At 35.8% G+C, this 72089-nt stretch overlaps 3 protein-coding genes across 3 annotated transcripts; all 3 read right to left on the reverse strand.

Annotated features, from left to right (window-relative positions):
• Positions 1 to 10435: 10435 nt before the first annotated feature.
• Positions 10436 to 19051, reverse strand: LOC125238245. The gene is made up of 3 exons (XM_048145520.1): positions 18895 to 19051; positions 18006 to 18261; positions 10436 to 11284 (listed from the first exon to the last, which is right to left on the reverse strand). Exons 1-3 carry the CDS (start codon positions 19030 to 19032, stop codon positions 10968 to 10970), a joined length of 711 nt encoding a protein of 236 aa, XP_048001477.1. The 5' UTR covers positions 19033 to 19051; the 3' UTR covers positions 10436 to 10967.
• A 16290-nt stretch (positions 19052 to 35341) lies between these two features.
• On the reverse strand, positions 35342 to 39638 carry LOC125238242. The gene is made up of 3 exons (XM_048145518.1): positions 39466 to 39638; positions 39130 to 39385; positions 35342 to 35940 (listed from the first exon to the last, which is right to left on the reverse strand). The coding sequence occupies exons 1-3, from the start codon at positions 39604 to 39606 to the stop codon at positions 35618 to 35620; spliced, it is 720 nt and encodes a 239-aa protein (XP_048001475.1). The 5' UTR covers positions 39607 to 39638; the 3' UTR covers positions 35342 to 35617.
• Positions 39639 to 54295: 14657 nt separating this feature from the next.
• On the reverse strand, positions 54296 to 70627 carry LOC125238219. Its single transcript, XM_048145494.1, has 3 exons — positions 70247 to 70627; positions 57019 to 57308; positions 54296 to 54713 (listed from the first exon to the last, which is right to left on the reverse strand). Exons 1-3 carry the CDS (start codon positions 70625 to 70627, stop codon positions 54659 to 54661), a joined length of 726 nt encoding a protein of 241 aa, XP_048001451.1. The 3' UTR covers positions 54296 to 54658.
• Positions 70628 to 72089: the final 1462 nt, after the last annotated feature.

Here is a 72089-nt window from a genome sequence, read left to right on the forward strand (position 1 = left end):
ATGTTTTTTTTTTCAGATGAATAAATAATACGACAATAACGGTTTTTAGTGATTTGTAACGTTTCAATAACAATAACGTACATTTTAATTCGATAAACATTCAGTATACAAATGTTTAATGGGGAATCCCCTATGCGGCGTGGAGTGTGGAGACTGTGGAGAGGCGGTGGTGTTGCCAACAGTAAATAGCGATAACTACTAACTACAGATTCTGTAAATATTAGTTTTATAAAACCAGAAATTAAACTTATTAAATTGAATTCGTTTAATAGTTAACATAAAGTCTAATAAACCGTATAAAAGTATTAACTGTTTTGCAAATTTTGAGATTTCGTCCTTTAGAAAAAAACATACTCATGTCTTACTCTTTCTTTTCCCTTAGATTCCATTACATAGTTAGTTACATACACGACAACCTAATAAAAGCGTGTTAAAAAATATACTCATGTCTTTTTTCAAGCCAGAAAAAAAAACCGTTTTTTTTCCAACCCTATGTGTGCCACTAATAGCAAGTAGCAAATATACCTGTGAGAATAAGTAATAAGGCCAAACAGACTTATCCCCATTTGGCACATTATCCGTGTTGGCCTCTTGCCTAGTGATTCAAAGCCAAAATCGTATTCTCAATCGAGGGTCTTATAGTTAGAATCAGACTACATGTTTGTTGACCGTGGCTCCGCCTGGCCAACAATTACAAATATATTATATCTGAGACATTTACTTTATTAGCCTTGGTAAGTATGTAATCTACTATTATTGTGCTCAAAGTTTATCCCACCGACCCCATTTTGCCATTGGACTCTTAGACGCACGGCCGGTTTCCATCCTTACTAGATATTCCGCGAATTTGCACAAAGCGATTTACTTCTTCTTTTCTTATGCGCACTGCCAAGGAGTGGAATTCCTTGCCGGCGGCTATATTTCCGAGTTCATAATTGGATGCTGATAAGCAACAATGTGTCAACCCACACGCCAACCATTTTGAGAAAATGGCGTCTAAAGATTTTTTCTAATTTTTTTGTTTTTCTCTTAAAAAAAATGTTTTTATATAGATTGTTGTGTTTTTCAGCTATAATACGTTCAGTAGTAGTGATTATTGTAGCTTCATTTCAAAACAAACTTCAATTTGACGAAATAATGCCCTTTTCTTTTATTGCGAATTGTTCGATGACGTTAAACTTTTTCAAGACTGTGTTATGATACTTAACACGTTCGCTGCGGCAAGCCAAAACCTTAACCCAAAATCTAGTGCGTTACGAGGCCCAATCCGCCCCGTAATAGTTTACATCGTAGTGCGTTACGGGTATAAAAGTGCCACGGACGCCTAAGCCTGTTAAAAGTGCTGTAAGTTCCTGAAATATTGGATTTTCCAATATTTTTTTCGACTAACTGTAAAAGTATGAAATTACCTACGTCTCATTATCCCCGCACGTGGATACGATAAAAACTCACAAAATTATATAGAAAAGAAAATACGGGGTTATTTTATCCCCGTATCGCACTAAAATTGAAAAAATACGGGGCTTAGTACACCCCGTAATGCATGTAATGTATTAAGGTCGATAAATTAGTAGTGATGGGAAATAAAAAAATCGATGTATGTGCTGTATTAATAAAAACATTACACATCAAAAATATGATACTTCGCACTCTTGGATTTTTGTGAAAGTAGTTAATATAATTAAGTAACAAAGATAAATAAAATAAGATAAACCACCACCGTTTTTACGTATTAAAAACATATATTTAATTACCTGCCTGCAATTAGATGTCAATTTGTGGTAATTTTGACGTTTACTGTGTGGGATAACCTTTGTTTTTAACTAACTAACTAGTATGGCACTGTGATCCAAAGAGGATCTTGGCCTCCAAAACGAGAGCACGCCACTTATCCCGATCCTGCGCAGCTTCCTGTTTGTTTTTGGAATATAGTATTTCTAACGTGTGGTTCGAGAGCTTCATTTTTAATTTGCCGATAACAAGTATTTTAGTAAGCACTGCACTAGCGATACTGTGCTCACAACCCCGTACGGGCCAGCATATTCTTTTACGGGGTTCACGGAGACCCGTATCGCACTAGAAGGTAATTTTTGTCCCCTGGTCGGTACGGGGTTCCTGAGACCCCGTATATAATTAATATATCAATAAATAATACTTTTGAACAGAAATCCAAATGTATATTTGTAATTTTCGTAGTTGCAAAAATGACCAAAATACAGCTTCCGCACCAGCGGAGTGAACACGATTTTTCTCACCCGCACTGAGTGATGACACCGTACGGGGTTCAAAAACCCCCGTAACGCAGTGAACGTGTTAACCCACTTTTGCTAATTGTTTAAAAATATCTATGAGTTTTAAATAAACATGTTAAAGCACATAAATTGTTGTTGTAAAATACTCTACCTATGCATATTTTTAACTTTATAAGTGTTAAGTAGCATATCAGTCATGGTCACTTATGTTATTAGGTATGTAGGAATCAATAAATTATTTATTAATCAAACCTTTTAATGATTTTTCTACTCCCGAACTGTTATTCGTCATTTACAGGATTGTGCGTATCGAAAAAACTGAAAACGCATTGTTTGGTTCTGTAATCATGGCAATGGCATGTAGTCTGTGGCCAAGAGTAAGCTCATTTATAATAAAAATAGCATAAAAATCCTTTCGACATAGAACGCCACATAAGACCTCCTTTTCAGGCGTCGGTCGTAATACTTACGACAATGTTTTAGCACGTTTCGCCGGATGTACGAGGTGCTAATTTGAAGAAACATCGCCTAAACATTACAAAACCATTTTGTGAATGGACAAGAAGTGTGAACCGACTGATTTACGAACGAATAAGATGTGGTTTTCTATACCCAAAGGGTTCACAAAGTGGCAGCCCAGACCAAAACGGGGACCCGGCAATTCAATTCAATTCAAACACAAAATAATGTGTGCATGTAAGAGTGGTTAGGCCTTCGCGTTGCACTGGAGGACAGCTGGAGCAGCAGTACAAAGCATGATGGCGGCCGGGACCACGAACTGCCGAGTGATGTCCGTAGAATTGGATATTCGCATCTCCAAACGAATTCTTCATCAACTGCACCCTTTGCGTAGGCTATTTACTCCATAATCTTTATTTGTGTTATCTAAGTTTCGTGACGCATTGGTTATACTGTAAGGTCATGTAAACATGTTTTTTAATAAATAAATAAATAATATTAGGATATTTTTGATAGGTCAAACTTATACATTAAACAGCAGAATGCAAAAATAAAAAATACATATTTGGAGAACGATCCACCATGTTCCATGGATCAATCGAAAGTACATCACTTTGGTTACATGACGTCTACGCACATCATGACATGACACTGGCTGTACATTTTTTTTAATTTCCGGCTGTCGCAGGAATGCGTTACCACGTGATGTCGCACGCATCGGCGACATTCTTGCCAGAAGAAAGTGGCGGATGAGTCAGGTCGGTGTGACCTTGAACAACGGTTATTCGGAAGTCGTGGGTGTACACTAGGCGGTTTTTGAAAGCTTTTATTTTATATTTGTACGGTTGTTGAGATCATTTTGCGAGATAAATTGGTAGCTCTGGTTGCTAGCCGAAAATACTATTAGAGGCACTTTTTACTGCGGTATTATAAAAATTAAATGTGAAATAACCAACAAGTTAAAAAGTTTAATGTTTCCAGAATAAAACACTTCATGCTTCTGATTATGTTATAATGGGCTTTTTTGTTTACAAGACGTGGTATACAAATAAATACGTTCTCATTCATTATTTTTAAAAGCTACATCAGAACATTACAGGGATGAGCAAAATTCAAATTGTCGAATACGTTTTTCGAATATAAGACTGTGACTATTAATAAAATATATTAAAAAAACAGTGAACTATAGTTTATCCGAGTAATTATTTAAGTTAAAAATGATTCGAATAATGTTCATCTCTCACCCTAGGCCACTGGAGAGACAAAGTGAAACAGATACCTTACCAAACATTGTGCCGTCTTTGGATCATTCCTGTAAATTCTATTCTTGATGTCATTCCCTTGGCGATTTTTTTTAAACAAATTTCTTTTTTTTTCGTAATAAAATATGAACTTATATTAAATAATAAGAATATTAATTATCGAATAGGCAACACTTTTAATTAATGCAGCCCAAAAAGCTTAAGAAAATTATCACTACCCTGTTTAAAATCCAAGGGAATGAGAACTAGTGGAATGAGAAAAAAAGTATGTTTTTTGTCGATTTTGCAGAAACTGTCATTAATATGAAGATGGCTAATTGATCAATACATGCAGTCATCCATATCCTATTAGTATCACTAAACACGCTAAGCTTATTCCAAGTAATAATTTTTATATAAAAATATAAGGTAATGATAATCACAGTGAACCACAGCCAGGGAAATGATATATTTACCTTCATAGCTCAGAACTCCTGCGACGAGTCGTGTCACCTCCCCGTGGTGTCGGGAGCGTCACGGACGCTTATTAGGCACGGTGGGCTCAAATCTTGAAAAGTGTTTAAGTAGGGGTGTGCACGTTGTTTAGTGAGGCACCAAGGAATGATAGCTAAGCTCCGGACATACCTTTAATTACAGATGATGCTGAATAAAATACAGTAAACACAGGAACCATTTTTTTTTATTGAAATCATAGACTAATGCTGTAACGATTTAACTTAAAACTATAGTTAATTTCAATCCCTGACTTCTTTTTTTTAACAGTTCATTAAAAAAAAGATGAATGGACACCAGGGTAATGATGTTTCAGGTGATTGATTTTTTTAAAGTTAATTCTACTAACCTGAAATAAAAACGCATTCATGCCCCAGTAAGATTATATGGTACTATAATAAAAAAAAAATAGTTTGATGATTTGTTTCAATATAACGGGTACTTTTTTCCCCCGGCGGGGAAAATTTACACTTTCAAGAATCACCCCTTTGGTTTCGGAGATTCATTTTTGATCGCTTTGCTACAAGAGCATTTCTTTTTTTTTGCCACTTTTATAAAGTATGATATTTTAAAAAAAAGTACTATTTCTACTCAGAATTACTAGCTTTTTCAATCCTAGTAGTTAAAAAAATTGTCCCATACGATTTTCTTATTTTGTTACCATTTTCCGTACATGTTGTATGGGGTAACAAAAGAGGAAGGTAACAAAAATGTATGGAAATTCTGGGACACTTTTTGTCTCCCAGTGAGATTGAAAGTACTCGTGAGTACAGTGGACCTAAAATTCCCTAAAACAATTAAAAAAAAATATTGGCAAAAAAAAGAAATGCTCACAAACAGAAATGATCATTTTTGTCTCACATTATTTTACCTCCCAAATAAACCGCCCCGTGTGTACCGGCGCACGCGCAGGAACTTTCGCGTCGCGCCCACCGCCGCACCTTGGCCAACCCCTCCCCTAATTTACATACGACGACCCTTTAAAATATACTCTTTGCATGTATAGATAAGAAAATAAGCTAACTCTAAAAGCTTTTGTTTTTATCTACTTTGAAATAATATACTCTGGCGCAGTCGGTACACGCCGCGGTCCCGGGTTCGAATCAACACAGATATTTGTTCCTGAAAATGTATAGATTTATATATTATATATATCAAAGCCTCAAAAATCTGTGTAAAAATGTCCTATAATATTTATTTATTTTTTTATTTATTTATACTCTTTACACATCAACACAGATAAAAAATAGACAAAGTCAAAAAAGCCTTTGTGTAACCTCTAAACTAGTGATTTAACTTCACAGCATATTTTTCCCGGAATTTGAAAATTATAAAATAGGTAGGTACCGTCTCTATGTACCCCTTGTTTAATTAACATGTTTTGTGTACAAATTCAGCTTTGATGAAGATCCGGAAATTTTGCTAAAAAAATGTTTCTTGTAATTTTTTTGTACTATTTTGGATGTAGTTTTGCATAAAAAGTAAACGTTATTCATAAAACTAACACAAAGTGAGTTTTGACGTTTTTTTCTAAAAACTTAATTTTTGAAAGGTTTTACTTCTTACTTTTTGATATCTATATCAATAAGGATAGTGAGACTATTCTCCATAATGGCATCAATATCGTTAAAAAAGCCTTTTGTACTGAGTTACAATTGCAGTTTTTTTTTATCAATTATTTAATAACTCTGAAACTAGGCGAAATCCAGAAAAGTATATATGACGTTTTAGTCTTAAAACGGGATCAGGAAGATGCTGTTAAAATCTCTCGCATTGCTCACGAGCATCGTGTATAAGATTGTATTATATTATATTCAATTGAGTCGGATACCCTTTTTTGTCCGATAAATTTACCTACCGCAGTAGTGACCCAATTTCTTATATTACATCTCATACCGATGAAGGATCGCCTCGTAAAGAACTGAGATGTCTGCCGAACGCATCCGGTCAGACTGGTAAAGTCGGCTACACAATATTATACTTAATTATTAATATAAATTCTAACCAGAAAAATATAATAATTTTAAAGAGAACAAATTGGAACCCTATGGCAAACCTCCATGTTTATTTTTATTTTTATTTTATTTTATTTATTAAGGTCTGCCAACAGCGGTTACAATGATACATGGTTAGGTATACATGCATTAGCATTTTAAGCTTATTGCGCAACTAATTATAGAATCTTAAATTAAATTAACATTGAGTAGTTTAAAAAAGGAAACTGAAATATGCTGTAGTTTTACAATTTGGAAACATAAACTGCACTGAAGTACTTATTACATGCATTGAGACAAGAAAAGAAGATACAATTAGCATAACTACCTATATATCTATAGTGATTTAGTCCTGGGTGCCAGTGCATGTTGCAGCCACCGCGCGCACTGGCCGCTGAGGAAAAAATAGATAAGCTTGTCGCGCGTCTTTTGTTTCTCAGACGGAGAAAATTCACTTCGCTGGAAGGAAATTACTACTAAATTACTTGAAATTAATTATATTCAAAATATATGATCTGTGTCTGTATTTAAAAAACAGTGTATTTGGCTGCCTTCTTATGCAGGTACATATTATATAATTCAGTAAACGGTTTAAAGTTTGATTTGTTTACGTTGAAACCGAATCCAAGTCTTATCGCACGTCACTGGTTCATAAATCTGGATAAGGCTTGGATCAGGTTCCAATCGGAATGAAGTTCGCCCGATTGTTACAGCCTTTTAGTCTACAATTAAATCATAAAATCATCGTTAAATCATAAAATAAAAATATTAAAAATATTTTTAAACTTACTACTACTTTTGTTTTTCTTTTCAATGGTATTTCAATACCTGTCTATTCTGAATATGAGTAAAATCAGCCAAAAACACCAAGATTTTTGTTTTCAACTATTTTTTTCTGATAGCCCATCCGACTGTACCCTGATGAAGTTTCTCACGCAGGTCGCATCAATATAATTTATACGGCGCATACAAAACACGGTGATTGCGTGCCAGGAATCATTTGCTGTTGCATTTTATATGCGCTGACCTCTTCGGCAGATCGTTTTATCTTTGCCACTGCAATATTTTATATACCGTTATTTTATTAAATATTTTGATTTGTTGTTCATGAATTATAAACGCTACCGTAACACTCAACTTCGCCTATAAGTAGGTAATATTGGCCTAGTTTATAACCCCCGACGCAAAAACAACGGGGTGTTATAAATTTGACGTGTCTGTATGTCTGTCTGTGTGTGTCTGTCTGTGGAATCGTAACTCCCGAACGGATGAACTGATTTCCATTTAATTTTTTTTTTGTTTGAACCTTTCCTAAAAACTCATTCGGCTAACCCGAGGAAGATTAAGAAAATATTTTGGAATTTAGAAAATAAATTGTTGTTAGTTAGGGTGCATTGGGTTAATTTCGAATCACAGAGATGCTCGGGTGATTTCGAAAGGGGAATCTTGATAAATGATGGAAATAATGGTGATATTTATGTGACTTTCGAAATGAGAGGACTTTCAAAATTACCCCAATGCACCCAATAAATATTGTAACTAAAAAGAATACCCAAGATGTGGAGTTCATACTTTTATCATTTAATAATCCTTTACCAAAAAGAATGATCCGTTATAAATAGCTTTACATGTACAGGATGCTAAAAAAATTAACTTCTTTGTCAAAAAATTAATAAAAAAAAATTGTGAGGTTATTTTTTTTCTAATACAAAAATTTCTTCGCCCTTTCACCTGATGGAAAGCAACTTGTTTTTTCTTGTATCGTCTGCTACGAGCACGCTTTCGTCAGGCGCTTAACACTTTCGAAACCGGGCTCTACGCGGCGCTACGACATTTTCGCTACATACGGGGAAACTCATGTAATCGGCTACGCTTCTACGAGCGGTGTGCCCGACAGTCGGGTTCTTGGTAGCGAAAGTGTTAAAAGCTCACAAAAAAAAACTAACTAATATGGCTCTGCGATCCAAGAAGTCAGACTAGGCTTACATACTTGCGACTTTAACATTAATACTATCCAGAAAACATCAAACGATATGCACATAACATTCACACTATACACTTTACACTTTGTTTCCATTTTAACGTTATATAAATCGTTATTATATAAGTAATTATTTAAGTAATCTATTGTGATTGTGACCTGGGTTCCGGCAGAAAATCAGTGCTTCGGTCGAAAGAGCGAAGCGTATCACTAAGCCGCGACCCTTTTGTCCTGCTGCAACGCACACAGTTTGTATTTTCTTTTCTCTTTTTTGTTATTGTTGTTTTTTTTACTGTCTCAATTGTATTTTACTGCTCTGTCTCTTTTTATGTTGCGCCCAATGTGTGTGTTTTAAATTGTGTGTGTTTGCAGTCTGCCAAATAAATGACTTATCTATCTATCTATCTATCTACTTATCCCGATCCTGCGCAGCCTCCCGTCAATCATCGACTTGTAGCTGACACAAATCCGCCATTACCAGTACACCATGACTGTCTTCCCACCGAAAATAAAATTGAAGGGACTTTAATTATGAATACAATACAATACAAATACTCTTTATTGAACGCTCGATTGAATACAACAATACAAAATAAAGAAGCAACACAAACAAAGGTAAACAACAGGCGCTCTTATCGCTAAAGAGCGACTTCTTCCAGACAACCTGAAGGTATCGGAAGTTGATAAATTTACATTAAGTCAGTATGAATGCCTAGAACAAATACATAAACTTACGCCTGTGTTCCCGAAGGGGGATGACAGAGCACATGAAACTGCTCAAGTTTAAGAGCCGCTTTTAGAAATCTAGGGGTTCATGAAGGAAATCGAAATTTTGATTTTGCAGGATGCTGGAGGTCGCGTGTTCGAATTCGAACCCCGGCTCGCACCAATGAGTTTTCGGAACTTATGTGCGAAATGTCATTTGATATTTGCCAGTCGCTTTTCGGTGAAGGAAAACATCGTGAGGAAACTGGACTAATTCCAGTAAGGTCTAGTTTACCTTTCGGGTTGGAAGGTCAGATGGCAGTCGCTTTCGTAAAAACTAGTGCCTACGCCAAATCTTGGGATTAGTTGTCAAAGCGGACCCTAGGCTCCCACGAGCAGTGGCAAATGCCGGAATAATGCAAGGAGGATGATGAGATGTACTTTGACACTTAAAGACTATACATCTCTAACATCTCTTAGTAATCATAGTAGCTTTGTACTTTGTATAATTTATTGAAATTCATTTCCATATAGTACCCAGTCATTTAATATTTTTGATGAATACTTTTGCACGTTAAATTGTATCTTTTTTTTAATGACTGTTAATTATAAGATGTAATTTTTTGAAAATAATTTGCCCGCCGAGTTTCTTGCCGGTCCCATGGTGGATACTCCGCTCCAACTGAGGGGGGACTGAACTGAAATCTTCTCGAGGCTCAGACGCGTAGGGTTAGAGCCGGCGTAGCTTTAATTGACGTTCATATGCGCATTGTAATATTCCTACTTGGAAAATAAATATTTCATTTCATATGTAGAACTCAACATCATAGTGTAATAATTGAAAAAAAATTGATTAGTTACAATTGTCTTCCAGTCTAATACTTGTACCTTACCCGATGTACCTTACAGTTTGTTTAGATATAATATATTATTATATATAATTACAACATAGACTAAGGTACTAGTGCAATGAAACTGGGTTCTGTAAAACAGGGTTTCCCAACTCAGGACACAGGGTCGTGTTTTTCTATAATTGTCAATTCATTATAATAAACTTTTTTCATTTTCTTTTTCAGTGACTTAAAAAAAAACTTGTATTTATTGGATTTTTTTAGACAACTTGAATTCGTTCTAAAGTGCGATAATTATGAAAAATTTTGGTATCGTCAAAGCGTGACAGGGAACGTCAATTTAGCTGATAACAACTTCTTATAATGTTGGTCAGTTTAAGAAGTACCTATAGCCTATAATTATGAGTATAATGAAGACGGGTATGTGAAAAAAAAGTAGTTTATGTAAAATATTTTTATTGTTCGTTTTACGTGGATCCATCGTAAATACATTTCAAATTCGATTATTCGACAACACATCATTCTGTACAAGCTTATACATTAATATTGAATAAATAGCTCGTTCGGTAATAAGTACACCGCTTTCATACACGCCTAAAAGTACACAATAAAACAATAAAAAATAATAACTAAACAAATAAACATATCTTTGGAAATAAAAACTTAAAATATTTGGTAAAAAATATACTAGATGTCACTCTCCTCCTTTAAAAGAAGGCAATATACGTAAATATAATAATTAAACTAAAATAAATAAAAATAAGGAAAGACTAAAATAAATCAGTCATCACTTATATAAAAATTAAACATATATAAAATACAGTTGTGTAACTTTCACGCATCACAGGCACACATCAAATGATAGAATACAAGTATTACGGTGGTTAATAGAATAGACATACACATAATAATATAAATTCGTTCATTCATCTAATCTATTAATAAATTAAATAAATAATTTCATAAAGTATCTATAGCTGTTTGGCATGAGCGCCATAGGCTAAGTTTTGCGCGTCCTGAGACCTGCCCCAGCCGCCGCCACCGCTGTTCTCCCATCCATGCTCCTCATGCGCAGGTTCGGACCAACCGCTAGACTTTTTAGATTCGAGAAGTTTCTTGAGAGCTCCAAAGGCAGCAGCGATAAAGGCGATCTTGCCGAGGAGGTACGCCTTGAAGACGGCGAACGCGATGATGCCGAGGAACAGGGGGACGAGGGCAGCAAGCTTCAGCTTGATGAGGGCGAGGATGGGGAGGAGCTTCTTCAGCTTCTTCTTCTTCTTGCCACGGCCTGGAAACAAAAGAAACAATTGTAGCTCATTATAAACCTCCTTGCGTTATCCCAACATTCGCCTCTGCTCATGAAAGCCTGAGAACCCCATGATATAAGAAAAAATTGTTTATATTTATCTACGCTATTAATGCGTAAATCGTCTGCAATAGACGCAAAGGCCTATGATGATAATGTAGGACTATAGGTAATCAGATCTCGCTTCATGCTAAGTGTGAATTGTGGAAGCATTGGTTTGAGTTATATTGAAATCAAAAAAGTCGCGGCTTCGGACACTGCAGTTAACAAATAGTTGATTTTGAAACGTGTATGGAAAAATAAACCTTTGTAAAAAATAAAAATGAACATGAAATCTCAAAAAAAAAGTTTGCAAGATACCAAAGTATAGATTACGTATTGTATTATAAAGTTAGTAATATTATAGTGCAAAATTCAACAAAATGTGCAATTTAAGTGTAATTTACTGTTATCGTATTTAGAATAAAATATATTTAAACACTATACAGTATTTGTATTTGTATTTGTTTATTTGCTAATACACACAGATTACAATACAGGTCATGTTGGTGCGGTACAAATTCATGAGTGCATATTACGCCACAAGGCATGCAAAATATTAATCCTATACTAAAGCTAGTCTTAGCCTAAAGAGCCTAATTAAGCTTCCTAAAGGGAATACATATGTTTAAACTTATTATATTACAAGCCACACATAGTTATTATATTATCAATCAACACATAGTGCAATATATATAAATAGTAAGCCATGTCAAAATTACATTAAAATATTCAGAAAATAAAATAATCATGAATTAACAAAATAGTACTAATAATATTCCAAAATAGTTTACATGATTAAAACATTCAATCGTATATTTTTTCAAAAAATTCCTTTAAGGAATAGAAAGGTCTACTAATTAAAAACGATTTTAAATTATTTTTAAATTCATCTATATTACAGCAATGTTTAATGTCGTTACTTAAAGTGTTGTATATTTTTATTCCGTTATATTCAGGACTCCTCTTAAAGTGTAGGTAATTGTTACATTTTGGTAACTCAATACTTGTGTTACTTCTCAATGCATGTATCTTTTTCTCTCCTTTGTACCTATATTTACATAAATTTGTATGAATGTGTATGCAAATTAGGTAGATGTAAAGCGATATGACAGTCATTATTTGGTGTTCTATAAAAAGTGGGCGACAGTGTTCTCCAGGTTTTGTTTTTGCAATACTTCTAACTGCTTTCTTTTGTAAAATAAGTATAGCATTTACGTGAACACTGCTTCCCCAAACCTCCAGGCCGTACCTTAAAATACTCTCAAAGTAGGCGAAATATACCGTCTTAAGGACTGTTGAAGTAAGCATTTTGGATAAATTTCGGAGAGTAAAACAAGCACTAGCTAATCTTTTTCGCGTGGAGTCAATGTGATTAGACCATCTCAGTTGCTCGTCCAGTTCCACTCCCAGAAATTTTGTATTGTCTACTTTTACTATGGGAAGTGGCAACTCATAAGGTATACTATTTGTATGTTTGTTGAAGGTTAGGTAATTCGTTTTTTCAACGTTTAATTTGAGACCATTACTCTCAAACCAAAAGACAAGCTCCAACCAAGTATTGCTAATTTCGGTTTTTAATGTGCTTAAATCATGATTTTGGAAAATAATACTGGTGTCGTCTGCATAAAGGTATGTTTTGCCATTTGTTACATTTATTGGGAGATCATTTATAAAAATAATGAAGAGCAGTGGACCTAGTACTGATCCTTGTGGGACGCCACAGTAGATATTTTTATCATCTGAATTGACTTCTTGCAAACACTCCGAGTTATTAATGTACGTTATTTGAACATATTGAGTTCTACCTGTTAAATACGACTTAAGGAGATTCAGAACTGGACCACGTATTCCATAGTAATGCAATTTGTCAATGAGTATCTGATGATTGACACAGTCAAACGCCTTACTCAGATCACAGAAAATCCCAGCGCATTTATTCTTCTGGTTCAAACCATTCATTATTTCTGTGACCAAGTCAGTGACCGCTGTGGTAGCGTTCCGGTATTGCATAAAACCAAATTGTTGAGAGCAAAAATAATTATTTTGATTGAAATGGTCTGTAATTCTAGAAGCAATAGCCTTTTCAAAGACTTTGGAAAGTATAGATAAAAGAGAAATAGGACGGTAATTATTTTTATCAGTTTTGTCACATTTTTTGTGCAAAGGAATTACTTTTGCCCGCTTAAGTTGCAAGGGGAAAGTTTCTTCTTCAATACAGGCATTAAATATGTGACACAATGGTATACACAGAACTTCAATGTTGAATTTTATTATTTTAGTGCATACATCATCAGGGCCACAGGAATTTGTATTTTTCAATGATTTTACTATTTTGATAATCTCAACTTCGTCTATGGGTGACATGAACATTGATTTCATATTATTTATTTTGTAATTATGGAGTATTGGGATATGTTGACCAAAAAACTTTCCTTCTGTTCTTGAAAATTTACTAATGTTTACAAAAAAGTCGTTAAACGCGTTGCCAACATCTTTAGGATCGTCAATTATTTTATTGTCTACTTGTAATTTAATTGATGACACATTTTTGGTTACTTTTTTACCCGTGTTTTCATTCACAATTTTCCATATAGCCCTGCTTTTATTCTTAGCATTTTTAACCTCGCGAGAGACATGTAAGTTTTTTGCAGTAGATAAAGTTTTTTTTAATATTGCAGTATACTGTTTAAAATAAGTTTTTAGTTGATTATCATGTTTATTTATTCTCATTTGTATTAATAACTCTCTCCTTTTCCTGCACGATATTCTAATTCCACGCGTTATCTATACGTCATCCCAACAAACTTTCTCTAGATCAGACTTAAAACTCGCCGGCAATAATATTACACAAAATTTTTAAAGATGACAAGTTGTGATTTACTGTTATCTAAACTAAAATCTCATTTTTGATTTTATAACTGATATGAATACTTTGCCAGTAAAGTTCCTACAATTGTATTTCCTACAAATAGATAAATCAATCGGGGAATAGAAAACTATCCCAAGAATGAAAGAAAGTTAAAAGCAAAAGTTGTAAAAGCATGTGAATTGACACACCTCGCCACAAACACTACCTGTACCTATTGTTTAGATCTGGCCCGATAAATATAATGTCTCATTGTTCATGACTTACAAACATCTTGACTTAGAACCTGTTATTGAAATTTCGTATTATAGACCCCACGTGGGTGAGAGATCGCCCACAAACTACCTGGAGGCGCACGGTGTAAAAGAAGGCCTCCTCTGTGGGTTTGGCCGGGTGCGCCTGGAGGAGGCCGCGTTGGAACGGGAGCAGTGGAAATCCTCCTAAAGAGCCCTATATGCCCCTGATGAGGGATAACACAGGATCTAATCATCATTGTAGACCCCTACTACAATGTCTGCTTTGCCAGGTGGACTGGCAGAGAATGTTATATTGTAGTGTCCTTTTGTACAGTTGTATTTTTATTACGAAATAAAAAATTCATAAATCATCATTCATATTTTCAAATTGTCCTATTTACTTTTTTGTGACTTTTCTGTGTCATCTCTACAAATCCATACTAATATTATAAATGGGAAAGTGTGTGTGTCTGTTTGTTTGTCCATTTTTCACGGCAAAACTGAGCGACGAATTGACGTGATTTTTTAAGTGGAGATAGTTGAAGGGATGGAAAGTGAGATAGACTACTTTTTGTCTCTTTCTAACGCGAGCGAAGCCGCAGGCAAAAGCTAGCAAATTTAATAAAAGAACCAACTTTCAAGTAATAAAAAAAACTTGTCCAAACCAAATTGAAGATTTGGTCTAGTCAAGTAATCAGTTGGTTTGATGATTACCGTTATATTTAAAATAGGAGGCTCAAAAATCTACCTACAGCTACAAAACTGGTCCAACGAGGATAAAAAATGCAAAGTATAAAATTTATTCAAAAGATTTACGATATAACCCGTGCTAGAAATCATATTATCTTATTTGAAATGATTGAACATATACATTCAGTCAACGAGGGATTAGATTGATTAGATGTAGGCCAATTTAAGCTTAAGTTATGATAAGTGATATTTCATATTCGTTCAACGCCTTTTGCCGCTAAGATGAATCACACTGATTGCCGTATTTTTTGTTATGACTTTTTGCTGGTCATTTTGAATGAATACATCATTATGATCTCCAAAATAATTATAGACACGCCTTTATAATTCTTGATTAAATATTTTAAAACAATCTTTGACCCAAAATTTTTGAATGGTTTTTAAAAGCTTGAGATGTAAGAAAACTAGAAATTTTGTACGTGGTCGAAGAAAGTCAGCAAATTATAGATTATTACTAAGCAGAATTGATTGAAGCTTATATAAAGCACGTACTTGTAACTAGCGTTTATAAACTTGCGAGTCATAATATTATAATCAAGGCGGTTTCATTTGTAATTGCTGACGTTTAACTTTATATTAATAAAATCGGACAGCTACATAATTTTAAAACTAAAGGAACAATTGAAAAAATACACCTCCAGTAGGATTAGAACCTGCAACCCACTGGAACATAGGTCCATATGCTCTGGTCAGCCAAAACACATACATAAAAAATTACATTCTAGCTCAATTGCTCAAAGATTAACTGGAAGCACCTTTGTATTATTTTTTTGTATTTTAAATTATTCTTCTACAGTCTGATCGAAAAGAGTAGAAATAAAAAGTGGCAACATTGTAGTGTGATCCCTTTCAAATCAATATGTGTGAAAAACGGGACACTTACGATGTTGCCACCTTTTGCTTTCTACTCTTTTTCGTCAGAATACTACGCTACTAAAAAATCTTGCATCCGAAAGTTATGCAACACGTTAGTATTAGTATGTTATGATGTCATTACCATTATGCAAATGTTATAGTTGATTAAATAATGTTCACATTGATCTAGAATTCACTAGGCGCAACGAATCTCGTAACCTAATTCTATCTTTGACATTGACTTTCGACATTGTATTCTTTAAAAAAAAAAAAATAGAATGGATTCTATCTTTTGACTTACATGTTTGTAAAAGGTTAAACAGTATTTAATTCTCATCGCATTTGACCTGAAAGTGACATTAAATATACAGTGTGTAAATCTAATACGGACGAATCTCGTAACGATGGTTAGTATAAGACATAAGAAACGTAAATTAATAAATTTTACTTTGAATTGAAATTAGATAAATTTTACTTAGAATTGAAATTAAAATCGTATCCAAACAAAATAATTCGGCTCGCAATAAGCGGTCCGCTGAAAAACTTTTCAAAAATTTATTATTAAACACCTCTTAATTAATTATAACACTAATGAATTCTGTCTGGTTTAATTTCTTGCCAGTATAAAGCTTACACATTGTACGTTCAAAAGGCAATAATTTAAAATGATCCATGTTTTAATGGTCACTGTGTTGTCAGAGATTGATGTGATTTCATGTACCCTGCCTTTTCTCTGACCTTTTGACCTCGCCTAAACGCACACACTGTATTCTTCTTGACACGTATTACTTTTCTGATGACTTAGGACTGCGCACGTCCGACTTGGCAAAGTACTCATAAAACCTTATGTGCACACTTTGTGCATTATACAAGTGCACTAAAGTTTTGAGACTAGCGGTTGTTCGCCTACTCAATACGTTGACTTTGAGAGAAATGTACACACTAGAATCGAAAACGTGTGAACTGGGATTCTTAGCTTTTCTATGATTACTCGGTTATTATAAGTTTTTGCGGCAATATATTTGCCGATTGACTGCACTTGGAAATAGGTTGATCGTGGGACGTATATGAACCATATAGAACGATGGGAATGAGTTAATTTATCTCAATAGAACTACAATATTGATTATAGTTCTTGCACTACGTAGCCATAAATATTGTTAAAAGCATTTTTTTTAAATTATATCTATGGTCTTAGTTTCAGCTTATTCATATTATGTGTTCGGATTAATAGTGATTTTGGGAACAAGTTCGATTTCCCTAAATTTCTTTTTTCCTTTCTATTGTATTATGAAATATGTCTAGTGCTTTACTGATATTGGTATTTTTACGTAATAAAACAGCTTCAAACCACCGGAAGCATTGTCTCATTGTGCATCATTTTAAGCAGTTTTCTTTTGACTTATTCATGAAGACGTCTGTGGTTACCATTACTCAATATTGTCTATTACGTAACCAAAATGTTTTGTACTTAGGGCTACTTTTTTATCAAATATTTGTCAAAGTATTGCATCTACTTTATTCCTTTTCTTAATTAAAATTCTGACATTGACAGTCAATTTTGTATGATATCTGATTCACTTTAAAATATTGACAGGTACTGATTTTGTGTTCATTCACTTCTAACAACAAATCTTTCTTCGTCTAATAAATAATAAATAAATAAATATTGGGGACACCTTGCACAGATCAACTTAGCCCCAAACTAAGCAAAGCTTGTACTAAGGGTGCTAAGCGACGATATACATACTTAAATAGATAAATACATATTTATGTACATAGAAAACATCCATGACTTAGGAACAAATATCTGTACTCATCACACAAATAAATGCCTTTACCGGGATTTGAACCCAGGACCGCGGCGTAGCAGGCAGGGTCACTACCGACTGAGCCAGACCGGTCGTCTAATACTCTAAAAATGAGCAAAAATATATAACAATAGTCTACATACCTTCCTCTTCCACAGAGTTGTCTTCAGTGAATGACTTAGGCATCCTCAGGGTCAGAACATGTCCGTCCAAGAAGTCCACAACATTGTCCAGGATCCTGTCTTCTACAGCAGCTTCTCTGGCCTTCGAGTCATCAGGTAGAGGTTCGTAGCTTCGGGCAGATCGGGGACTACCAGTTCTTGAGAAGGTCATTATGCCATCAGCTACGCTGAGTTCTTTGGAGACAGCCAAGTTTTCCGTATATTTCATTGCCTTCTCCTGAAAAATAAGAAGGGATGTTTTAGAACTCAGATTTTTTTTAGAAATTTTCAAGTGTTGTCTAAATTTGTAACTAATAGTTGGATTCTAAACTGTTCTACTATTCCCACAACTAGAATACTATTTATTTAAATTGATGCAAGTTATTTAAATTTGAACGGCAATTACGATGTGTACTATAACACCAATTAAAAAGGTTATGAATGCGTTAATTGCCTATGAAACTAAGACATCAAACTTTCCAAGCCTGTTGAAATTTTTATGGAGTACTTTCTTAAATTGTTCATTTAAATGGAATTACTTCGAGTAATTATTTAAATACCACTTCATATTCTAAATTGGAATTAATTTGATCGCGGGCAACAAAAAATTTGGCAAAGCCTACTATTTTATGCAAATCTTCCGGATATTCAAATTAGTTCAATAATTTGAACTCAAAATCCACTTTGACTTTGAGATAACGGAATTTTCAACAGCCTAAATTATATTAACCAAGAAAGTCCCACTGTTGGGCAAATCCCTCCTACATTTCAACTCCAAAAATCACATCAATAAATCGTCCATCAAATTCCCTAAATCGATCACTCCTCAACCCTAATTTTCACAAGTCACTTCACTGATCACTGCACACACCTTCAAACACAGCACGGTGTCGGATTCCACGCACTCCCTCAAGTTGGCCATGAATTTGTCCATGAAGCCCTCCTCCTTGGCCATGGGCAGGCCATGGACCACGGCCACGAACGCCAAGAATGCCACGAACGCTTTCATCTCTACGGCGAATGTACAATTGTTAGGAAATGCCTGGCACTCGGCAGTTTTATTTTGCGGCCCCCTCCCTCGCTCATATGTCACGGTGGGACGTATGACGAAATGTAAATAGTCAAAGTTTTGAGCATAAAACGTGTTAACACGGATTTGCGAGATTTTTTGGAAAGGGGGTTATGCCTTTAGGGTCAGTTGTGTTTGATCGACATCGTTCTAGGAAAGGTCAGATCGAACTTTTATATGATAATTTAATTTTTGATTCAGGTTACGCGTGTTCTTAAAATTTAAATAACTTCAATGTATTTTATATGTCAGTAGGTATGTTATACAAAATTAAAATATGAAACCTTTTTAAAATTTAAGATTTTCTAAATTTTCTACATAAATTAAAGATTCAGAACATTCTCGAAATTTACGTTGATATTACATAAAAAATCTAATTACTGAATTTTGTTGATGCCTCTTTACAATACTACGTAGTTAATAGGCTTTTATTACGTATTTAACAGGCTTTTAAAGCCTATTAAAAAACAGTAAGAGTATGTTGAAGCCTAATGAAGACTTAATTATGTGACTTTTAGAAACAATTCTCAACAAAAAAACTAATTTAATAACTTCATAACTTCACCACCTTGGGAAAACGATCACCGCAAACGCTTTCTAAACTTATTGATCGGCGTCGTGTTAAAAATTGCCTCATTTGAAGGCACTTGGACGAAAGTATATCAGGATTCGCATATAGAGGACGGAATTATGTTAGCAACGTGTGTGAACTAAAAAAGAGGTCGAACGTACAAATGATGCAACGAAAACTTTCTTCTGTTACTCAAGAAACCGACATTAAGATGTAACTTTGTTCCTGACACGAATTTTTAAGTTTGGGTGGCCTAAAATTTGTTTGGAGATTTGGTTTTTAGTAAGTAACGTTTGATGCATTTGCTTATACAAAATAACAATAAGACATTTCGTATGTAGGTTCAACCTCATTAGGTTATGATAAGAAATTAATAATATTTTCCATAATTCAAATTTGATTACAAACTTTATAAAAAATAATTCTGATTAAAGTTCACTATTGTTTAGCATCACGGAACAATCGTATTTTGAATGTTTGAAAGATGTCAGAGCCTAATTCAAAGCGTAGAGGCTCTTTTGACTCCTTAGAGAAATGTCAGTGGTACACCAATTGGATGTTATCCTTGAACTTGTCATGTCATAAGATGCAAATAATACTTACTATAAACTTTAAAATTACACTACCGTAAAAAGTTTAAGACCAAACACAATGTTCAGTGTCATTGTTATAAACCCTTCTAAAAATCATAAAACTAAATTTGTAATCAATAGAAAACAACGTAATCTTATTATATTGATCGGCAACCCATTTGTTATGCAAGAAGACAACGATCCCAAACACTCAGCAAAGATCTGTAGAAGCTACACAGTCAATAAAGAACGCCAAGGTGTGTTAAAAATATGATTTGGCCATCGCAATCCCCAGACCTTAACCCGATCGAACTTTTATGGGATGAACTCGACCGTAGAGTCCGAAGACAATGTCCGACATCTGCAACAGCTCTATGGGAGATACTGCAATACGAGTGGAAATCCATTAGCCAAGAAACGCTACAAAAACTTATAGCAAGAATGCCAAGAATCTGCTCGGAAGTGAAAAAGGGTCGAGGAGGATTTTTCGATGAGAAAAACGTTTATCTTTTATTTCTTATTATGATCCCTTTTTAAAAATTGTTATACGCTTTGTTCTGTCGTTGTAGGTACTGAAAAGTAATATTCTCATAGGAACTTCATGAAATGTTGATTAAATTATTTGCATATATCGTGTTTGGTCTTAAACTTTTTGACGGTAGTGTATATCTATTAACCAGATGTAGGCTTTTGTAGCTAGTAATAGTTACTTCATGGTCCGATTACTTCAAATCAATCCTACAATCAATTTTGACATAATTATTGAACCGCTCTGCTGAGCAAAGTCTTCCCCTTAAATTTTTAATCAACTTCCAATTTAGTGTTACCTTCAGCCCTCTATTTATGAAGCTGTCAAGGTATTTTTTTACTATTTCCATCATTATCATCTTCATGCTATTTGTATATCTTATTCGAATAAGTAATTACATAAGTCAATATAAGGGCATTTTCAAAAGTTAGGACCCAAAATGACTGAAAGTTGTTAACAAAAATTAACTCGATGTCAGTTTTGTGACGACAATTAACCATGAAATTTCAATTGAAATTTTGCTTTACATGAAAAAGTTGGTTTTTAAACAAATTTTATTCTTAATTGTCGTCAGAAAACTAAGCTCGAGTTAATTTTTGTTAACAACTGTCACTAATTTTGGTCTCAATTTCTGAAAATGCCCATAACATAACAAGACGTCAGAATTTTTTAAAACTCCTTCATGTCTACTGACCGATATGACCTTCAAACCATCTTAAAGGCCGGCAACGTACCTCTAACACGTCTGGTGTGTCGGGTGTCTATGGGCGGCAGTGATCACTTACCATCAGGCGTCCTGTCTGCTCGTTTGCCTACTATCTCATAAAAAAATGTCTTATAAAAAATATCCCTAAAAATGAAAGAGCTGTCGACTAAGTATGCCGCGCCAATTCATACTATTGCAATGCGGATTCATTGCCAACGCATCCAAATACCAGAAACTCTCACAAAGATATCCTCAAAATTACTTACATAAACTCACGACTGTTTTCCCAAACAAAATAGGGAGGCAGATAATTTGAAAATGCTCAAGTTTCAGAGCCACTATTACCAATTTTCATACGTGTCGTATTGGTGTGATAGAAAAGGACAAACGAACTTCATCGGCTTGATAACTTTAGAGTACGTTTATGAATAAGGGGGTAAGTGTTTAAAAGAAAACGATTTTGTGATAGTGTAGTGGGGCCATTTTCTTCAAAGTTGTCCACCCGACTTTTTTTTTGGATTTGGAAATTTTTATGTGTTTTCCACTCAGAATCGCGAGCTCTTTCAATCCTAACAGGAGAAAAAAAGTGTCCCAAGGTTTTTTCCCCAATCCGTTGCCATTTTTTCATACATTTTGTATGGCAGTAACGGAATGGAAGGTTCGAAAAAATGTATGGAAATCTTGGGACATTTTTTTCTCCTATCAGGATCGAAAGAGCTCTCGATTCTGAGTATGAATCGCGTAAAAAATACCCATGTTACAAAAAAAGTGGGGTGGACAACTTTGAAAAAAATGGCCCATCATGACCGCTTGCTTCACACAGGACATCCAGTCGACAGCACGTGAGGAACGGGGTGGTGAAATTCTTCACTAGTCACTACGCAGGGAAAGGATATCTCCAAAATTATGCAACCCTAAAAACATTGCACAGATAATCAATCAGTGTTCAGCCACAAAAGCCTCAATACCTTAATTGTCGGCACCACAAAAGTACTATTGACAATCTTGCTCAAACAATGACATTAGAGAGAGCTCATTGTACATATTCAAAGCCTTTCCATAGGTTTCTAGTCTTTAAATTGAAGTGTGAAGCTTTAAACTTGCATGTGTAGGTATTATCTTAAGAATCATGGTAGTCAAAGTCATAAATATCGATACAGATGGTGTTCCAATAAATGTATACATGTCCTTATTGCCATGCGCTAGCGATGTGTATAGGTGTTTTTGGAACTCAATCAGTGGCTATTATTTAGGTGCTTTGGCTCATTGGCTAGTTAGACGAATCCGGCGCTTCTGCTGGCCTAGCCGATGTGACAACCGTTGGCGCTACGTGGCGGTCGAAACGCATTTTGGCTCTGTCGCACCACTATAATAATGTAATATAGGTCATTTAAATTTTTTCTCGTAGAAGTTTTTAAGTAGTATTCACTTGACAACTTTAGGTGCTGGTTTTTGAGATTTAAAAAAAACTGCCGAAATTCGGAAGCATTTTGGCTCATTATGTCAAAAAACCCTTTTTATAGTTTGTTAATTTTTCCATTTTTCCTTTTAAAATATGTAGTACCCATGATATAAAATAAGTTTTGTATGGCTTAGCACATTGTTACTGGCAAATTTTCAGGGGGGAATTAAGACTCCAGTGCCTATTTACTTTTTAACCGACTTCAAAAAAGGAGGAGGTTCTCAATTCGACTGAATGTTTTTTTTTTTTTTATTTTGTATGTATGTTATTCGATATCTCCGAGAATCATGCACCGATTTTCAAAATTTTTTTTTCATTCGATCAGGTATAACCCCGAGATGGTCCCATTGGCACCAAGTCGGGGTCTGATGATGGGATCTTGGAGAAATCGAGGGAACTCCTCAAATGTTATAGGCACATGTAATGTTTTTAGTGTATTTTTCAAAGGTACACCAGTATTTACGCCTGATGGTGATAACTTTATGTGGCTGAGCTGATGATGGAAGGTCAACTCCTCAATGGTTAGGAGTTAAAGGATAATTCTTTCACTACTGTACATATATTCGGACTGATACGTATAATATCACTAGGAACCACTAAAAATCAACAAATAAATAAACTTTTTAACAAAAAATAAAACCGCCTTCAAAAATAAGCGCGTTACAAAACACGGAGAAACTAAAAAGCAAAAAATAATAAACCTTTGAATTCAGATTTCTTATCGGATTGCAATAATCTAAACATCCAAATTATAAACAAATCAATTATTTTTGGAGTCGGTACCAGCCTGCGTATGGTTGGGTGGTGCAAACAGGAATAGCAAGGCGATGAACAGGTCTGGTACCGACTACAAAAGTAATTGATTTGTTTATAATTTGGATGTTTAGATTATTGCAATCCGATAAGAAATCTGAATTCAAAGGTTTATTATTTTTTGCTTTTTAGTTTCTCCGTGTTTTGTAACGCGCTTATTTTTGAAGGCGGTTTTATGTATAGGTACATGTCGCTATACTCCACCCTAAGTGCGTCCGATCCGATATCGGATGTCGGACCGATATCCCATACATTACAGGCGCCATCTTGGATTTATTCTATTGAAATCCTTCCGGCATCCGATATCGGATCGGATAATGTGAAAACGGACTACGCCGTTTAGGAATTGAAGGAAGGTATGGGAAAATTCTTCCGACGCTGAGTAGGTCAGAGCGACTGCAATGCAGACGGTCGCAGGTTTGATTATTTTTTGTGTGATTTAATTAAAAATATAAAAGCGACTGTGACGTTGGCTAGGTGTGTCCAGTAAGACGAATCCGTCGCTTCTGGGCACAGTTTGCATGTAAAATATAAGGTTTTCTCCTCATTTGTACGAGGCTAGAGTTGCGGGATTTCCTTCCTGGGTTCGGACGGTGTTTGGTTTCTTCCTAGTGTTGCGTTATCTCGGCTTACTTTGTAACTGATGCTCTGTTTTGAATAAAGGTTTCTCTTATTTGTTGCGTAACTTTTTTTAACACCCGACGCAAAAACGACGGGAGTGTTATAAGTTTGACGTGCCTGTCTGTCTGTTTGTCTATCTGTCTGTATCTTTATGTGTGTGTCTGCCTATCGTAATAACGTACCTAACAAAGCCACGATTTTAAAATAGGAGCATTCTTTTTTTTTGCCACTTTTATGAAGTGTGATATTTTTGTAAAAAAAAATTCAATTTCTACTCAGAATTACTAGCTTTTTCAATCCTAGTAGTTCAAAAAATTGTCCCATACGATTTTTTTTTTCATTCCAACCCCAACGTGTGATATATTGTTGGATAGGTATTTACAAATGAATAAGGGTTTACTAAGATCGTTTTTTGATAATATTGATATTTTCGGAAATTATTTTGTGGCCGGTTTTTCTTATTTTGTTACCATTTTCCATACAAATTGTATTGGGTAACAAAAAAGGAAGGTAACAAAAATGTATGGAAATTCTGGGACACTTTTTGTGTCCCAGTGAGATTGAATGTACTCGTGATTCTGAGTACAATGGACCTAAAATTCCCTAAAACAATTAAAAAAAATATATTGGCAAAAAAAAAAGAAATGCTCAAGAAAAAAAGTGCTCCCAAATAGATGTAAAAACAATCCTTGTCACGTGATAATTCAGCATAATCATCTAGCTTCAATAATCTGGTCTTCTGTCTATTTCATGAAATATAAATGGTGTGTAGGTATTATTTCAATGTAGAAGACGCAAAAATAATAATTTCTAAACGATTTCATGCTTGATTGTCAAATAAAAACTATAAATTTTCAACTATTTACTACTTATACTAATACATCCTCTTAATTTAGCACATCGTTGTTGCAATTTCAATAGCAAAAATAACAATATCACTAACATTCATAACATGATATTTGTAATTATGTCATCGTCGGAATTTTGACAATTAACACGCTTTTATTATACTATAACTATTTCAACTTTACACAAGTGTTATATGTGACCTACTTTTTATTGTCACCTATTCTTCACGTATAAATACTGTATGTCATATTCGAAATATGTCAAAACTTAGCTCTATGATTTGAATCGGATATAATTATTATTGTTAAACGTTTATTCAAACAAAAATAATTTGACATATTCGGTTCATATCGTATCCATAACAGATTTTGGAAGTTTCGATTGGGTAGAAAAACAGTACATGTAGGTACATTTTACAGTACCCCTGTACGATAGGCAACACGTTATTACAGTCCATTGTGACAAAGATCCGGTCACGCCTACATTAAACACCACAAAGAAAGTAACATGTCATAACGCACAAATAATACTTGTTGGTCACCGTAATGTGGGAAGTTTGGTTGTCAAGTGACGAGAGATAGCGATTTTATTAGCAGAAGGAGTTGGTTGGTTGTCACAAATAAAAATCTTATGGATAAGGCACAGCGGGGCAAATCTCGACTGGGGGGCATACATACATACAATCACGCCTGTATCCCATAAAGGGGTAGGCAGAACACACGAAACTACTAAAGCTTCAGTGCCACTCTTGGCAAATAAGGGGTTGATAGAAAACGAAACTGTGACATTGCAGTGACAGGTTGCTAGCCTCTACTCTCTACTGGGGGGCAATTGTAGTTCTACATGTATCCACTAAACATGCCTACCATATATATAACCGGTGGACACTCTATTTAATAATGCGAAAATTGTAAAACATGGAAAAAATGGACCAGTTACATTTGCCCCCAGTCGAGATTTGCCCCGCTGCAGGTACCTTATGTTAAACATGTTAGAAATTTCCTCCCGCGGACGCTCCGGCTGTGGAATGAGCTATGCCGATGTATTTCCGATTAACTACAGTTTGGGGTTCTTCAAAAAAGGAGTGTACAAGTTTCTAATGGGTCGGCAACGCGCATGTGACACCCCTTGATTTGGAGGCGTCCATAGGTTACGTTGACCGCTTTCTATCGGGCGGACCGTATACCTCTTTGCCACCGACGTGATAATGCAAATAAATGATTGTCTTATCTTATCTTATCTTATCTGATATGAAAAAAATATCCTAGCGGTGGCTGTTGGAAGTGATGGAACTATGATTCCATGAGATTTAACACAAAAATCTTACAAAATGAGGCAGCGCCATTTGTATAATTTGTGACGAATACAATAAAAGTATAGAATAGAATATAATAGAAAAAACTTTATTCAGGACTTATATTCAGATGACGCGTCACTGAAAAGGTTTCGACAGAATATAAATTACAAAAGATGTCACAAAAAAATTGAAATAAAACACGTCACTGAAAAAATTAATACTCAATAAAATGGTTATATTCCAGATCTTGGGTACTTTCTAGCTATATATATAGTATTTATATATTTTTGTGTCAAGGTTACCTTTTTCCGGATACTTTGACGCTGGTCTTCCGTGGCAACCCTTCCATTACATACAAACGGAACAAATATATATAATTTACAGGATATAATAACATAAAATAATAACCATAATATAACGACAAGTTATACTGTACTAAGTAAACTAAGCATTATAATGAGCCACGACACTTAATCAAGAGAAACAGGTTTTTATTTTTACTTATTACTATTATTTTATACTTTGACACAAAAAACAGAGATGTTATAGAATCGGCACTTAATTTAGACACAATTTTTGAGAATTCAGAATGTGCTTTTTATACTTAATTTTAAAGGATTGAACAGTACACAATACAGTATTTGTCTGAGAACGCTAAATATGTGCTCTGTCTTTTTTATGTGCCCCTGTGGCCTCTTTACTTTTTGATTTTGATTTTGAATGATTATAAGTAAAAAAATTCATATTTTGGCATTACAATTTATGAAGCTTCGCTATTAATAAAAAACTGTTTCCGCTACCTCTTATGATTTGTCGCGACATCCATATCACTGTCACAGTCATGCTAATGATCCTCAGATGCAAAAGTGATAATCATGACTTGACACAACCCTAGTCTTTGTCTCGAGAACTTCGAACATGGTATCATAACTTAAGATGAAAAGGTTCTCTCTCACTTTATTCCGTCGAGAAAGATATGACTTTTTCTAACTAGCGTTAGAAACCTGTTTTTATGTAGTTGTAAAATAAAGTCGCAAATGACATTTGAAGACACTGACCAGAATTTTCTATGATGAGTCATCTTCAAACTACGCTTAACTTTCATGCCAAGCGCTATTTCAAGTTTAGTTCTGCCTATGCCTATATACTGTGATATGATGATGATGTATATGTCATAGTCCACGCTAAAGAGAATTTTGAATTTGTACTTTTGGTTTTGCAGATAAATTTTCATCTTTCGTCTTAAGTCAGGTTGTTTATAATATGAATATAAAAGTAAATAAAATACAAAAACATGACTAAGAACACTCCCGATTAACTTAGCTTTCAAACGAAAAAAAAACTAAATCGAAATCGGTTCATCCGTTCGGGAGCTACGATGCCACAGACAGACAGACAGCCAGACAAACAGACAGACAGACAGGCAGACATACAGACAGACAGACACGTCAAACTTATAACACCCCGTCGTTTTTGCGTCGGGGGTTAAAAAACACACACAAAACAATATAAAAAACATATAAACACATTATAAAAAACTTAACCTAGGCCGCCAGCAGCGGGGCAAGGCCCAAGCTGCCGGTGGTTAGGGCTGCAGAGAGAGGAACCGTCGGACTATCCGCGCTGTGTCCAAGATCACCGCCTTAATTCTGCATCTGACCCTTGATCCAACCACCTAGCGAAAGTCTCTCAAGATGTTGGTCGAGACTCTTCGCTATGAGACTGTTCGCGGAAACGACTATCGGGACAATGATCGTCGAATCAACATTCCACATGGCGGTTATCTCGTGAGCCAAGTCTAGGTATTTACTGGACTTGTTTATTGTCAATCTGGGTGAATTTTATAATAAAAAAAAATGTTTATGTTTGTTAATTTAAGTATGAAAAGGAAATAAAGGGAGAAGGGATGGCAGAAGAAGAAGAAGAATTTAAGTAGGTATGAAAGAAAACATCTGGTAATAGATTTTCGTACCTCAAAACGAATAAAACATTATCCTTATAATTATAGTCACTCGTGCATATGTATGTCTGTCCGTCTGTCGACTAGACGTTTTTTTATTAAACCCGGGGTGTTATAAGTTTGACATGTCTGTCTGTCTGTTTGTGTATGTGTCTGTCTGTGGCATCGTAGCTCCTGAACAGATGAACCGATTTAGATTTAGTTTTTTTTTGTTTGAAAGCTGAATTAGTCGGGAGTGTTTTTAGCCATATTTCATGAAAACCGGTCCACCAAGTCGCGGTCGGAGGTTTTTAGAAAAAAAATATTTTGTGATTAGGTTATTAGTGAAAAAAATAAAATTTAAAGAATCTTACGAACGTACTCACGATAATAAAAAAAACGTTTGTTTTAAAACTACATTGAATTAATTAAATAAAATGTCAAATTGTATAAATAGTATAAATACTAGTCTAGAAACTTCTATAAGTAGAATAAATTCTAAATGTCAAAAAAAGTCAAAAAATTGCTAATTAGTACTTGTAATTAGTATTATTTTTTGCACGTTATTGAAAATTATTGTTTATCATAAGTTTTTTTTTGTCTTAATGCAGGTATGTGTTGTTGTCTACCTACCTACTTAACAATTACGGTGACAATAACCTAGTTAAATGCATGATGTATTTATGTAACAACAATGTTCTCATGGAAGTGATGTATATCTTAAATGGGAATAAAAAAATGTCTTCAAACCTATTAAATGTATAGCGATCGGTGGCCAGGTAGAGGCTCTTAACGCCTGGTACGATTTTCATAGCACATTTGTAGAGCTGACTGAATCGAATGTAGAGCTTGTACAAGTGTTACGACATTATACTTGTGCGTATGCGTCAATGAATGGGTAGGTATCAGAATTTATATATATTTTTTCTAGAAAAATACTTAAATACTGAGAAGTATGAAAAACAAATGAGTTTAATTTGAGTTTTGATGACAAATAATTAAAAAACCGGCAAGAGCGTGTCGGGCCACGCTCAGTGTAGGGTTCCGTAGTTTTCCGTATTTTTCTCAAAAACTACTAAACCTATCAAGTTGAAAACAATTTTCCTAGAAAGTCTTTATAAAGTTCTACTTTTGTGATTTTTTTCATATTTTTTAAACATTATGGTTCAAAAGTTAGAGGGGAGGACACACTTTTCTTTCCTTTAGGAGCGATTATTTCCGAAAATATTAATATTATCAAAAAACGATTTAGTAAACCCTTATTCATTTTTAGGGTTCCGTAGTCAACTAGGAACCCTTATAGTTTCGCCATGTCTGTCTGTCCGTCCGTCCGTCCGTCCGTCCGTCCGTCCGTCCGCGGATAATCTCAGTAACCGTTAGCACTAGAAAGCTGAAATTTGGTACCAATATGTATTTCAATCACGCCAACAAAGTGCAAAAATAAAAACTGGAAAAAAATGTTTTATTAGGGTACCCCCCCTACATGTAAAGTGGGGGCTGATATTTTTTTTCATTCCAACCCCAACGTGTGATATATTGTTGGATAGGTATTTAAAAATGAATAAGGGTTTACTAAGATGGTTTTTTGATAATATTAGTATTTTCGGAAATAATCACTCCCAAAGGAAAAAAAGTGCGTCCCCCCCTCTAACTTTTGAACCGTATGTTTAAAAAATATGAAAATAATCACAAAAGTAGAACTTTATAAAGACTTTCTAGGAAAATTGTTTTGAACTTGATAAGTTCAGTAGTTTTTGAGAAAAATACGGAAAACTACGGAACCCTACACTGAGCGTGGCCCGACACGCTCTTGGCCGGTTTTAAATAACTATCCAACAATATATCACACGTTGGGGTTGGAATGAAAAAAAAATCAGTCCTCACTTTACATGTAGGGGGGTATCCTAACAAAATATTTTTTTCGACTTTTTATTATTGCACTTTGTCGGCGTGATTGATATATATATTAGTACCAAATTTCAGCTTTCTAGTGTTAACGGTCACTGAGATTATCCGCGGACGGATGGACGGACGGACGGACGGACGGACGGACGGACGGACGGACGGACGGACGGACGGACGGACGGACGGACGGACGGACGGACGGACGGACGGACGGACGGACAGACGGACAGACAGACATGGCGAAACTATAAGGGTTCCTAGTTGACTACGGAACCCTAAAAAAAACCCTTAATTACCAAATTAGAGCAAAAGTATTCCATAAACCCCAATATTGCCCAATATTGTCATACTTGGAAGTTTCGACCCTTACCACCGTGATGAGATGGCCGAGCTATCCTTCCGGTAAACGATGGTAGCTGGTTCGAATCCAGCTCTGGACACTGGGAGGCCTTGGTAATTGTTGTATATGACGTTTCATACTATATAATCCTGTCAAATTTACATAAAATATATAAGACGACCGGTCTGGCTTAATAGTAAGTAGTGACTGCCTGCTACGTTCGTCCCGGATTCGAATCCCGGTAAGGGCATTTATTTGTGTAATGAGCACAGGCAGGCAATCATGGTCGCGCGATAAATGATAAAACATCAGGCCGCCGTCTCTATCACACTCTTCGTAAGTGCGATAGGGACGGCCTTATTGAGCTTACCGTGGGACTCAGTCAATCTGTCTAAGAATGTCTTATAAATTGTATTTATTTATACTACGATTATTATTGATTAGGTCTAAAATTGAGCTAACCGTGGGACTCAGTCAATCTGTGTAAGAATGTCTTATAAATTTTATTTATTTATACTACGATTATTATTGATTAGGTCTAAAACTTATGGTAGAAGCTTAGGTTCATATCGAATACCGTACTAAAGTAATCGCGTAGAGTAACATCTAGTTTCAACATCTCAAGTCTAGACGACTAACCGGTTCGTTGAGCAATGTTGTTTACTGAACTGGTTGCGGCCTTAACATTGACATCTAGATCGTTATATCGGTATGTGCCGGTAGATGGCGGTAAATTTACGTTAATTGATAAAGGATTTATTTGTTTTATACTTTAGTCAGTGAGGGCGATAGGAAGCGCTTAGCCTGGTGGTAAGAGCGTCCGACTTTCAATCCGGAGGTCGCGGGTTCGAACCCCGGCACGAACCAATGAGTTTTTCGAAATTTATGTGCGAAATGTCATTTGATATTAAATATCAAATTTTGCCAGTCGCTATTCAGTGAAGGAAAATATTGTGAGGAAATCGGACTAATTCGAAAAAAGTCCTAGTTATACTCTGGGTGGCAGATGACAGTCGCTTTCGTAAAACTAGTGCCTACGCCGGGATTAGTTATCAAAGCGGACTCCAGGCTCCCATGAGCCGAGCAAATGCCGGGATAACGCAAGGATTAACAATTACAACAAAAAAAAAAAAACCGGCCAAGAGCGTGTCGGGCCACGCTCAGTGTAGGGTTCCGTAGTTTTCCGTATTTTTCTCAAAAACTACTGAACCTATCAAGTTCAAAACAATTTTCCTAGAAAGTTTTTATAAAGTTCTACTTTTGTAATTTTTTTCATATTTTTTAAACATATGGTTCAAAAGTTAGAGGGGGGGGGGGACGCACTTTTTTTTCCTTTAGGAGCGATTATTTCCGAAAGTATTAATATTATCAAAAAATGATCGTAGTAAACCCTTATTCATTATTAAATACCTATCCAACAATATATCACACGTTGGGGTTGGAATGAAAAAAAAATATCAGCCCCTACTTTACATGTAGGGGGGGTACCCTAATAAAACATTTTTTTCCATTTTTTATTTTTGCACTTTGTTGGCGTGATTGATATACATATTGGTACCAAATTTCAGCTTTATAGTGCTTACGGTTACTGAGATTATCCGCGGACGGACGGACGGACGGACGGACGGACGGACGGACGGACGGACGGACGGACGGACGGACGGACATGGCGAAACTATAAGGGTTCCTAGTTGACTACGGAACCCTAAAAAACATCCACAACAACATTCAGTCAAACCCCCCACGAGTCATTCCAGGTGCAAAGGTTCCCAAGACGCTAGCTGCATTTCCGCGCTAGAAAAATAGGATTGAATGGAATTACTTAGTTATGTGAATATCTTCACGATGTTTTCCTATTTTTGATCAGGTAACAAAACGGACTCCCTTATAAGAGTTCTGAATGATTCATGGTTATTTTCATTAGACTTATATTGACCGGGATATAGACCGTGATTACCTTTTTGATTTCAGATGCAGAAAAATTTGCCAGGTATCGCAAATTAGTATTTCAATTTCTATAAATTGTACGATGTTCTATTTTTGAAATTATTACAGTTAACTTAAAGTCATTTGTTAGTCGTATGCCTCGAAATCAAAAAATCCTTGTAGCTTTTCACCTATTCGCGTTTTGCCGCGGTAGCGTATTTTGTTACTATCATATATTTTCAATAGATTTTTACAACAATAGCAGACTTTTATGTAGCGTTTATCACTAATAGCCTATTCAGTCAGCCGCAAATATTTTTAGTCGCATTTTACCTTGGCCACATATTATTGTATTACTTAATGGCTTTAAAAAAAGTCTATATCACTGGGATATAATACGTGGTCAAATGGACATATATCAACATCAACATTTGCATTAGTAATACTTTATTAGTAATACCACAATACCAGTGATATGCACAACGAGGTTATATAACCAGGAGAAAACCTACAAATGCGAAATGCATTTGCAAAACAAAACTATAGAGTTAATGACTTATCAGCAAATACCGACGAACGCTGTACCCACATATTTAAATATGATTTTATTGCATGTTTCGTTTATATAAATTTTGTATTCATACATTTGTAAATAATACTTAAGTAAGACTGTTTTGTATTTCTCTAAGTTAAGTGAATGTTATATTCTTTTTGGAGAAATAAATTCTTAAACCATAAACCATAGAGTTAAGTGCTAAAAAAAGGGAAATATCACGATATCTAATAACGCATTACAAACAAATATCTATTGAGGTGAAAAGCGACTACAGTGAAAAAAGGCAGGATAATAAATATACTGTGAATTTTATACACCATTGTAATTGGCGACCAAAAATCATACTACAAGAAAAAAATATTGTTCAGAAATTTTGAGATCGCGGCGAAACGCGAATAGGTGAAAAGCTACAAGGATTTTTTGATTTCGAGGTATATGACTAACAAATGCTTAAAGTCAACTATAATGAGATTACATATATTATTAAGTTGAGTCGGAACTGCCATAGAGTATCCAACACTGAAAAGTTAGCACTTATAGTTTACTCTGTGTTGTCCTAATTGACAGATTACAGTCGACGAATAGAAAAAATTAATTTCTTAATTTTTCATACAAAATAAATATAAGCTTCATTGTACGCCATTATTGTTGTCATATTGACGTTGTCTGTCACACTTTAGACTTTGCAGAATTCACAATACCTCTTAGGAAAAACTTTCAAGGGTAAAATCAAAATACAAGTTATTTTTGAAAGTCGCTGAACAAATGTTGGTCAGTATAAGTGCGTTTTCACTTTATCCGATCCGATATCGGATGTCAGACCGATATCCCATACATTACAGGCGCCATCTTGGATTTATTCCATTGAAATCCTTTCGACATCCGATATCGGATCGGATAAATAAAAGCGGACTAAGGGGTACCTACAGTTTATTTTTTGCTTTTGGTACAGGGCACACCCGGTATAGTCCTATTTACATACAAACCTACACCTCAGAATATATTTGCCAGACGTAAGAAAGTCAAGGTACAGCGGGGCAAATTTCGACTGGGCGGCAATTGTAACTGATCCGTTTTTTCCATTATTATTACACTGTGATGTTGAGTTCTACATGACTGTATCCACTGAATACGCCTACCATATAAAATCGACCGACAATCTATTTAATCTTGAAAACATTGTAAAACATGGATATAATGGTCCCGTTACATTTCCCCCCCCCCCAGTCGAGATTTGCCCCGCTGTACTATCAGCAGCAAAAGTGCATGGAGAAATTATGAATCAACGTGCACTTTTGCAGCTGTTAGTACCTTACAGGTATTATTTTGTGGAAAATTACAAATACCACAAGCTCTTAACTTTTGTACTTACTGGTATATTAAACTTAGTAAATTGTCTGAGATAGGAACTTGGAAGACCTTTTAGTCCAGCTGAGCACCACAAGATGTTTGCGGTCGGTCAGACCACTGTCTTGTTTTCTATATTCAAGTGAATTTTGCGGTACAGTAGATATTGATAGGATAATCTTTGTTGGTGTTGCAAATAGTAGTGACACGGCAAGACAATTGCAGACTGATAGAAAAGAAACTAGTTTTCAAATTAAGCTTGATTCAGTGGAAATTATCAATGATAATAATAATCTCGTCATTTTTACTTCGTTGGACATGTTTATAGATATCGAAAAAGCTGTTTAAGGAATAGAAAAAGTAATATAATCAAATATATTTAAAGTTCTTTATTTGTACGATTTGCAAAAAATATTACAAGTACTATGATTAAGTAATATATACAATATTATAATATGTATATTTGTATAATAATATACGACTACTTACCATAATATCATAATGAGCAATAATATAAATACAAACATCATACGTAGATAGATACATAAAAATAACACAAAATAAATCAATATAATATAAATATTGAATAATACGTGATTTAAATAATAATAAAAAGGATGTGTATGAGTTAATGACAATGATTAATGATGAATTATAAAACAAATATCACAGTTTAAATAAAATAGATAAATATAAAAAATGTCAACTAACTTATAATGATAAAATATAAAGTGAAATAAAATAAGGACTTAGAAGAAAGGACTAGAATTAAATAATCGAACAAAATAAAATTATATGTACAAGTAGTAGTGAGTATCAAAAATATTGTGAAAACAAAATACACAAATACGGATACCGTATAGGGTCTGATATAAATACTAATATAGTATAACAAGAAGGGCCATACAAACTCAGAACAACCATTTATGAAAACAACAACAGTCCCTTACAAAGGGATCAAATAAATAGTAATAAATAACCTAAGGCTAGAAATAAATAAGCCTGCTTAAATTATCTTGACATAAATGCCCGCATCTCGATATTGACTATAAAATAGCGGCCATAGAGTTGATCCTTGTGGAACTCCTTAGCTTAATCAGACTTGACGTGAGCGCCATAGGCGAGGTTCTGGGCATCATCAATGGATCGGCCCCAGCCGTGTCCACTGCTGGCGTAATGTTCATCATGATGAGGGTGGGCTACGACTTCATAGCTGGTCTCATGATGTTTGTGAGACAGAAGCTTCTTCAGAGCCAGGATACCGGCGACCAGGAGGGACACCTTGGCAAGGAGCACAGCCTTGGCGGCGGCGAAGGCGATGATGGCGAGGAACAGGGGGATGAGAGCGGTGATCTTCAACTTGGCGAGAGCCAGGAGGGGGAGGAGCTGCTTGATCTTCTTCTTCTTGCCACGAGCTGGAAAAGATAAAAATATTGTATTTAAAACCACAGTATTACTTCAACACCTACATATTCGATGAATCACTCTGTTTCCGCTACCCAGAGATTGTCTAGAAGAGATCGCTTCTTAGCGATAAGACCACCTGTTTTCTACTGACATGTAGTAAAGTGTGTATTTCTATTACTACTAAGGCGTTATCATAAAAAAGTGTTCTATCTACAAACGCTAGTGAAATGATACTACCAAATTAGATCACATTCAAAACATGTTTCGGCGCCGTGGTTACAAAATCGCCTGCGGCATAATGATTAGGTGGCAAGGTATCGTTTCAATTCACTTTTAAAAAATCTAGGTCAGGTTCAATTACTATCCGGAAATATCATATCTATCAAAGAATTAAAACCAGGTATTTGTGCAGTTTGTTGACATTATGTACAATCTTGAATGGCCAAATTGTATTGTCGTCTAGCCGCATTCTTTAGAATCTAAGTAAGTCTATGTACAAGTATAATAACGGTGCATGTGATCCTGCTTGACTGGATTTTGATTTACGGTTTATGTGACCTTAGACGCAACGAAGCAAGTAATTGAGAATTTTCATCATTAATCGATGACCGGTCTAGCCTAGCGCGTAGTGACCCTGCCTGCTACGCCGCGGTCCCGGGTTCGAATTCCGGTAAGGGCATTTATTTCCGTGATGAGCGCAGATATTTTTGTTCCTGAGTCATGGATGTTTTCTATGTATAATATAAGTATTTGTATATTATATCAAACCTTCTTGAGCTTACCGTAGTAGGATTCAATCAATATTTGTAAGAATGTCCTATTATTATTTATTTATTTATTAATAAGGAATAAATATGTAGGTCAATATCTTCTTTATAAATCAATATGCAAAACATTCTCATGCAAAACTAAGTACTGCTTTACATTATCAAGTAAGAAATTTATCGGTTTCTTGGTCATAAAGGGCATCCCACTCATTCGAAAGCAATTACATCTTTGAAAGTTAGAAGCCAGTTATGGCTAGATTTCACGATGACTTGCTCACTTGAACAGGTTTCCATGAAAGCTCAGTGCGACAGAAGGACCCGGCTACCAACTACTCTAATGACCGAAGCAAGAATGTTGGTACTACTTTCACGTGACAAGTGTTAAGTGGCAAGTGCGTACTTGTTCTCGTTTGGAATATGAATTGGATTCTAATTATGGTAATATCAGGTACTGTGCGGAGTGAAATCTACGCATCTGGATCAACTGGACTTGAAATGGTTTTGAAAGCTGCGTTTACACAGAGATAGGAATGCTTCCAGAATTCATTTAGATATTGTAGGTATGTACGTGTTTTAAATAAGGACCAGCGCAGTATGATATTTAAATATATACATACACACTTTGTCTAAACTGAATTTAAAGTTTCAAATACGGAAATAACATGCTTTTTTGACTGTCTAAAAAATCATGTTAACACAATCAAGTGCTTACTCTTATACAATACCTACCTACACGGTTCAATAAAGCATCAAGTATGCCATTTCGTACTTTTTTTTTCAAAAATAAGCTTTCAATAAAATTTTAAATACAGAAATGCAAAAGGTCGTCGACACAGTAAACGGTACGAAAGTCAAGTTTGCATTTTACATAATAAAATGCGATGGCAACAAGTCCTTGATTGCAAAAGGTTTACGAGGAGATACCGTTGGCAGTATCAAAGATGTAAACAAACACCATACTGCTAAGAAATAAGGTGCTAAATTGTAAAGGTAGTACGGTCAACAAGTCAAGTTCACAGCTATAGAGTTATATAGGTTTCGTGTAACCGATGCTGATGCTACATGAGTACATGACCTGACAGGCATTGAAGCGAGTCTAGAAATCTACGACAGACAGAGATTTGTGGCGGTCATTCAACGCATCCGTCTTTCTCGGTAACATGATGTGAGTGTCGGTCTAGTTTGACGTTGTTGGAATAATGAGGTAAAAAGCTTTGAGTACAAAGTTGTGTACAAAAATGGTCAACTGAGAAAGGCACAGGCAGGCAGGCTCTTTAGCACAATTTAATTTACTGTATATGGTTATCTCCATAAGTTTTAAGAACATGTTATTGCAATTTACTAAATTGAATAACTGTATCTCGTTTACCAACACGTTGAAAAAGTAAGAGATCGTTGAAGAAGTAATTCGAAAAATTATCAATGGTAATAATTCGATAATAGAACCGGTATACGATTTACAATTTGAAAGTGTCGAATAACACTAACGGGTGTGAGTAAAAGTTGTTTTGCTCTCGATTAAATTGATCATCATTACTGACCAGGTGTCCATTAAATAAGCAGTTATTGTCGACCACAAAACTCTTTGTTTTGCTCCATTTCTTTTTTTAACCGAGTGTGAAATATTGAATAATTGATTTCTTTTTCTATTTGCATTTCATCATCTAGTTTTGTTGGTTTCGTAATGATTGCAATATTATGAAAACGAAAGTTCTTGGCAAGCTTTAGAAGCGTTTGTGGGGTAAACGTCTCACGATTTTTAGTCGACGCTAAGAATAAGTTACGGTAGTGTTATCTCAGCTTATGTCATTGTTATGCGTCAATTTAGCACGCATATTTACAATGTTGAATGCGAGTCTTGTTGTAAAGTTTAGATGCTTCATTTGTCTTTGGTTTAGAGTAAGGTACATAGTAGTTGAAAATATATAGAACTGATATTATTCAAATAACGAGGAAGTTTTTATTTATATTTTAGTCGATTTTCTAGTAACATTTTGTTAATAATGACATTTCCTATGGCCTTTATACGTTTTATTTGAAAGCTTTGATATTTTTTATCAAATAAGATGTTAAATTCAAAATTGGGTTTCAAACTTCATTTGTGTTTTAGTTTTCACTGTGTTTATTTCAATATAATTTAGACGAATTGTAACTTTTTTATTGTTATTATTAATGGGTATTTAAATAAGAGAAGTGTATTACATGGCCTCTAATTAATAAAATTAATATTTCTAACAAAATGTTTACAAATCACTTACGCGATTTATGTACAGTTTTACTAAATCACCCTGCCCGTCCTTTATCAACATAATAATCATTTCGCACGACAGCAAAATGATCTTTTAAGTTTTAGTTTAAACGGACATAGTTTAGTTCAACATAACGATCTAAGGGACAAAATTACTTTGATTATAACAACATTTTTCTTACCTTCATCGAGGGACCTCCTCATGCCTTCAACAGCGAAGGACGGCAGCCTGAACTGGATGACATGGTTCTCCAACAAATCAGCAGCAGAGTCCACCAGCCTCGACTCCACGAGAGCCTCCCGGGCCTTAGGCTCCTCGGGAAGAGGATCCAGCGCGCGGGCAGACCTGGGAGAGCCGCTGCCGACCAGTGTCACTCCGTCCGTCAGGCTCAACTCCCGCGCTGACGACAACGTCTCCACATACTTTAATGCCTTCTCCTGCAACCAAAAAAAACCTTTTAACTCATGCCACTTTACTGCTAACACTTATCACTGTAATCACATCACTGAAGTCCAACCTTCAAGCACAGAGACACATCGCCTTCAGCACACTCCTTCACCACACCCATAACACTCCCGACGATCCCCTGATCTTCCTTCTCCGCCATCGGCATACCCCGCGCCACCGCGACCAAAACTAGGACAACTAGGCACCTCATGTCGTCAACTTACAACCCCTAATGAAAGTCAAACACCAAGTGTGCCCACGCAGTATAATACGGTCTGTTTTAAACCAGTCACCCCCACCTCGGGTGTTACGTGCGCCCGAGAAAACTGGACCTAAAAGTCGACGATTAAGGTGCTACCGAAATGATATCACACTGATACGCGTTGCGTGGATGCACGGTTTTCGGGGTTCATTAACATTTCGTGTGCATGTGTGTGTGTGATCCCGGATCAGTGGACGCGCCACATTGTGTGGGATCAGGCTTCTTCCCTTTGGCACCACTCTCGTACTCACAAAGTTCTTGGCACTAATTTCTTCAAACAACAAAAAACTATTTTCTTTTGAAAACATATCAAATAACATCTACTTCTTGTTACACAAAAAAGTTCAAAATTATCCAAACTGCTATAAAAGTACTGGTCTACAAAACGTTTTTGGTATTTATGTCACGCGTGGTCATTGGAATGCTATTATCAGACTGACTAAACTTTGATGGGTAGTTTGAAGTCGCTCATACGTTTCTTTGACGTGTGCAAGCATCTAAATAGTATGATTGAGCTGTTGAAATCCAGTAAAAGTTTCTAATGGGACATGTCTGACTTGGTATTTAAACATAAAAAGTAAAAGTGTTTAAATAAAATTGAAGCAGAAAGCAGCACAGACAGAAAACGGTCATTCTCAAGACGTAAGGGAGAATTCTAATTACCGCGACTCATCTGTTTTCAGTGGGATTTTAGTTCTCAATTCTAATTTATCAGAATTCAAATTCCACTGAAAGTAGAAGCGTCTCGGCAATTAGAATATGGACTAGACGATTGAGAATTACCTGGAACTTATACCACTCACATTGCCCCATAAATAAATAAACACTAGTGACTCCTCTCTAGGCCTGCATGGCTCCGTCAATTTAAAAAAACGGCCAAGAGCGTGTCGGGCCACGCTCAGTGTAGGGTTCCGTAGTTTTCCGTATTTTTCTCAAAAACTACTGAACCTATCAAGTTCAAAACAATTTTCCTAGAAAGTCTTTATAAAGTTCTACTTTTGTGATTTTCATATTATCAAAAAACGATCTTAGTAAACCCTTATTCATTTTTAAATACCTATCCAACAATATATCACACGTTGGGGTTCGAATGAAAAAAAAAATCAGCCCCCACTTTACATGTATGGGGGTACCCTAATAAAACATTTTTTCCCATTTTTTATTTTTGCACTTTGTGGGCGTGATTGATATACATATTGGTACCAAATTTCAGCTTTCTAGTGCTAACGGTTACTGAGATTATCCGCGGACGGACGGACGGACGGACGGACGGACGGACGGACGGACGGACGGACGGACGGACGGACGGACGGACAGACAGATCGAAAAAAGGGTAACTACGGACAAAAAAATCTTGTGTCTCCTGCAAACAACTGCAAAAAGTGTTTTGTTCCTGCCGGTGAGTAGATACTGAGCTCAACGAGAGGGCTCTGTTAGGGTCAACAACGTTTTTCTTCAGGAAATAGAAGTCGTAGAATGTATAGGACCCCATACACTCCACGACTCTTCTCTTTTTAACCCCCGACGCAAAAACGACGGGGTGTTATAAGTTTGACGTGTTTGTCTGTCTGTCTGTCTGTCCGTGGCATCGTATCTCTCGAACGGATGAACCGATTTTGATTTAGTTTTTTTGTCTGAAAGCTGAGTTGGAAAAGTTCTTAGGCATGTTTCATGAAAATCGGTCTACTATGTCGCGGTCGGGGTTTTTTTCAAAATTTTAATTTTAAAAAACTTAATACTTTTAATTTAGAACATAGTATTTAGATTATCACCTCTGTAGCTACAGCCATTCATAGGGTATTGTAACTGATAGCATAAATTAAGGTGGTCTACATATTAGGACAAAAAACTTTCCATACGAGGGGTTAGTTACCTCTGCAGCTTGTTACACATTAATTTGGCAGAGTCTTAGCAAAGAACATGTTAAGTAAGGTCAGGTTCATTATTATCGCTTGACTATCTAACTTTATTCTACGGTCTATTGACTATTCATAACTCTTGTCCAACCAGTCTAGATTTGAAAAAGCTCGCATTTAATTACTTGAAAGTAAAAACTGCTGTATCAAATATTGATATCAAATGGTTTGGCTGCTTCATCATTTTGTATAGTTGATTGGATCACAGTACATATCATTATGTGGAAGAGTCACGTTGTAAATTTTATTGAAGTTAACTTTGTACTATTTTTTCTGTAAGTACAAGGATCAAATTTAAAGGTCTGTTACAGATCGTTTCACGGAAGCTAGCATGAATGTAATGGAAAAAGATGGTTGTTTTAGTGACCTGTCAGTATCGATAATATCGGCCCGCGCAAATGATCAAATCGTTACAGTCTTTTTGACACATAATTATATTATAAAATCAGCCTTAAGAATTTAAGGAAACTTAGTGTTTAAAAAAACCTTATAGCAAACCTTAAATATGCAGACATTAAACGACGATACGAACTATACATTATCCCAAAGTTTCATCCGTGAGAAAATGAAGGTCTGGCGGCTCTGGACTTCTTAGTCCACTGCTTTTAAACTGAAAAATGTTATTGACTAATTTAATTTACATTTATTAAATACAAAAAATCATAACCAATAATCGTGATAAGTCATAAGTCCAAATCCATAGTCCATATCTGAGCTCAGTCCTTGAGGATTTAATCAACCCAAAGTGCATCAGGTGCAACTCAAAAGCGCCGTACAGAGCGCACCGGCGCGTCGCATCCGCGCCGGTGCAGCTTTCTGATACTAAAGTGGAGTCCGGCTTCAATTAGAAAAGTTGTTTCCCATTAAGGCTTTGTTTACTCATAGACCGGTCAGGATTTCATACTGGACATAGTGCTGGTAGCAAGTCTTTCGAGTCTAAGAAATAGACTCGACTTACGAAACTATGTGTTAAAAAACTTCTCGAAGCTTTTGAGTCTGAATTAGAAGAACAAAACTCTTTTTACGAATTTTCTGATGTCCCAATTGAGTCCTTTGATGAGTTAATATCTAAATAATACCAGTAAAGAAAATAAAATTTAGTGTATGATGTAACAAATTCATAAATTGTATAATGAATGAAAATGTTGCTATATGTAATGTACTTCATTGTGTACATGTAGTTCTTAGTCTTAGATATTCTCACATTTTATGTACCTAGCTGAATACGTCAGTGTTTAATCAGGTGTTTAGTTTTTTTTTAATTGTGAGTTCTTCGAAAAGGATCCCATTATCCAAAATTAAGATCTCCAAAAATTACTCTAGTTTCGATTAAAGTATGATTCATAAAAATCGAGTCCAGTCTTAAAACATACTCAAAGCACTCGAGTCCCAGCAAACACTAACAGTAGTAACAGTACCTACAATAATTTAAATATAAGTATTTGAGTCTTAAAAACCGAGTCAAGTCTTAAAGCAAGACTCAAAAGGACTCGAGTCTTAGCCAACACTAACTACAAGTTACTCGTTATTGAATGAGTTTCATGATTTGTCATGATCTTTACTGCTACTTTCTTAAACAAGGATATAAAAGCTCAGTGAGATATGCAAACAGGTTGTTGAGTTTTTACGGAAAGAATTTGTGTTAAGGACTAGTACTTACTAGAATAACAGAATGTCTTATTAAGACATTTGTAATATCTCCTCGTTGACTTAAATGTTTTTCATTTTTTATACCTAAATAGTAAAACAATGTTTCATTTTTTCCAATTTACTACGGAACCAAATAAAGTTATTAATTTCATGGCACTTAAATGTAGGATTTAGTGGACCAATAGAGGGTATTTGGTATTTATTGTTCTAATTGCATTATAAGAGTACCTATCCATAGACTTACAAGGTCACGTAACTATTAAAATAAAATAATTTTTCATTTATCAGTACTTGATTTGGTTCAGTCGTTATTTAAATCCTACAAACTGAGCAGAAAACTATAGCACTTGATAGCCATTTTCCTCCCAATCAAACCTTGAAATGCAAAAATAGCATTTCGATCTTACCACAGATTTTTGAGTGACTAATTATAACATTAAATGCTGAAATCGTGACAAAAAATGGTGCTTATTTCTATGGAATAGCTAAATTTTTCACAATTTCAGCATTAGTCCCATAGTAATATTTGTTCATTTTGACTTTAAAATCACTATTCAAAGCTGGCCCTTTATTTTTCACCCTGTATTAAAATAATGTAAAGAAAATTCCTCTTAATGTCCGTTACAAATGAATGTCTGTCAATGTACAATAACACGCTTATCTACAACTAACACTCTTACTTTCTTAAGTAAGTACACAACAATGACTTGCTCTGTTACAACTATACTTTAATGTGGTTTTATGTTTTCATTATAAAAATGAACATTTTCTTTTTCCATTGTTTTACCTTGTGAGCTTTCATTTTTGAGGAACAATCGGTATTTTAATGTCATAAGTATGTGATTATTATCGAATTTATCATCGAAGTTTTACAAAAGGGCCTACGGATTTACGAACATTAGGGGATAAATATTTTTGCTATTAAAAAGTCATCATAATAATGTAGAAAATGTATTTATTCTTATTTCGGTACTTCATTCCTGCGTGCTTTCTGCTGAAGCAAACAGACATAATTTTAAAATTTTGAATTGCCGACAAAATGTAGATATTTTTTTAGTTTAACCTCTCCAAATGCCTTGTCCCGTATCCGATTCCCCAATCCACAATTTGGACTTTAATTAATAATTCATTTCATAAGTTATTATGTTAATTAACTTACATTTTTTTAATATCGGCGTTCCAGGGCTTAAAGTAGAATTTTCAGATCACTTATCTTTTATATTATTTAGCGAGCAAATGTCCATATTGATAAAGAAGAGTGATAGAGAGACAAAAAGCTCTTTGTTGTCACAGATCAAACGACTTGTCACACTTGACCAGCCGGCAGAATACCAACGCAAATGACTTCTACACTCAACCCTTTAGAATTAATATTGTCTTCGGTTACCGCGATAGTTACTCATGAAATAAAACTATGGAAACGGATTAAATCGCGTATAATGAATTTAAAATACATCCCGACGTTTCGAACTCTTTACAGCGTTCGTGGTCAACGGGTGACTGAGGAATCGCGATTTAATCCGTTTCCATAGTTTTATTCCTTTAGAATTAGTTAGAACAGACTTATTCTGAAATTCAAAACATGTGAATTATTAGATACAGATCTTACTTTTCATTGTCAAAAGTGTAATTTTAACCGAAAAACACTTTGACGCTATTTAGTGCAGATGTAGTGCGAAAAGGGTTTCCTTCGTATTTTTCCGGAAACGTTCGTATTTGTCATGCTAGTTCAGTCGATGTCAGTACATCTTGTACTGAGACTGACTGAAATATCACGACACGTTCGTACGTTTCCGTAACAATACGAAGGCAAATCTTTTAGATGAAAGATACTTCGGGTGATGAAATTGAACACCTCGTTATCCAATTCTAACCGAATTATACATAACTTTCACTGCAGTATAACGTTAATTATGTAGTTAACATAATTATGAACAGATACTTAAACTTGTATTCTTATGCAACGAGCAAGGGAAACGTACGTTTTCTATACATTTAAATATAAATCTGATATCAGTCTACAAATTATAATTTGTTAAAGATGTTATACAAGATTATATTTCGTTTATAATGTGTTGCATCTAAGTATTTGAATTATATGTAACTATAGGTACATTTACAAAAATAGTACCTACTACCGTACAGAAAAGATAATTCTTTCATAACCATATTTTTACAGCATGTAAAAACTAAAACTATGCCTAAAAAATAAAAAATAACATTAACGGCTCCCTGCCGTTCCCGGTGCAAAGGTGCCCACTGCCCATGATGCTAAAAGCTCAACAGTCACTCGAAATTGACCAAATTTTAGGGAAAAAATGTTTTTTTTTTCACGTTGGTAAAGACTGTATCGTTAAGTATGGAGACAACTTTGAGTAGCCGTATTTATTTGCTATTATATTTTTTTTCTTATAACAAGACATGGGCTTAATAAGGCACATAATAAGGTACACATTTTGTCCTAGAAACTCGACGTAAAGCACATGGTTTAGACAGTATTGACTTAATCCTCCCGAGTACCAATTACGATTCCGGACAAATGAAGAAAATTCACAAAGTGCGTACAAAACGATACGATTGCGAAAAAAAATTGTACGGTACGAACCTCAACGACACATGATCCACAAAGCAGAATATCTGGACATAGTCTAGCCACTGTTATTTTTAAAAAATAAAGTCCAGGATCTGTGTATGGCGGTGATTTAGAGAATGTGGCATGGTGCTTACTCTAACTCCGACTTTGATGTCGAATTTGACTATCATACACTGTTTATATCGATCTGGTTTAGGCACTGTTCAAACACCACGAATGTCAATTAGACTTTGGGCTATGGCTATTTTTTTTATCTGTTTCTCTCAACCTGCTCGCATCAAAAGTTTACGGCAATCCGGAATGTTGCTCAAAAATGCATTTTTTTAAATTATATAAACTCACCGCATTCATTCTGCAAGTACCCAATTGAAAACCCACGAAGAGGACTCTTAAAGAATATATTTTGGCAGCATATTAACCTTTGTTTGTTGAAATTGTACAAAGAGTCATTGAAATATCCTCAAATTAAGCCAGATAGGGGTTGTCCGAAATTTATTTGCTAGACCTTAATGAAAGTACCATAAAGTCCCTAAAATAAAAAAAAATATCAGACCTTCTTATGTCAAATCGTGCTTACCAATACCTTCAGATCATACTCTCGGAACATAATAATACCAAATTATGCACATGTCAACATTTACACGAGGTTTGTTTTGTCCTTAAACTTAACGATACAGTCCTTATATATTACTACATTGAATCAATTCAAGTTTTGGCTCTTTAACTTGCTCAAATTAAGGTCAAAGTATTCTATAATCAACAGTTAGTTAAAATATTTATAATACTTATTATATTACTTCCTTCATAATTTGAGTTGAAGTATTTTTCCAAGGCTTAGTTCGTTTTCACATTATCCGATCCGATATCGGATGGGACCGATATCCCATACATTTAAGCCGCCATCATTGATTTCTGCCTTTGAAATCCTTCCTACATCCGATATCGGATCGGATAGTCTGACAACGCACTAAGGCCTTTTAAGTAACGTCATTACATAGTTATCCTAATAATTTCAACAAAAACCTTGACATTACTCCAAAATGCCCGAACCAATTGAGATAATACCCACGGTGGGGTCATTGACTCTCTGACTCTGTTTTACGTTCAGCGAATGCACTTCTTTTTGGTTTTATTTCAGCTCGGACGTAACTGTTCATTTCTAGGTCTCAAGACTCGTTTGTTTGTTTACGTTGTGTTTTGTTTAAAAAAAATAGTCTGTGCTGCGTCATATTTGGAGAGGTGTCGTGTCAGGTTTGATACTTTATCTATTAGGAGTTTATCCGAATAAGTAAGTATGGTTGATTTTTTCCGCGTATTATTAAGAAAACATTTTCATATTATAAGTAATATCACTAATATCATTTGAGCGAATCATTAAATGGCATAAAGTAATTTTATGTTACAGTCATATTTTTAAACTTATTTTTTCAGTACAGATGGTCGTTTTTTTACGCACTAGTTCGACAAGTGGTTCATTATATGCCAGGTCGAAACGTGCGAAAAGGAAATTCGTAACTCGTGTCGATTTAAAACACTCCCTTCGGTCGTGTTTTAATTTATCGCCACTCGTTTCGAACTTCCTTTTTTACGCACTTGTATCGTAATGTACTATTTTGGCATAGATTTTTGTCGTTTGCCTCACCTGGCCTGTTACGAATTTTATGGCATAGTAAATTAAATTATACGGTATGATTTAATTTACTATGCCATAAAATTATTCATATACCTTACTATTTTACAATATATAATTTTAAAAATACTTTCGCCCGTCTTGTACTAACACTCTTTGTTCATAGACAGTTGCATTTATGACTTATGACATAAGTATTGACTCATAACTTCCTAAGTCCCGTTCAGTTAGGTACATCTAAATCTACACTCTTAACTGAACAAAAATGTCTGAACACGCTTTGTTCATAATATTAAAATCATGTTCACCTATTATGAGCATAAAGTTAAGTTTCGCTTCAACATTTATTTTGCGAACCGCCAAGGAGTGGAATGCCCTGCCTGAGTCTGTGTTTCCACATGAGTACAATCCAGCAGGGTAGCATGGTCGCGCGATAGACGATAAAATATCAGGCCGTCCCTATCGCACTATTAGTAAGCGCGATAGGGACGGCCTGATGTTTTATCATTTATCGCGCGACCATAATTGCCTGCCTGTAGGCCTAGCACATGATGACCGCGAGAGTATGTCGCCGCGAGATAGACTACCCGTCCTTATGTCATTAATACAGTTAGAAGAAGACGTGTCATCTATCTCGCGGCGACATACTCTCGCGGCTATCATGTGCTAGGCCTACTGGTCTCATTAAAGCAAGAGTAAATAGGTATCTCATAGGTAAGCGTGCTCCACCGTAGACCGCATCATCACTTACCATCTGTAATCGTGGTCAAACGTCTACCTATTCATACTAAAAAAAAAAGTGTGTAGATATAACTGAACGCGACTACAGTAACGCCTAGAAGCGTAAAATGCATACCACGATCCGTTTGCTGCATATTGCTATTTTATTGTGACTAAGCTATTTAATTGTGCGAGTGATATTTGATTTCTAAGTTCAGATTCTGACTTGATTAACCCTGCATGCGATTTTTTAAACAAATTACAATATATTTTGAACTTGATATCGTAAAAAAGGTTTTTTTTATCTGTTGTCTTAGTTGATTAAATTTCTTCTTGGAATTTGCGTTCTAGGAACCCACTTTACGTTAAAATGTGGTAGCACTACCACCCCAGCCCTTTACAAAACTTAGCTAGCTAGTCTTTTAGCTTTCTAAAAAGTCACTATTTATTTAAATTTAACTCTTATAATGTTTATGAATCTCATTTCGGAAATTTGGTACTGAATTATCATTGGCAATGCATAATTGCATAACGAACTTAGTACCGCTTTGAAACTTAGCGCGCCCCGAGTCTACCTATTTACCAACTCATTTTACTCTGTATTTTCTTTTTTTTTTTTAGTACTCGGTACTTTCGCTTTTGACCACAAACTGAGCTTTTCCATTAATAAAGGCATGTGTCTCCATTTTCCATTTTCTAATAATATAACTCAACTTAGCACCTAACTAATAAATACTAAATGCCTGATTCGAGTTCATATTTATGTCCAAAATGAGCTCCAAATATACGTCAAAAATTAGTTAGGAGATGGACAGTATAATGTCAAAGTAAAATGTGAGTCACTGAAACAACTTACCGATTTGTATCGTACCGAGAGATTTATTTATTTATTTATTAGTAAAAACATGTTTACATGACATTACAGTAAAACCGTCACGAAACTTAGATAACAAAAAAGAGAGAAAATAAAGAGAACAATAATAAAAATAAAATTTCAACCATTTTCTTGTTAGTTGTTTGTCTTTTTTTAATGTTTGCATGTTAATGTATAGAAATTTAATGTAATTGGTATGTGTATACCCAATTTCAAAATTGTACTTTGTATGCCTATCGGCGAAGCATAGCGCTCTGACAGAATTTTGTACCAACATTGTTACCTATGTTTACAAACAAATAAATCGTTTAAATCGTTTAAATCGTTTAAAATTAAACAATCGATTTGGGCGATGACGTCACAGCGTGGCTCCGTTGCGTCGTTTGCCCCGGTATGGAATTTGGCAGGTTGCCCCGGAACCGCCGAAAAACCACCTTTCGGCCAGAAGTCTGCGCTCGCGATGGTGTCCTGCAGCGGCCGCGGCACGCGCACAACGAGATAATTTTGACGTATCTAGAAATTCGAACCAGACCGGCGAAAGCTCCTGAAATGCATACTTTACTACCTAAGGTGTAAGTAACAGATATTTTAAGACCATATTAGTAGCCGCTTCTGTACATTTTTGTAGCCTATTGTTAAAGGCTTTGAAATTATTTAAATATGGTCGAGGATGTATTGTAATTATGTAAGCACGTATACGACTGATGTTGGAAGTAAAAATATTCATAATTTCATTGAATATATTGGTAAAATCTCGTTTAAATTTTGAAGTGGAAAATGGCTACTTTGAGTGAGTATAGAATTCACGGTACCTGGATCGATACTCTATCGCTCTGCCATCTGAAAAGCTGGCATCGCATCGCAAAAGCATAGACCTAGTGGCATCTAATTGCAGACGTTCTGCTTGTCAAAAAGTTGTAGGTCTAACTTTTGACAAGTTGATTACTTCGAGACTTTCTATGATAGATTAACAGTAGCATATTGTAGTTACATGAACAGTTTTAAGGCCGTTCCAACACAATCACCAATTTTATTGTCTGAATTCTATGTAAAATCTCTTATGGAGTCGTGTACATATTTTTGGCACTTTGTACGTATCTATATTTACCTAATATCTTGACTGTATTATGTTGTTAGTAGGCAGTTTCTTATCACACCCATCACTACGAGTCCTTGACCAAGAGAAAGTACGGCGCGAAGGAATTTCTCGACGCTGTGAATCATCTCGCTTTTGTGCGTTGAACTATTTTTAACGCCTGTCAGATGTTTAATGGTAGGTTGAGGGCGATGTTTTAATGTTTTTGAGGTTTAATGATAAGGTATTGTTGCCCGGGACAAAATTACGTTGAAATTGCTCAACTTAGCTGGCCAGTTATTTATCAATGTTGACTAGGCAGTCAAAGAAAAGCTATAGATGGACATACCTAATTACCCACTTAACTAACTACTTAAGTTACATGGGGGACTTAACCAGAGTGCATTGTGTTGCCATTGTATTTATGGGATTTTACGAGAACAATAAATGCTCAAAAGCTGTAATTAAAAACTTACTTATCATTTTACTGTGCTGTAAACTGGCAGTAAAAATGTTCTTTGAAAATCATTAAAGTTAAAATCAATTTGTACCGACCGGACATGACGTGGGGGTAAGGGTAAGGGTAGAAGAAGGGGGTTACGTTCAGAAACAGTTACAGGTATCACATAACTTACTCAAAAAGAAATTACACTTTATGAGTAACCTAACCCAATTTCTTCGCGCCAATTTCGGCATATTTTTGGCACAATACAGTTCCGTGTTTGCATAATACATGAGTACGCGTCTGTCACATAGCAATGAGTGGTTGAGTAATATGTGTGCCAAGTTTTGAGGCACGGTCTGGCCTAGCGACCTTGCTAATTTGATGGTTCTGGGCTCAAATTCCGGTAAGAGCATTTATTTGAGGTTTTTGACTTCAAGTCTAGCCTAGCGGGTATGACCGGGTAGTGACCCTGCCTCTATGCCCTGCCTGCTGCGCCCGTAGGGTCGTAGGTTCGAATGCCTATTATATAAGGGCATTTATTTGAGTAATGAGCACAAATATTTTTTCCTGAGTTTGGATGTTTTCTATTTTCTTTTTTGGCTTGAGTACCTACTAGGGATTGCAGTACCGGTACTGTTTTAAAGAACCGGGATTTTCGGTACCGGAGCAATGTGGAACCGGGATTTCCCGGGATTTTCGGTACTTTCGGGACTGGTCTATTTTTTTCGCTTTTTCAAATATAACAACATATTTTTTTGCATTTTACATCTTTTATTATTATATTTCCATAACCAAACCGCACCGGCTTCGCTCGGCGTATTATTTTATCTGCCTTTTTTATTACAATGAATTGGGAGTCGGAAGAGCAAGCAAAAAATCCTGAAGAATTCCGCCTAAACCATAGGCACCAATGGTTGACCGTTGCAATACATTGCTCCGATTAGGCGATCTGCCATTACTGGGAGATATTTAATCGCTTAGTAAAAGAAATAAGACAAACACTATTAAAGAAATGTAATAATTGATTATAGTCCGGCAGTAAAACCTCACAAATTTTCCCCAAACATGTAACTTGAAGCAAAGAATGTAAACTAAAGGAAGCAAAACATTTGAGATGGTGCACTATTTTTTTGCTAGGCAGAGAGAATGTTCTCGAGAAAATTAGTCATTTTCTGGAAATTTCTGTGGAATACCGTAATACCACATTATATGTAAACATTTTTTAAAAGTTAAGCATGTTTATAACAGCTATCCTTAAAAGTTAGACATAACTCATAAGCCATCCCCGACTTTTTTTCTAGATCTACATTTATGTATAAGAGCGACAATTCCACCATACATTATTTTGTTATAAGTCGATCGGTACGTACGGGCAGGGTTTTCGATTGGAGCTCTTAAGCAGCGTGATTTTTACCGACCGATTTTAGCACATGTCGTCATGTTTTAATAATCAATTTATAATAACAAAACCTTAATCATTCCTCAAGAATCACTATTCATACATATGTGAAAAACGCATAAACATCCGTTTAATGGTTTTTGAGTCTGTCGCAAAATTCGCGAACACAGTTTTATGACATGCAGAGAAATGAGTCAAATGATAAATGAGGTTGAGAGAGAAAAAATAAATACACAAATGCATATAACAAACCTTCACCAAAAATACAAAACTCAACTACTGAACTGGCTAGTGGGGCTAGCCAGTGGCCACCGCGATACCCTCGGTTTTTATGTTATTATAAATTGTTTATATGTTATTATAAATTGATTATTAAAACATGACGACATGTGCTAAAATCGGTCGATAAAAATCACGCTGCTTAAGAGTTTCAATCGAAAACCCTGCCCGTACGTACCGATCGACTTATAACAAAATAATGTATGGTGGAATTGTCGCCCTTATACATATTTTATTTTCTTTATTGGGGAAAAAAACAGACATAGGAAGGTCATACAGATAAGAAGATATTGAAATACACAATAATAGGTACAACCTACATCCTGAGACAATTCCCACTAAGATACATAAATGTAGATCTAGAAAAAAGTCGGCGATGGCTTATGAGTTATGTCTAACTTTTAAGGGTAGCTGTTATAAACATGCTTAACTTTAAAAAAATGTTTACATATAATGTGGTATTACGGTATTCCACAGTAATTTCCAGAAAATGACTAATTTTCTCGAGAACGTTCCCTCTGCCTAGCAAAAAAATAGTGCACCATCTCAAATGTTTTGCTTCCTTTAGTTTACATTCTTTGCTTGGGGAAAATTTGTGAGGTTTTACTGCCGGTCTATAATCAATTATTACATTTCTTTAATAGTATTTGTCTTATTTCTTTTACTAAGCGATTAAATATCTCCCAGTAATGGCAGATCGCCTAATCGGAGCAATGTATTGCAACGGTCAACCATTGGTGCCTATGGTTTAGGCGGAATTCTTCAGGATTTTTGCTTGCTCTTCCGACTCCCAATTCATTGTAATAAAAAAGGCAGACAAAATAAGACGCGGAGCGAAGCACCAGTCCCGAAAGTACCGAAAATCCAAGCCTTCTTGAATTCCCGCTTTCGGTACGGTAGTGGGACTTAGCGAATCCGATGAAGAATGTCGTATGGAGGCTTAGGTTTTTACTGTTAGCTTCGAGTAAGCCTTCTCTGGGTTTCTTTCACGAGTCTTGGTAGTTTGTATTTTTTTATTACGATTAAGTCACGGAACAATGATGTTCCAGACCTTTGAGAGGCGTGCGCGGGGCCAAAGCAAACGCGTAGAGGCCCTTTTGACACTTTAATGAAGCGTAAGGGGTAAGTAATATTATTATTGTTTCCGAATGGTGAAGGTAAAGCGTTGAACACCCAATTTTAGCGGTATAACTAGGCGCATTTCTTCACACCTTTTGGGTTCTAAGTAAGTATATATAACATTCTAAGTAAGTATATAAAAGGTCAAATGTGTCGCTTAACTTCAAAACTGGGTAATCCATTCTGCTATAAGGTTGATTATCTTTCAGATCGTATTATATTTTTTATAGAGGTATATTCAACCTTAAATCAGAATGGATTTGCCTAGGTTTGAAGTTGAGCGACACAAATATTACTCATATTAAAAATATGATAACAAAATGAACACATACATCGAGTAACCAACAGTTTTATTGATAACATTCGATTACAATTAAGTTATAAATAAATTATTTGACTTGAACTCAACAAAATATTAGTAAAACAAAATAAATAATTATATTATTAGTAATATTTACATTGTATTATGTAAAAGATAGTGTGAGATCAAAAATGGAATATATAGTCATATAAATAAGATATAATTATGTAACTCATACTTATGTTAATTTAATACTTTTGATATTTACGTATACACTAAATAAATGCAATATTCTATTTACATATGTACATTAAATGGATATTGTTATATTAACCGAACTAAAATAAAAAATAAAATATTTAAATAAAAACATACTATAAATGAATATTTACATACAATAATCATATACGTAAATATATAAACTAACACATATATTAGACGTACGTACATAAAAATACACGTAAATATACTAAATACCGCGTATAAAATATATACATCCATATATACATATAAAAGTTATAAATAAATAAAAAATTAAAGCAAATTCCAAAGTCTCTCTTTAAATACATTCATGCTTATCTCATACATTACTGTTGGATAACTAACTATTGTGCGTATACAATAAATAAGAGTATTGAGGTACTGTTGACCGCAAGATATCTATTCATTCCATTGTAAATTCCATTTCATTGTACCTATAATTTGCCATGATCGCGCAGAGACGAATGTAACCGTAACCATCAGTAACATTACGCACACAAAAAGTTACATTTTAAACACTAACCGAAATCTTTAGAGTTACATTCGAAACTGTAGGATTCCATATTCGAAACGCTGTCCTTAGTGTTACATTCGAAACTGTAGGATTCCGTTTTCGAAACGCTCCGATTCGCACTTGTTTTTCGAATTTGGATATCGAAGCCATCGTGTACTATGTATTAGTTATATAGACGTTTGTTCCTTATGCTTGCTTAAATAACTTTTTGGTGGGTTGGGTTGGCTACTGGGCCGGGGCGTACGCGTTGTATGCTAAGTCGTGGGATTTCTCGAGCGACCTGGAAACAAAAATAAAAATCAGTAACGACTTTCAGTTCCTATGTAGGTATAGTTTGAATGGGTACAGTCATATGAGTATACAAAATAAAATTTTCCCCTCACTAGCTCGGAAACACGTGTTTTGTCCTTTAATACCAGCGGGTAAAAACGCATTTTATCCACTAGTGGGTAAAGTAATTTGACCTTAAATAAAGGCAAATTAACTGCTTTAAAATTGATAAAAGTAGGTGAATCTACCAAGTGAAATAAGTAAAGTACCAAGTAAAGTAGGTGAATAAAGATGATTTACCACCTGTGAAACTACTGGAAGCAGTGATAAACGCATTTTTTGCGTTGTAGTTTCCTCGCTGTAGTGAGGGGAAAAGTTTTGTGTTACACTCGGGTGCAAATGTATTTTACTTCTCGTGTGTTAAAAAACTCGCAAGTTCAGGATTATATTTTGGAACCACTCGCTTCGCTCGTGGTTCAACTATAGAATCCTTTTACTTGCTCGTTTTTCAATTTCACACTCGGCGTTAAAATACAACTTTGCCCCCTTGTATAACAAATAACTATTAAGGGTCCGGAAAAAACTTTTCAATATACCTACGCCGACGCGTTGATATCGTTCGTTCCATAAACTGAATAAGATTAATACAATTCTATATGTAGGTTTTCAGTGACGCTTTAGTTAATGTAGGCGACGGAACTATCAACCTCTGTGCTGCGCGCTTGCCGACAGCGCGTGCTGGCCGGTATCCACCGCGCGTTTTTACAGATTTTTGTACAGATTTTTTCAGACCTCTGATAGCTTACAGTTATAGTTAGATAACGTAGGACTTCAGTACCTGCTCCATCCAGATCCCCCATGACCAGAGCTAGAGCTAGGACACCATAAACCCCAGATGGGATTTAGTGAGGTTTTCAGCGACACCTTGGTACTTTAAGACCTCAATATGCTAACTACCAGAAGGGCACCGAAGTCCAGAGGCAGCATCATGCTCCTGACCAAATGTAGTATCTAAGGCTATCAGTTTCAGTTTCGGTCAACCTATATAAGGTCCTAATTTATTAGATGCAGATATTTTTACAGCTGATAGTACTCGGTCTCTGGAGTATATTAAACCGTGAAACATTATAGCTTTTACGATGTTTTTTTTGGAGAAAACGGAAAAACAAATTTGCTACGTAAAAACAGCCTGTTTATGTGATTATTAAATGAAAACTCATTGAACAGATTCTAGTACCTCTTTTACGTACCACTTAACTGTAACTGGCCACTTCAATGACATGTGCAGTTTTCCCGCCGAACCTTTACGACATTTACAACAAACAGTTGTTGACATGACAGACAGTGTTATTGTGACATGTGATAATGCACATGATGATTTTTTTTAGACAAAATTATAATTAATTTTTTTGTTAGGAAAATGAAATCAAAAAAGTTACATGAAAAGATTTCTTAATTTATATTAAAAGTTAATTATTTTAATGTAAAGTATCATGTGTTAAAATATCTGCAACTAATAAATCAGGATCTTATATACAGCCTTGTATTAGAAGACCTCAATACCTCCCATCCAGATCCTCCATGACCAGCAGAGACGACAACCTCATGCGCCTCATGACCGCCTCCCGACGGCGACAGCAGTTTCTTCAGCCCAATGATACCGGCCGGCACCAACGCCAGTTTTGACATGGTCAGGGCCTTGCCAGCCAGCAGTGTAAGAACACCACCATATCCTCAACCTCAAGCACCATAATGCCATTGATGAGATTTAGTATGTTTTTCAAAAACATTGAAGACCTACCAGCTTCATCTAGATCCTGCCTGTACAACAGCACAAGGGCACCGAAGACCAGGGGCCTTATGCTCCCGATCAGGTGTAGCTAAGATTTTCAGTGGTTCAGTTTTGGTCAATCTTGCATATTCAGAAGACTTTATTACCTGCTCCATCCAGATCCTCCATGACCAGCAGAGACGACAACCTCATGCGCCTCATGACCGCCTCCTGACGGCGACAGCAGTTTCTTCAGCCCAATGATACCGGCCAGCACCAACGCCAGTTTTGACATGGTCAGGGCCTTGCCAGCCAGCAGTGTAAGAACACCACCATATCCTCAAGCTCAAGCACCATAATGCCATTGATGAGATTTAGTATGTTTTTCAAAAACATTGAAGACCTACCTGCTTCATCTAGATTCTGCCTGTACAACAGCACAAGGGCACCGAAGACCAGGGGCCTTATGCTCCCGATCAGGTGTAGCTAAGATTTTCAGTGGTTCAGTTTTGGTCAATCTTGCATATTCAGAAGACTTTATTACCTGCTCCATCCAGATCCTCCATGGCCAGCGGAGACGACAACCTCATGCGCCTCATGACCGCCTCCCGACGGCGACAGCAGTTTCTTCAGCCCGATGATACCAGCCAGCACTAACGCCAGTTTCGATACAATCAGGGCCTTGCCAGCCAGCAGGGCGAGGGCTCCGAAGGCCAGGGGCACCATCATACCCCCGATGAGGAGGGGGATGGCGAGGAGAGGGGCGAGCTTCTTCCTCCTGCTGCGGCCTTCTTCGAAAGCGCGTTGGAGGTCATTACCGGCCGGGAATTTGATCTGGAATTTTTAAGGATTACTTAAGTAACAGATGAATATTCAGATTACAACTCATACATACATACATACATACAATCACGCCTGTATCCCATAAAGGGGTAGGCAGAACACATGAAACTACTAAAGCTTCAGTGCCACTCTTGGCAAATAAGGGGTTGAAAGAAAACGAAACTGTGACATTGCAGTGACAGGTTGCCAGCCTCTCGCCTACGCCACAATTACAACTCAATTATAAAAAATGGCGTCATATTAAGTACTTGATAAGAAAGGTTGTTGAGTTTTATTGAATGGTGTAATTAATAATTTAAACAGAATTTTAGCAGTAGCTAATTGTCAATTAGGTGAGTACCTATATAACGAAGTACAATTAACGAATTATCTGTAAACTGCATATTTCTTTCATCGGTTCCTATAAATACATAATGGATTTTTAATAAATATAAACAAATAATTAAATAAATGTTGTGGATCCTACCTAAGCAAAGCTTGTAGTATGGGTGCTAGGTGATGATATTTATATTTACATACATACTTATATAGATAAGTTTATACTTATAGACAGAAAACATCCACAACTCAGGAACAAATATCTGTGATCATCATACAAATAATTGTTATCACTGGGATCCGAACCCAGGACTATCGGCTTAGAAGACAGGTTCACTACCAATTGCGCCAGACCGGTCGTGAAATATGATATCATATGCAGCCAGTTTGCTTCTCGTGTTTTGAACTAACCTAATTTTAAAAGTGTCTACTTACTAATTAGTGTACCAGACATTGCCGGTCAGTTAGAAATAAAAAGTGACTGAAAAACTGTCAGCACCCACTCACGCTCTAATCTGATTAAATATTTTCAAGATTTTTTAGCCAATTGTATGGATCTGAATGCTGGGCGACAAAGGTGAAGGATGAAAGGAGAGTGCACGTAGCGGAAATGAGAATGTTGAGATGGATGTGTGGAGTGACCAGAATGAATCGAATCAGGAATGAGTATATTAGGGGAAGTTTGAAAGTTGCGCCTATAACGGAAAAGATGAGGAGTGGCAGGTTGGCGTGGTTCGGTCATGTAATGAGGAGGGATGAATGTCACATAGGCAAAAGAATGTTGGAGATGAAGGTTGATGGATGGAGAGGGAGGGGTAAACCCAAACAACGCTGGATGGATTGTGTGAAAGGGGATATGAGGAAGAAAGATGTGAGTATTGAGATGACGAAAGATAGAGGAGAATGGAAGAGGAAGACGTGTTGTACCGACCCCACATAACGTGGGATAAGGGTAGGAGGAAGAAGAAGAAGATTTTTTAGCCAAGAAAAACTTAATAGATAAAAAAGGCAATAACATGACCTGTTATGTTCCTTTTCCGCGGAAGTAAATCAAGTAATTCAGTATCATGTACATCAAAACGCGATAACCCAACATGCTACATCGAAAATGATCCGGATATTACGTTGATTCCGGATTTTTTCGCACGCAATGATAATCAAAGGTATTGTGTAAAGAGTTGAACTCATTATAGTATTTTATGCAATAGGCGTTTAAAGGAGGTCAAAAAGACGAGTGGCGTGGGTAACAATTTGAGGCGAAGCCGAAAATTGTTATTAAGACGCCACGAGTATTTTTTGACTCAGTTAAACACCGTTGCATACAATACTTTTTCTACGATCATGCACTTAGTTTTTCATTGTTTTCTTGAATAATTTTCGTGAAATTCACACTGTTTCCTGTATTTTGACGCAAAGGTTTGCACTGTCAGCTCAGCTGCCCAAAGCCTTCCCGCGCACGCACGCAGTATCGTTATAACAATGCGTTGCCATGGTTACAGAGCCAAACAATGCGTTTTCAGTTTTTTCGATACTGCGCGCATGCGCTGAAAGCCGTCGGACGCTGGCTTTGGGAATAGACTTTTATGTAGGGTTTTAAAGATTTATGCACGACCCTGTAAATGACGAATAACAGTTCGGGAGTAGAAAAAATAATAAACGCAATATTTACGTGTTCCGGACTTATCGATTACGAGTTACTTGATTACGACGTAGTATAAAAAAATGCAAATCAAGTGATTTTAATTTTTCTACACTACGTCGGTGGCAAACGGGCTTACGGTTGCATGTTCCAACTTTGAAATCTAATTTTCCATTTGAAGACTGGTTAGGCCTAGTTGGTAGTAATCCTGCCTGCGAAGCCGGTAGTCCTGGATTCGAATCCCGGTAAGGGCATCTATTTGAGGGCATTTATTTGAACACTGACAGTGACCTATTAAGTGGAAAAATCCAGGAATATTTGAAAGAGTATAACAGTGAGCAACAAAATGTATCTCGAATCAACAGAGAATTAGTAAAAAAAAAACAAGGCAAATTTCCAATATCATTTGAATCTAACTTCGACAAATTTGATGATCGAAAAAAGAACAATCATAAATAGAAAACTTATGACACTGGAAATAAAAGACCCTTTAATATTGAAGTCTCTAATCTGATGCACGTGAGACCAAAACTAAACCAGAATCTACCAAAAAATAAAAATAATAAAGGCTACGAGGAATCCTTATCTGAACCCAACTCAGTAATCAGCATAGTGCAACTGCAGTTAAAAAGGACGGACATGAATTCAAACTCATTAAAATCAAAAGACCTTTTAATAAATGAAGACTCCAATCAGATGACAGCTAGACCAATAATGGTTTAAATAATGAAGAAAATAAGGACCAATCCCCAACCTGTGCAATTGCATAATTATTCAATTACGGACAACTAAAAAAATCAATTCAAAGATTTTCAAAGATTTCAAAGAGATAAAACCCTTATAATAATAACATTTCCTATTTGAAATTTTGAAGTCACTGATCTGATGACAGCTAGCCCATAACATGGCAGCATGCACACATTTTTGCACACTCTGTTTATATTTTTAAGGATGCAGAACTTTTTTCTATATCAAATGCATCCGAGGTTAGAATGCAAGTGTTATTGACGATGTATAGACCAATTTAATGGGTAGACCAATCATGGTTAACTAAAGATGAATGACGAACACCACAATTTAACCCATATCCCATAGTCGCCTTCTACGACCCCCACGGGAAGAAAGGGGGTGGTGAAATTCTTAACCCGTCACCACACAGGCACGACGAAAATCCGGTCAAATCCTCTTCGTACATAATTGTATTCATAATGACAGCCCTGAATTGAAACCCCCTGAGACTAGAGAACCACTCATTAATGCACACGCAGCTAATTATAAAGAAACTGTTACCAATGCCCAAGTGGGTCGGTGCAAGAAAACCGTTTAATAGACTGTGGCATTAAAAAAAAGTGAAGATGCATTAATTGGTGTAGATCATCGTGAAAGCGGTCACGGTGCGTCGGCGCACGGCATGCATGTTTTTCTGGCGAGATAAACAATTCGATCTGCGATTGATGTTAGTTATAAATTTTAAATGGAAAACTAGTTTTTTTTTATTGAAACGGTATTTTATATAATTTAAGTGAAAAAACGGTCTGTCTATTTTTCAGCTGAGCAAACGGTTTTTAATTTAAAATCATTATTCATGGATAGGGTTTGCTCCCGGGAAATACCGGTACCGAAAGTACCGGGAATTCCCGGGATTTTTGGCCAAGCAAAGAACCGGGAAATCAACTTGAAAAATCCCGGGATTTTCGGTACTTTCGGGACTGGTCTAATTTTTTCGCTTTTTCAAATATAACAACATATTTTTTGGCATTTTACATCTTTTTTTATTATATTTCCATAACCAAACCGCACCGGCTTCGCTCCGCGTCTTATTTTGTCTGCCTTTTTTATTACAATGAATTGGGAGTCGGAAGAGCAAGCAAAAAATCCTGAAGAATTCCGCCTAAACCATAGGCACCAATGGTTGACCGTTGCAATACATTGCTCCGATTAGGCGATCTGCCATTACTGGGAGATATTTAATCGCTTAGTAAAAGAAATAAGACAAATACTATTAAAGAAATGTAATAATTGATTATAGACCGGCAGTAAAACCTCACAAATTTTCCCCAAGCAAAGAATGTAAACTAAAGGAAGCAAAACATTTGAGATGGTGCACTATTTTTTTGCTAGGCAGAGGGAACGTTCTCGAGAAAATTAGTCATTTTCTGGAAATTACTGTGGAATACCGTAATACCACATTATATGTAAACATTTTTTTAAAGTTAAGCATGTTTATAACAGCTACCCTTAAAAGTTAGACATAACTCATAAGCCATCGCCGACTTTTTTCTAGATCTACATTTATGTATCTTAGTGGGAATTGTCTCAGGATGTAGGTTGTACCTATTATTGTGTATTTCAATATCTTCTTATCTGTATGACCTTCCTATGTCTGTTTTTTTCCCCAATAAAGAAAATAAAATATGTATAAGGGCGACAATTCCACCATACATTATTTTGTTATAAGTCGATCGGTACGTACGGGCAGGGTTTTCGATTGAAACTCTTAAGCAGCGTGATTTTTATCGACCGATTTTAGCACATGTCGTCATGTTTTAATAATCAATTTATAATAACATATAAACAATTTATAATAACATAAAAACCGAGGGTATCGCGGTGGCCACTGGCTAGCCCCACTAGCCAGTTCAGTAGTTGAGTTTTGTATTTTTGGTGAAGGTTTGTTATATGCATTTGTGTATTTATTTTTTCTCTCAACCTCATTTATCATTTGACTCATTTCTCTGCATGTCATAAAACTGTGTTCGCGAATTTTGCGACAGACTCAAAAACCATTAAACGGATGTTTATGCGTTTTTCACATATGTATGAATAGTGATTCTTGAGGAATGATTAAGGTTTTGTTATTATAAATTGATTATTAAAACATGACGACATGTGCTAAAATCGGTCGGTAAAAATCACGCTGCTTAAGAGCTCCAATCGAAAACCCTGCCCGTACGTACCGATCGACTTATAACAAAATAATGTATGGTGGAATTGTCGCTCTTATACATAAATGTAGATCTAGAAAAAAAGTCGGGGATGGCTTATGAGTTATGTCTAACTTTTAAGGATTATTCATGGATGCAATAATTATGAATATGTGTGCAATTTGTACTTACAGTATATTTTTAACCATAGAAAAGCGGTTTGCGTATATTTCAAACTAATGAAACGGTATTGAATAACGATTGAAGAAATTATACATATTTTTTGTATCAAATTTGTTGCTATTATGGTAAATTTACACGGTCTTAGTATTAAAATTTTGTCATAAAGGGCTTTAGTGTGTAGTGATAAAGGGCTGGTCAGCTGCTTATATAATATATAGCTTAAAAGTAGGAAAATTCTAATTCATTCAGTTTGATGTATTTAATTATTGAGAAACTAGCCTTATCCCGCGGCTTCGCCCGCGTAGTAATCTATTTTGGACCCCCATTTCACCCCCTTAGGAGATGAATTTTGAAAAATCCTTTCTTAGTGCTCCTTTACACCTTTTAAGGAACTTACGTGCCAAATTTGGAATCTCTAGGACGAGCGGATTCGGCTGCGCGTTGATATGTCAGTCAGTCAGTCAGTTTCTTCTTTTATACAGTGCGTAAACGTAACAAGGGCGATAAATGAAACCAGGCATATAATTCAATATTGTTATCATTAATTACAAGGTGTTTTTGAGTTACTCTTAATTTTCAGCCCATAATTAATTTTTGAAAAATTTCCCAGCAGCAATGTACTGTAAACGTGGTTGCGATGACAATCAATGACAACTGTCAACGAGCGTTTAACGCGAGTGTGTTTGCATTACGTTGCGGGCCGAATTAATTTGTATGGATAAAAAAAATATTTCAATTTTAAGTAAAAGTTATCTAATTCAATTTTTTATGTCCTATACTCACCACCGTTAAGAGGTTCGCCCGTATTAGGTTTACACCCTGTATATTTAGATAGATAGTGTTTTTATACGAAAATATGTATTTGTAAAAATATAGCTAATATGAATAAGTGGAACCATTAACAAACAAGTACCTTACTTACCTACAAACAAGTATGTTGAAAAAAAGTTTTTTTTTTACTTTTACAAGGACAATTGTATTTATTGTTAGGTAGAGGAAACCGTAAATATTTAAAAACTATACATATTTAAAAACTGCATACGCTCCTTAGTTTTCAGAATCGAATCTAACTGTAACTGTCTATCTTTTAATTGGTACTTATTCGATTACCTTAGTGTTATAACTTTTATTTTAGTCTTTCTTTAATTTCAATGAAGATCAGGCAGGCAATTATGGTCGCGCGATAAATGATAAAATAGCAGGCCGTCCCTATCGCACTATTTGTACGTGCGATAGAGACGGCCCGATGTTTTATCATCTATCGCGCGACCATGATTGCCCTACAGATCTTTATTTTTACGACCATCAAACAATTATATTTTCATTATACGATTGAATCATAACGCGCTGCTTCCGTTTTCTCACGCTATACTTTAAAACTAACTTTACAGTCGACTTTGATAAGATCACGCACACACGCAGTAATGCGTGGTTCACGTCTAGCAGATTTTCCGTCGGCTTTTTGACTTACTTTTAGGAGATATTAAAATTTCTTTTTCGCACTTTTATCGTAATGTACCTACAGGTGTAGACCTACACATACATACATACATACAATCACGCCTGTGTCCCATGAAGGGGCAGGCAGAGCACATGAAATTACTCAGGTTTCAGTGCCACTCTTGGCAAATAAGGGGTTGAAAGAAAACGAAACTGTGACATTGCAGTGACAGGTTGCCAGCCTCTCGCCTACGCCACAATTTAACCCATATCCCACAGTCGCCTTCTACGACACCCACGGGAAGAAAGGGGGTGGTGAAATTCTTAACCCGTCACCACACGGGCAACCTACACATTACGATAAAAGTGCTAAAAAGAGGAAGCTCGAAACGAGTGGTGGTAAATTAAAACATGATGTGGCCTAGCGATAAGAGCGTGCGATTTTCGATCCGGAGGTCGCGGGTTCGAACCCCGGCTCGTACTAATGAGTTTTTCGGGACTAATGTGCGAAATGTCATTTGATATTTGCCAGTCGCTTATCGGTGAAGGAAAACATCGTGAGGAAAGCGGACTAATTCCAATAAGGACTAGTTATCCTTCGGGTTGGAAGGTCAGATGGCAGTCGCTTTCGTAAAACTAGTGCCTATGCCAAATCTTGGAATTCGTTGTCAGAGCGGACCCCAGGCTCCCATGAGCCGTGGCAAGTATAACACAAGGAGGATGATGACTGAGGTCCTAGATCTTTTTGACAGCAAACTTCAAAATCTACCAATCAAATAAATATGATTGGTGGATCTTGAAATTTGCTATGAAAAGACCTGGCGTTTCGCAAAAAAAAAAACGATTCAGTTTTAACAATGCATCTAAATGATCACTTTGGTATGATACCGATCTGACAAAAGTTACCGTGTTTGTTGAAGAATATATGTAAATGACATTTTTAGCTTGAGCTTGAGTCACAATGAGATTTTAACAGCATCGTTCGAATTTGGCCGGTTGACTTACTAATATAGCATGTCTATAATAAATATTATTATGAGACTATATATGTAGATAATATCAATAAGACATTATTGATATTGTATACCTACATACATAATTATATGATTGTTGTATTGTATAATATCTACCGCGGAATGGAATAGGTATCGAGACAAACCTTATTGGTTTAACGATACTGTGATTAGAGATTTTTGTTTGTAATTACCTAAAAATAAATAAAATAAATAATAATTAACACACAGTCAAATATTGGAAAAATAATCAAGATTATATTTTTTAATTTGAGTTTTATTAACAATGACTAACCTAACCACAAAATTAAAATTTTGAAAAAACTTCCGACCGCGACATAGTACACCGATTTTCATGAAACATGGCTAAGAACACTCCCGACTAACTCAGCTTTCAGACAAAAAAAAAACTAAATCTAAATCGGTGCATCCGTTCGGGAGCTACGATGCCACAGACAGACACACACACAGACAGACAGACAAACAGACAGACCAACATATAGACAGACAGACACGTCAAACTTATAACACCCCGTCGTTTTTGCGTCGGGGGTTAAAAACAAGGCTTGGCAAAAAAAATAAATAAATAAATAAATTCCTTTATTTCGAGTAACAGTATGACTCATAGTATAATATTATAGTTAGTCTGCACTTAAGAACTATGTTAGTACTTATTTTATTTACATTAATACTAGACTACTAGGGCAATGTTTCTAGGAGCACGTAATTAGTGGTTAAACATAATACGTACTTCTAGAAACATGCAAGTCCTCACAATGCCTTAAATATGGGCAGTCCAACCTCTCGGCTATCAAACACAGGAGGGGGTTGGGGCTGGCCCGCACCCGGCGCACCAGGGATGTGCATCGTTTGCGCAAAGTTGTATAAAAGCAGTCTATACGCGCTTCAGCAAACATCCGTGATGCGCTACAGAAGCGGGGCAGCCCCACCAGCACCCGGAACGCGTTATTATATTGTACTCGGAAATAATAGAGAATAAAAGAGAATAATATATTAAATAAACGAATTTAATTTTGAGAAACAAATGAAGCCTGAAATCTCGGATGCAAACTTCTAACTGGAGGGTTGGAAAATCTGCCCAATCTTAAATCGGAACAGAGAGTCTAAGATGCAGGTATGTAATTTATTTTCAAAGTAATTATATTACAATGCGCTTATAAACGTCAAATAAATAAAGCTAAGCCGGTTCTGTATTTACTTACGCTTCAGCCTCGAGAAGATTTTAGTCTCCTCTCCTCAGTTGGAGAAGGGTATCCAAAACTCGATCTATCGAGATCAGAATATTATTGATATTTCTATTCTATTGTGAGTAATCAGACAACGACATAATATACAAATACTTACATATAAACATTTACTTGTGTTTACCAGTTGTGTGAACCCAGGATCATCGGTTTCACATCTAACGTATCCGCTAGCCTAGACAGGTATTTATTAGCATTTTTAGGGTTCCGTAGTCAACTAGGAACCCTTATAGTTTCGCCATGTCTGTCTGTCCGTCCGTCCGCGGATAATCTCAGTAACCGTTAGCACTAGAAAGCTGAAATTTGGTACCAATATGTATATCAATCACGCCAACAAAGTGCAAAAATAAAAAATGGAAAAAAATGTTTTATTAGGGTACCCCCTACATGTAAAGTGGGGGCTGATATTTTTTTTCATTTCAACCCCAACGTGTGATATATTGTTGGATAGGTATTTAAAAATGAATAAGGGTTTACTAAGATTGTTTATTGATAATATTAATATTTTCGGAAATAATCGCTCTTAAAGGAAAAAAAAGTGCGTCCCCCCCCTCTAACTTTTGAACCATATGTTTAAAAAATATGAAAAAAATCACAGAAGTAGACCTTTATAAAGACTTTCTAGGAAAATTGTTTTGAACTTGATATGTTTAGTAGTTTTTGAGAAAAATACGGAAAACTACGGAACCCTACACTGAGCGTGGCCCGACACGCTCTTGGCCGGTTTTTTATATAACCAATTGTCGCCAAGGTCTATCATAAGATTACGTTTAAGCCTCATCATAAGCTTACGTTTAAGAAAATGAAAATGAAAATGAAATATATGTCTTAGTGAAACAGTCTAAATTCTTAACAACATAAATGATACTGTTATAGATATATTGGGAAGGTACAGTTCACGTGTTTCTAAGTTGTAAATAGAACGAATGGCTGTCTTTTGTAGTACAAAAATAGTCTGTATGTCAGCTGCTTTGCCCAGTCTGTATGTCAGCTGCTTTAGTAAGAATATATATTACCCTAGAACTTAAGCGAAAGTATAACGGAAAATGTATTTTTGGGGGTAACTTATTAAAAACGCACGGTAACCGCACAGTTTCATATTTGCAAGCACTATGCCCTACTGTGTCTGTATAAGGATTTAGAGCATTAGTATGTGAGACAGCACTTGACATAGTATGCGTTAGCTTTCGCTATCTAACTGATATTTGCATCTATGCCATTAACTGTCTCGCTTAGGCGTTTAAAATAATTGCAGAAGGTAATAATATAGGTTTTGAAAGAGAAAATGTATGAAATGTTAGCGGAAAGTTAACGGTTTTGAGATATTTTTTTAAGTCTTCCGCGACCATGGCTAGTGCAATCTGCCGGCGTATCATGCTGCCAATTTTATCACTTATACATACATACATACATACAATCACGCCTGTATCCCATAAAGGGGTAGGCAGAACACATGAAACTACTAAAGCTTCAGTGCCACTCTTGGCAAATAAGGGGTTGAAAGAAAACGAAACTGTGACATTGCAGTGACAGGTTGCCAGCCTCTCGCCTACGCCACAATTTAACCCATATCCCATAGTCGCCTTCTACGACACCCACGGGAAGAAAAGGGGTGGTGAAATTCTTAACCCGTCACCACACAGGCTCGTCAACACACAGGCAGGGTTTTATCACTTATCCACGACGTGGATAAGACATCTGTCACTCTCACACTGACATACTTGCTAAAGCGTGACGGATGCTTTATCCACGTGGATAAGTGATAAAATTGGCAGCATGATACGCCGGCCGGTCGAAACGTTGGATAAAAGGTAAAAATGTTATTTTATCGCATTCAACCCGTCTTTAAAAAATGTGTACAAAACGCAACGCGAGAACTTCAAGTTTTATCCATACTAATATTATAAATGGGAATGTGTGTGTGTCTGTTTGTTTGTCCGTCTTTCACGGCAAAACGGAGCGACGAATTGACGTGATTTTGTAGGTGGAGATATTTGAAGGGATGGAGAGTGACATAGGCTACTTTTTGTCTCTTTCTAACGCGAGCGAAGCCGCGGGCAAAAGCTAGTTTATTATAAATTAAAAGTAATGGGACAAAATGCCGTGGTTGACTGTTAGAGAATACCTAAAGGCATTAGATCCACCAATTCTACTTTTTTATGTGCAATAAATAAATAATAAAATGTAGGCTGTAGGTAAATGTATAAAAAATACATGAAATCTTTTGCTTGAACTCAAAACATTATGCAATAATACTGATTTTATTCTGTGTGTGAACATTTTATGGCAATTTTAACGGTCTATTTATAACATGTTTAAAATGTACCGCATTTACTTTTTTACTATGTCATACTTGTAACTGTTACGCACATTATATCATAGGTCATAAAAACTTTATTTATAACATAACATCAATCATTTTGTCTAAAAGCCCACGTGATGCGAATACTAATATTCTCTATTGTTCTAACAAAACAATAGGAACTGATACAGTACTTAGACTGTTTACAATCCATATACCTAATAGAACTCTTTCTAAATAATCAAGATAATGGGAAAGACAGGGGCTAACCACTTAGTAGATCGAAACAATATTAGCACAGTATAATCAATAGTACTATCGTACAGTATGGCCACTTCCGCTCCCCACTGAAAGCGCCGTCCACCCCCTCTCCCCCAAAGTTACCGCCTGTCAAAAACCTGAACAGTCAACCTGTCATATCTCACTCATACAAGCATGGTACGCGTTCACCTACACGAGCTTAGAATGTGTGCTAGGAACGCGCCTCCCTCATATATTTGATCGCCAGTATCCGAGATGTGATATTAGACCGTTGGTAGTTAGAAATTTGACAGTCATATACGCACACTAAAAGAGTAGCATCGAACTTCGCCCTAGTCAGCCAGTCAGAAGAAATGTTCTAAGCACTGTTTTTGGTCAGAGTGGTAAGAGTAGCTTATGAAAACCTCGGTATTGGAAGCAGCTTCTTATGTTTAATTATATGTGCTGATCACGTGATCCTTTTCGTATAAATTCGACCTGGCCCAGTCAAAATGGGCCGTCCTCTATTGGTGTATTCAGACGTATACCATATATTTCTTCTTTTATCTAAACCAGAGTAATCACTGAACTGTACTGAATGGTTCTCACCGAACCAAAGGCCCTATACAGATGACGTAGGAACTTGCAGAATAATTTTTGTTACATTGCGAACTGTTGAGGTTACATACTATTTGGAAGACCAATCAAATACAGCGATGTAATGAACTGATGAAACTCACAGGAGAGTTCTTGCACCGTGTAAGTAAGCCTTAACGAAAAATAATCTTAGTCATGGTACTGGTTGCGTTAGTTTTCTTGTGTTAGTAGTAATCCACGCCGGATCCTATTATGTAATATTGTTTAATTCACAAGTGCAATTAAAGTGCCATTGACATTGTTATATGAAATAGTGTCAGTGTGTCGATTTATAAAAATGGCGATCATAGTTAAAGCTGTGTGAATAGTTGAATTGTACAAAAAATGGATCATAGCTTTAAAACAATTGTGTGTGTTTAGTAAAACGTCGCACTTTGTCGGTTACCATTAAGGCGAGATTTACTTGTATCTATATCTGAATAAACTGACAAAGCGGCTTTATAGCAATCGACAAAGTGGGACGTTTTCCCGTGCTCACTCACAATTATCCTTTGACTTTATAAGTAATATCGAATATATTTTAGTCAAGTGACCGATAAGAAAAAAAGTCTTTCACAGTCAGTTTTTTTTTTCATAAACATTTTAAAATGATATCCTTAGATACGGTAGTTATTAACCAATTAGTAAAAAAATTAACTGTGAGTGTAGAATATATACTATAACCAAGGAACAAAACTTAAAGGATTTAACTATAATGAAAAAAGACTAAAGACAGAAAGTAGGTCAAGTGAAACGAGTGAAAATAATAGTCAATAAACTAAACAAGATAATAAACATAAAAAGTTGATGAAACTGATAACAAAAAAAAAGTTATCAAAAGAATTATTTAACAAAGTATTCTTCAGATAAGAAATCAATTGAAAAATGAAATCAATAAATTTGAATCATTAGCACCAATCACTATTTTTGTCCAAATCAAAATGTATTTTTTTTAAGTTACTAATTTACCTGGACTGTATGAGACTGCATGAATCCAACGATCTGGTCCAAGATGTGATGGTCCAAGGAGCTCTCGTCCAGGCTTCTCGGAAGCGCCTCCTCAACGTCCTCGACCTTGGCATCCTTATCCTTCGTTATCGTCACACCGCTCATCAAGGATACCTCCTCATTCTTCGATATCCTGTTCAGCGCCTTCGCCAGTTTCACCTTCAGACATGTCCCGATATCTCCACCGCTGCAATCCTTATACGTTTCATAAGCTACTTTCAGGTCACCCAAAATGGTGTCATCTGAACTTCTGCCTTCTTCCAATGTGTTTTGATTGGTGCTTGCCGTTCTCGCGCTTACTGCGACAGCCAGGGTCAAAACAAGGAGGTAATGTGGTACCATTTTGGTGCTCTCTCTGATGGCGGTACTGGCTATGTTTAAAACTAGAGCAGCCGTAGCACTTATATGCGCTTCGAGTCACGGTACAGTGGACGAAGCTAAGAGGGATGCATCAATGTACGATGCAGTTCGTTGCTGTTTTAACGATTAAAACCAAAATGTCGTAAGTCTGTACGCGAAGTGTATCAGCTTAGGTCGTTCAAGTTTTGGAGAGGAGTTACACATGAAAGAAATAACGTTAGATAATAATACTTTGCTGTTGATCCGTTTACTACGGGCGATATGTAACAAATCCGGATGTTAAATAGTAAGTACAATTTTAACGTATTTTGAGGTAATCAACTTAAACGTAGCTTAAGTTATATAACTTAAAGTGAAATATTTCATTGGTTTTTGTCCCCTTTTTGGGCCCAGCCTAACCAGTCAAGGGGTTGTAATCATCATCATCAAAGGGGTCAAGGGGTTTGGGATTGTCATGTTCGAAATCAAACAGCTGATTGGACTTAATGTGTGTTCTTATATTCATAAGAACTTGAATGTTTCTGTTCTTTGATTCTATCAAGGATTTTGGCAGCGCCACAGATCTCAATTCGCTAAAATTGTAACCATTGAAGTAAAAAAAACTGACAGTGTTTATTAAAATCCTTTTTCTTAAACCCCAGTTTATTTTAATATATTTCTAATAAGTGACTAACTGAACAGCCTAAGATACTTTTCTCAAAATTTATATTGTTATATTGTTACATTAAACTTTTTGTAATTATTTGGATCTGTAAATAAGCAATTAAAATAAAGTAGTATAAGTATACTAATCTCATTCTTGCAAAAAAAGAATGAAAAACTGTGCGTCAAGAATGTCACTTGACAGACCAATCTGGCGGTTACAACCATTTGAAAAACCAAGCGAAGTTTACCGGAATCAATCATTTGGCTTCTCAGTTTATATTTCAAGCAAACCATTTCGAGCTCTAGCATTATTTTGTTAAAGAAGATAATCCTTTGAGTAGTATGCCAGAAATTGGCTTGAAATTATAGCTACAAATATATCGCTTGCTTAGAATGGTTATCATTTGATTGAAAACCTGAAGTTATGATACTTATGATTTATTTACTATAGTTAACCTGGTTATAAGGAATTTACTGTCCTAGATTCTTTGTATGAATGAAAAGTAATTATGACAAGGATTTTGTCTAACCTTTATTTTAACTATCGTCAAAGAACCGGACAAAATACTGGTTAAAAGCTAAATTACTTACGTACATATTATTGACCTATAGGTCATACAAACGGTCGAAAAACGGTTAAATAAAATTTCTTCTCTTTAATAATTATATCATGAAAGACAAATTTCTGCACAAAATGAGTGACAGATTGAATTTTTGACTGCAATGAGACAGCAGCAACTTGATTTATCGGATCTTTAGGACTTCTAAAGAGTGCTGTTCAAATGTTGTGCGTTTCGCT

Source organism: Leguminivora glycinivorella, chromosome 23 (assembly GCF_023078275.1).
Source record: "Leguminivora glycinivorella isolate SPB_JAAS2020 chromosome 23, LegGlyc_1.1, whole genome shotgun sequence".
NCBI lineage: Eukaryota > Metazoa > Arthropoda > Insecta > Lepidoptera > Tortricidae > Leguminivora > Leguminivora glycinivorella.

What these genes read in the sequence shown, in the direction of transcription:
- LOC125238242 (XM_048145518.1), bottom strand. Translation starts at nt 39,606, where the DNA reads ATGAGGTGCCTAGTTGTCCTAGTTTTGGTCGCGGTGGCGCGGGGTATG. An exon ending in ATGTGTCTCTGTGCTTGAAG is followed by an intron (nt 39,386 to 39,465) that starts GTTGGACTTCAG and finishes TTTTGGTTGCAG; the next exon opens with GAGAAGGCATTAAAGTATGT. An exon ending in GAGGAGGTCCCTCGATGAAG is followed by an intron (nt 35,941 to 39,129) that starts GTAAGAAAAATG and finishes TATCTTTTCCAG; the next exon opens with CTCGTGGCAAGAAGAAGAAG.
- LOC125238245 (XM_048145520.1), bottom strand. Translation starts at nt 19,032, where the DNA reads ATGAAAGCGTTCGTGGCATTCTTGGCGTTCGTGGCCGTGGTCCATGGC. An exon ending in ACACCGTGCTGTGTTTGAAG is followed by an intron (nt 18,262 to 18,894) that starts GTGTGTGCAGTG and finishes CTTATTTTTCAG; the next exon opens with GAGAAGGCAATGAAATATAC. An exon ending in CAACTCTGTGGAAGAGGAAG is followed by an intron (nt 11,285 to 18,005) that starts GTATGTAGACTA and finishes TTTTGTTTCCAG; the next exon opens with GCCGTGGCAAGAAGAAGAAG.
- LOC125238219 (XM_048145494.1), bottom strand. Translation starts at nt 70,627, where the DNA reads ATGGTACCACATTACCTCCTTGTTTTGACCCTGGCTGTCGCAGTAAGC. An exon ending in TGCAGTCTCATACAGTCCAG is followed by an intron (nt 57,309 to 70,246) that starts GTAAATTAGTAA and finishes TAAAAATTCCAG; the next exon opens with ATCAAATTCCCGGCCGGTAA. An exon ending in GGAGGATCTGGATGGAGCAG is followed by an intron (nt 54,714 to 57,018) that starts GTAATAAAGTCT and finishes TTTTGTTTCCAG; the next exon opens with GTCGCTCGAGAAATCCCACG.